Source organism: Ambystoma mexicanum, chromosome 2p, assembly GCF_040938575.1.
Source record: "Ambystoma mexicanum isolate Mex_15411 chromosome 2p, UKY_AmexF1_1, whole genome shotgun sequence".
Taxonomy (NCBI): Eukaryota; Metazoa; Chordata; class Amphibia; order Caudata; family Ambystomatidae; genus Ambystoma; species Ambystoma mexicanum.
This window is the reverse complement of record NC_090923.1, coordinates 539,016,549-539,088,637: the sequence shown is the minus strand read 5'-3', so window position 1 is coordinate 539,088,637 and position 72,089 is coordinate 539,016,549.

Sequence of the window (72,089 nt, the reverse complement as noted above, 5' to 3'; positions counted from 1 at the left end):
TCACTGGGAATTAAATCACCCACACATAATATGTCCAAACACAAATGTCACATGATATACACCCAATCACGGATGGTGAATGCCCGATCTTGGGACCACGTTGGCACCAAATATGTATCGAATCCATTGTTATTAAAAATTATGAACGGTAGCCTAGAAAAAGACCTGTTAGGTCGAAACACGTGTCGGCACCACCTGTTATATCATCAATTGATGAATTCAAGACAATAAAAGATTGGAAAAAATGAGAATCACAAACCTTGTGGAACTACATTTTTCAAGCGCAGCAAAAGACAATGGGGTAAATCCCAGCATAAGAAATTGCACACGCGCCGAATGAGTGGAAACTATAACAATTCTCACTGCCATAAAAATGCCTGTGCCACTGTGTAAAATGTGTCCTGAAACACCGGCATCGCAGAACTGGCATTAAGCAGTCTCGGGTGTGTAGCAACAGGCCACAGGTGGCCATTATCAGCCCAACTGCACACCAATGAGCACTGTGAATGCTCAAAAGGCCCACACACCTTTCAACCAACCATGCTGGCAGCTGCAGTAGCAGCCATGGAGCTGTGGGCCCTGCATGCAGGGATCCAATATGAGCTGGAATTGGAAGGGGAAGACAGGCAGAGGAGGCAGCGGAGAAGGAGGAGGATGATGGCCATGCAGATTAACAATGGCCAGCAGGTAGCCACCCCCAGGCAGCCACCCATACCCCGCATAAGGGCCACACACTGGAACCTCCCTGACACTCAGATCCACACCCTGTATCAGCTGTACAGGACAACCATAACCACTATAGTCGACCTAATCCAAGACGACATCCGGAGCCTAATTGTTATCTGAATGGCCATCCCCCCTTGCTCAAGGTAGTATCGGTGCTGCATTCCTTGGCCACCAGCACCTATCAACACACTGTGGGAGAGCTGCACGGGATATCCCAGCCCATTTTTTCAAAGGTGCTAGTCCTGTTCCTGGATGCCCTCCTGCATCACGTGTCTGACCACACTGCCATTCCCAGAACACCGGCCCAGGTTAATGCCACGAAAGTAAGCTTTCATGTCCTGGCAGGCATGCCGAATGTGATAGGTGCGCCGGACTGCACTCACGTTGAGCTGGTGGTCAAACATGCCAATGAGGAAGTCTACCGCAACCGGAAAATGTACCACTCATTGGACATCCAGGTTGTGTGTGATGCAGACCTAATAACCCACTGCAGTGCACGTTTTCCTGGATCAACGCACGACTCCATGGTGCTGCGTAACTCCATGCTCCCAGGGTACATGGCATGATACAGCGGAGAGCGGACCTGGCTGTTGGGTGAGTGATAGTACCTACTCATAGCATGTGCAGTGTGAAGGGGTGGGGAGTTGTCCACTGTCACCAGTGCATATGCGTTATGCAATAGTATGTACACAGATTGCATGCATGAGCTCAAGGGCATGTTTGGCATGTGGGGCATGGGCAAATGGAAGGACATACCATCACAATTTGTGCACAGTTAGGCAGGCAAATCACATGCACTACGTGGTACCAGTATTCATTGGCCCCATGCCACCTACCACAGCATGTACACACTGTGCACATCCCCCACCGCCTGCGTCACACCCATGTCAAACAAATTTGAGCTACACCAGCAGCGCATTCCACAGCATGAAGCCAGGTGATTTGCCTGTCACAAGCGCACATACCCGTATGCATGTAACATGAATCTGAATGATGAATGAACACAGACTAATGAATGGGAGAGATGACCGATGTACAATATGCAAACGCAAATAAACATGGTACACATCATAGACAATTTAGAAGCCTGTGCCGGTATAAGGGTAATGGCCAAGGTGGGTGTCACATGGTGCGAGGAATGTGTGCGCAACCTCCACCCCGCAATACAATACACCAAAAACTAGGGTCATCTGTGCCATTCGCAACGTCTTGCGGCAAACTCATGTGGCACAGACCCACATCCAAACATGGCTGCATTGTCACTACCATCACAATGACTGTGCCCCTCTTGTGTCCTTCCAGGGCCATGTTAAGCATTTTTGGGGCCCTGGGCATGGACATCTTTGGGGCCCCCTCCACCAAACCAAAGGAATTAAGTGATCAAGAATAACTGGTGGTACCGCCCTCTCTTCCCCCCACCGTGTGCATAGCCCATAGGTAGATATGCCACCTCGCAGCATTCAAAATAAGCATGTTTACTTCATTTAAGTCCCCTTACCCTCTTCATTTTTTGCTCTAATCAGAATGATAAACAAGTATCATTTGAAGGCCAACATTAGCAATCTACGAAGAGGTTACTTCTCTTCTAGTATAGAAACAGGATACTTTTTATCAATATCATCCGGGAAGGTATGCAGCCTGTAGTATTAATGCAGGACTGTATGTAAAAGGTACATGTAACCCAGAATAGGCAGAGAACTCACATTAGCTGTCTCAGAGAATGCAAAATTGTTCAAGCATGGATAGAGTAGACCATTTGTAAGGAAGGGGAAATCTACAAATAGCATAGCATGGATAGTGAATGCAGATTAGAATCTACCAGGAAGGTGTCTCTATCCAGACAGACTGAGATTAGAAGTGGGACATGGTTTTCAAATAGTGTTGTCATTAGAGATCAAGGGAACAAGTGCCTGTGGTATGCAGAATATCAATGCTCACTATTATAGTGGAAGCAACCCTATAGCCAGTGAAACCATGAGTGAGTCTTTTATGAAGATCATACCCTGAGAAGGAAATCACTCAGAAGGGCTGACAATTTTAGAAGGTTTAGGGACTGGCAATTCTGAGAGGTTAGGCAATACAAGATTAAGTGAGATTCCCAGGATCACACATTGCTTAAGGTGTGAATCTGGGATTTGTGCCAACTCTGCAATTTCTGCATTTGAACACTTTCTTTTCCAGCTCTTACCACTGACTTGCAAAGTACACAAATCACATTTCCAGACCTGACAATTTTTAAAACGAAGATATTACATAAGAGTGTTATTATGCAAAATGGGAATGATTTACCAATCGATGTGATGCAACAGATTTAATCTAGGTATGTCTTTTGTACTTTTACATGGCTTGTGAAATTGTCATTCATAAACGTGCAAAAAACCTTTGACTTTTATTCAAAAAGCTAAATGTTTTTTGTTTAAAACGAGTAGACCATAAAATATGCTTACCCAAGGCCTACAACATCTGGTCCGCTCTCAGAATGCCCCATCTGAACAAACCAATTTCTAGACCTTCACCATATGAATGGTATGTTAGTTTTTATAGCAACCCCTAATTGATTCAGGAACATTGCTGATAATAGCACCTCTTATGCTGCAAAACCAAGTACATATGCAGGTAGGTTTACAGACATCGGAAAGCTTCAGCCAGCCTTGCTGGAGTGCTCTTCTAATCTTTCATATGAACACATATTGCTGCAATGAGTGCTTAACACACTGTGCTTACTTCTGAACCATTGTGGCACTCAATATATCAATATGGATTTCAACTTTGGCTATTGCACATGATCAACATAATTCCCACGAGAATGAAAGAATGCCACAGAAGCTGTGCCATACGGAACACACAAACTATGTATTCCACAGTGAACACAGAAAGCATTACATGATTAATTCATCAAGGCAGAATGTACTTGTCAAAACAGACAGGCAATAGGTTTAGCACTTCAGCAGCATGCCATAAAATCTCCTGGCGTGTGCTATTTAAGTCGGGTAAACAATGGCATCTTACTTTAGATCAGGCACCCTTGTGGGGGGCCCCCTCCAAGGTGGGGGCCCTGGGCAAGTGCCCCTTTTGCCCTCCCATAAAGACATCTCGGTGTCCTTCCCATGCAGGTTATTCCAGATATCCCTTGCTGCCATGGCTCATGACCCCTGTCAGGCACCCACAAAATCAGAATGAGCATGCCTACAAACTTGCCCACATCCGGACAAGGTGTACAGTTGAGCAAACATTTGGACTTTTGAAGGCAAGGTTCTGCTGCCTAAGTAGATCTGGGGGTGCCCTGATGTACAGCTCTGTGAAAGTGGGCTAGATCATCCTGGCCTGTGCCATGTTACATAACATGAGCGTCAGGCACTACATTCCTCCAACCCACCTAACATGAATATGCCTCCATTGAAGGGGAACAACTGCAGTGACAATGAGGCTGATATGCCATTGCCCCATCGCAAGAATGACATGGACGGACGTGAGGCCTGCTATCAACTCATCACAAACTACTTTTAGATACATTTATTGTCAGCCGGACCAATAGACACAAGTACACTTTAGCTATATCAAACAATTATCACACAACATACTTATACTAGATAACATATATACATTGTTTCCTAATGCGACACAGTAGTAAAACACAGCCACAACCTATAAAGAGAGGGTTGAGTTAACACATTAAGAGCATTAGGCAAGTCTTCGGAGTCGTTCCCTAACTTTCGAGTCCAACCCTAAGAAGAGGGGAGGCTTGTGCTCAACAGACAGTTGTGCGTAAAAAAGCACGATCGCTCAAGTAGCACAAAAAGCAGGTCTTCTTGGGAGGGCAATAGCAAGTCAGGAAGGTGCTTGAGGCGATGAAGAATTGGTTCCCACTATTCGAGCAGAGTCTGCCCTTGGTGGCAGAACAGTTTTCAAAAGGTCAGAATAGCTAGGGAGCACAGGCTAACCCAGCCAAGATCGAATACCTTTTAAGGGATACTTGTGCATAAAAATGATCGGTTGTGCCAGGGGACCACCGGCAAGTGATGCAAGTACTCACCGACCCTCAGCACAGTCCAGACCAAACTTTGCCTGTGTAGTCACGGTTGCCAGTAGGTTCGAGTCCTGCAGTTTTGTGGCGCTCCGGTTCGCAGCGGCTACGGGGAAGAACGATCGTCTGTGACGGGGCAGTTGTCTTTTATCAGCTTCCGAAGGAGGTATGAAGAAAATTCAGGTGCAGCAGGCTTCAGGGCACAGGAGAGCAGAACAACAAAGGACCTATAGTGACTGTTACTAACAGGTAGTGACGCGGGAATCACAGCTGCAGGCAGCATTACGCACTCTCCTAATTCGGGACACGGAAGAGCTAGGCCTGCGATATTTAGTGGGAGAATACACGGGAGCACAAGCAAGTGATGTCCAAGTCTTGGGTTTGCACTCGAGACGGCAGCATTTCTGTCGGATACCCCGAGGTAGAGTTGGACAGTCCACTGGATGGCCCAGGAACACTTCCGAAGGGGCTCGTTCAATGGGTAAGCAGGGGGCGCCGAGAGCAGTTCCCACTACTCCAAAGGGGCAAAGTGCCTGGGTAGGCCTTCTTGATCGAAGAAGAAAGCAGGGATCCGATGGGACAGCAGAGGGCGAAGGGTGCCAAAACCTTCCAAAGTGTCTCTGGCGGTTTTCACAAGTCTGTTTCTTCTTGCAGGAGTCTTGGCTCCTTCTGTGGTTTGGTGAGAACTCAGGTGATTAACCTGGAATGAATGCAGAGCCCTTCTCTTATCCAAGATTAGCTTCGCACCAAAATCAGACTTCCAATCGAAGATCTGCTCTCATGCAGGCATCCAAGTCATGAAGCAATCGCGGTTCACAGTATTCTCAGTCATTCAGGGACTTCAGCCGTCCTGGCACCAGCAGTGTGGATTGGGACCAGACAGTCCCAACCTGCTTCCTGGGCACACACAGGTGACAGGCAGAAGCATGCGAAAGAGATCGGTTTTCACAGGAGGCAGCTGTAATGCTCACCTTGTTTCCGTGGGGGCGCTGATCCGTCAGGAGGGCTACTTCTGCTGAGGCGTCTGGATTCCCTGATACTATGGTTCCCCTTGAAGAGGAAGGTGTACCTGTAATGAGAGGGTTCCTGATCAGTTCAAGCCACTGTTGTGACCTTGGGCCCACCTCCATTGTGCCCTTGTACGTGATTTTATCGCTCGGAATACTTCTTCTTACCTTCATCATAGTGAAGGCGAGCTTTCCATCCTGCTTAATTCAGCAGGGGCGTTGTTTGTCCAGTTACGTCACTGGAGCTTCGTGCGGTGTAAGGTCCCCAGGCCTACTGTGACTCCTCTCAGATATTAGTTTCTGATCTTGTAAAGTCTTTCTTGTATTGTCTTTCTCACTTCCACGTTCCTCTCACGTGTTGTGTTTTATGAGTCTTTTCTCTGCCAGTCTTTATTGTACTAATGTCTTTCTCCTTTCCTTTGACAGTTGTTGCTGCGGTACTGACATGTATGACTGCTGTTGCGATACCAACACGTGTGACAACTGTTGCTGCGGTACCAACACGTGTGAAGCACTTGGTGGCATTGAGACTTCAATACGTGGTAAGTATAGCTTTTTGTTACGAGCGTTAGCGAGTATTTTCCATGTTCACTAACCTTGTTCTTTTGTCTTTCACGCACCAGGTGCCGAGCCGCATTCCAGACCAGACCGCTGATAAGCGAGGATGCAGACAGGTAAGCGCATGCAAAATGGAGCGGCCGCGATATCGGCGACACCGGTAAGTTGATCCGGATTGTGAAGATGTTGCAGTCGTGCAGTGGTGACCCTGATCAAGGTAAGCTGGTCCAGGTAGATGCAGAGATGACGGTCGTTGAAGCGGGCGTTCCTGATCAAGGTAAGCTGGTCCGGGTTGGTGAAGAGATGATGGTTGTTGCAGCGCAAGGTAAGCTGGTCCGGGTTGCTGAAGAGGTGATGGTTGTTACAGCAGGCGTTCCTGATCAAGGTAAGCGGGTCTGGAGTTGCTGGATCCTGGATGTTGAACGGCGGTGACCGTGTGCTGCTGCTTGGAAGCAGAACAACGGGAAGCATGGATTTCTGAAAGGGTGTGGCTTATATAGACAACCCCGCCCAAGATGCAGCCACACCCTGAACACTGGACCACATGAAGGAGTTTATGCAGCTCCCTACCTGCCATGTTGGATTACCAAGAGTGTAGTGCTGAAACGCCTGAGCATTTCTTATGAGCCTGGCACCAAAGGCGCCAGGACTGGGTCTAGGTGGGCCCTTTTCCATTCCTAAAGGGGCTTTTAGCCTGGCCATATTCCTGATGTCATGCCATGACCTCTAGTGTTGTCTTGGGGCAACACTGAGTTGTGATAGCACTCACCCCCAAGGCCCCTCTCAAGGGTGACCTCCTCTCGGGCCCTGGCTTAGATGGGTTATTATGGTGATGGCGCTTAATTAACCGTAGCGCATGGATATGGTGGCTGGGCTCCAAGGACCTGTCTTGGGGTCTGTATCCTTTCCAATCGATGAGATAAAATACCTTGTTCCTGATGATTTTTGAGTCCAGAATGTCCTTAACCTTCTATTCGGGCTCGACATCCACTATTACAGGAGTGTTGTTTTTTTTTTTTACCCGAATTCCAGGTTATACTGGTTTCAGAAGGGAAACGTGGAATACTGGGTGAATCCGCATGTTAGAGGGTAAGGCTAGCTTCATTGCAACTGGATTTATAATCGTCTTGATGGTATATGGTCCCAGGTAACTGGGATGGAAGGTTCGAGGCCCTTTTAGGAGCAATATGCTTGGATGCTAACCAGACAGCTTCCCCAACGTGATATGCAGCTGCTTCCCTTCGGTGTTGATCCGAAAATGTCTTATGTCTTTCTTTAGCTCGGATCAATTGTGTTGTAGATTCCTTTAAAACTTGAGCAATTGTAGTGTGTAGAGTTGTCACTGCCGGCATATATAGGATTCATTCAGGTGGATCGAAGCTGGAAGTGCGCGGATGAATAAAGTACATAGAATGGGCTTTGTTCAGTGCGAGTATGAATTGAGTTGTTGTATGCATACTCTGCTATCCATAATATGTCCTTCCATGTGTTTTCTGCTTGGTGTAGCATGCATCTCCAATGTTGTTCCAGCGTCTGGTTCTTTCTTTCCGTCTGACCATCAGTCTGTGGGTGATGGCTACTTGGGAGTCGAATGTCAATTTTAGCCAGCTCGCAGGTTCTTTTCCAGTACTTTGAGATGAATTGGCTGCCCCGGCCGAAAATCAAGATTGACGGGAATCCGTGTAACCGGACAATTTGTTCAAGAAAAACCTTGGCGGGGGCGCTGTCGGATGCCAGCGAAAATGGCCGCCTGACAGAGTAGCTGCTCTGTGAGCCACAAATCCTGCTTAAAAATCCTGCGTATCCAGGACCCATCTCCCTACTAATTGCTGCGGAAGAAGAAGCTAAAACTCTACGGGACCGGCCGACCCCGGAATAAAGTAACAGAACCCATTAATCGCAGAGCAAAACCACTTTGTAATTACAACTGACGGCCTGGGCGGAGGAGTTTGAGTGGCTGCCTACCCCTCCCCCACCTACGAGGGGCTGACTACAACACAGAGCGCCTGTTGCTGTTGCACATCGTCCGGAGAAGGACTGCGGGCGTGTGAGCATGATCCGCCTGCAGGCACCAGCCGTACGGTGGCCGGGATCATCCACGAGCAGGGGCGAGTGTGGGCTAGCCCTCCCCGGCAGTCACTGTGTGCGCTGTGGGCGAGCGGCAGGCCAGCCGGGTCGAGGGCGAGCTCCCCCACCCGCCCACTCAAAGCTGCCTGACAGGTACGTGAACTGGGCACAGATCCCCCGGCAACCAGAATTTAGAGTCCTCAAAACTAACTTAGGGCAAGTAAGAAGAGCGGTAGATGGTGCAGGGGAGGCCACATTGAGACTGCAACCGTAATATTGACGAGACCATCCGCGAGCGGGTGCGGGCTGACCCTCCCCAGTGGCCGCGGTGTGCGCTGTGGACGAGCGGCTGGCCAGCCAGATCAAGGGTGGGCCCCCCCGCTCACGCAAATCAGCCTGACAGGCACGTGTGGGGGGCACAGACCGTCCGACAGCTAGAGCCCACAGGTACTGGCACAAGACGTGGAAGAGGAGCGGTGTTCCAAGCGGGGGAGGCCACATTGAGATTGAAACTGGTGCCGAGATAAGTGAACAGCTGCCCAGTCATTCCCCCATACTAATTACTATACACCCCAGTGCGCATAAGGGTAGCTGAGGAGCCAGCACACCCGGAGGAGGGGTGTATAACATCACAGCGCGTGTGGCCAGCAGCCCCTCCCCCCCAATGAAAACGAGCTTGCTGTGATCCCGAACGCGAGTACCCGGAGCAGTTCATAACCACCCGGGGTGCAGAGGACTTAAAAACGCGCAGGTGGGCGCGGGGGCGGGCAGGCACCCCTGGCGGCCACTGTGTGCGCTGCCCTCCCGCTCCCCAACAAGGGGGGGAGAATAAACGGAGGCAGATACGGGGGACGCAGGCGGTGACAGGCCCTCAACAGCAACAACAAGGGCCGGAAGAACTGCATCAAGGCACAGCTCAACTCATGCTCAATATGCCCAGAGCCAATAAGCATAATAAAAAGGGGCCTATGGACGCATACACCAATGTCAATATGGGAAACCAAACTACTGGAACGTCACGGGCAGCCACTCCAGAACCACGGAGCCCAAGAGGGGTCTCACCGGACCCCTATATGTTGGCACTGCAGAGTGGATTCGCTGCAGTAAACTTCCATCAGGACGAGATTGGTACCACCATTTCATCCATCAAAGCGGATCTCCACCAGGTAAACACGCGAGTACTAGAAACTGAGCACCGGATAAGCACCGTTGAGGACACTGTAACCACCCATGGCATGGATATGGAAACCATTAAGAAACACTTGAAGGTAGTCCAGATGAAATGCGAGGACTTGGAATCAAGGTCCCGCCGTAACAACATCAGGGTGGTAGGGTTGGCGGAAAAACAAATTAATGCCCCCATGGAGGTTTACATGGAAGAAGTAATCCGGGCAGTACTCCCCGACGCAAAGCTCTCACAGCAGTTCCTTATCAAGAGGGCCCACAGACTCCTGACGCCCCCCGAAACATGGAGCGCTTCCACGCACAGTCATAGCCTGCATCCTCAACTACCGAGATAGGGATACAATCCTGCATCTATCTCGTGAGAAAGGCACCCTAACAAAAGACTCTGCAAGGATACACATCTATCCCGACTTCTCAAATGGGGTGCAGGCTGCTGGTCGCAACTTGGACCATGTCAAAAGAGCACTGAGAGCACAAGATATCCTCTATGCAATGATGTACCCCGCCAAGTTGTGCCTACAACATGCCGGAAAGAGGCACTTTTTTGAATCCCCCGACGAGGCCATGGGGTATATCGAACGGAACATCCCGCAGGCAACTAATGTCGAGGATCCAATACCCGGACCCAGCAAATGAGACCATACTGGGAGCATGAGAAGACCAAAGAACTCGAAAATTCTGGATACACAAAGATACAGGTGCGGCGGCCCTCAAGGCGGGCTGGTTGGCAGACGCAAAAGGGAAGTATGACCGCACAGAGCCACCCATCAGTTCAAAGCTTGAAAAGTTTTGAGGGTTACACACCGTCCAGTTGGGGAGGTGGTGAGGGAGAGGGTGGGAAGGGAGTTGGGACAGTTGCCCATGGGGAGAAACTAAAGAAGCAATGGTGTGTACACAAACCAGGAACATGCACCTTGCTAAGAAAGCAGGAAACAGACAAAAGTGGAGACAGAACACAATAAACAAAAACACTGATGAGTATGGCACAAGCGACAAGATACTACCACTACGGAGAGAGAGGCAACGACATACCTACGACAACATAACCAAAGACACAGGAGATGCAGGAGGTTAGGCTACTCACCTGGAATTTGCGGGGGTTGGCACACCCGATAAAAGCAAGAAAGATACTAGCGTATGCAACCCGGCATAAGATTGACATATTATTCTTACAAGAGACGCACGTCACCAGGAAGGTTACGGATGCATTCGCACAAAACTGGGGCCACATAAAGGCGGCAACTAACTACTCTTCGATGGTGAGAGGGGTCCTCACAATAGTACACAAGAGGGTGAACTTCCAGATGGCCAAAGTGCAAGCTGATGAAGAGGGCCGCTATGTAATAATCTGGGGACAGCTACATAACAGAGAAGTCGTATTCGTCAATATTTATGACCGAAACACAGACAGTCCCGAGTTCTATCTTCGCATCGTGGAACTAATATCGCCAATTGGTACAGCGAATGTGATATGGGGCGGTGACCTCAATCTAACCCTAGACCCAGATTTGGAACAATTGACGGGAAACCGTAGACCAAATACCAAAGCAGCACTCGCGCTCACACAGGCAATGGTCACCTTGCCCCTGGGAACTACACCCCCTCGAACGGGACTATACATTCTACTCAGGGGTACACGGTACCAGCTCACAAATTGATTATTGGCTGTGCTCCCCCGAGCTGATGCCAAAGGTGGAACAGAGCTCAATCCTACCACGCACAATGTCAGACCACTCCCCGGTCCTCCTGAGAATGACACCCAAAAATGTGGAACATACCACTCACACATGGCGTATGCCCCCATAGTTGCTCAAAGACGAATCACTGATCAAACCACTTAGAATAGAGATCGAGGACATTTTTGGACGCAATGATGGCACAGTACAGACCCAGAGCTCTGTGTGGGAGACGTTCAAGGTGTGGTTGAGGGGCCAGTTGATGGGGACAGCATATGGAACCTTAAGGGAAATAAGGAAAAGCTTGTCCCAGACCGAACGGGAATTGAAGGATCTTGAGACCCAGCAAACAATACCCATAGGGAAGGAGCACCTACAAAGAATTGAAGAACACTTAGATAAATTCAAGACGCTGGCAGAAATAGAAGTTTTCTACATGACCCAACCTATGAGGGCAAGGAAATATGGTGAGGGGAATAAGCAAGCAAAGCAATGGCAACCCTTATTAGTACTGAACAGGGATCAAGACATGTTACCAGTATCCATGACACGGAAGGGAACATAAAGACGGCCCCAAATGAAATAAACAAAGAATTCCTACGCTTTTATTCCAAATTGTATGCAAATGCATACACAGTGACCCTGAGCGACCTCCTAACATACTTGGACTCATTCCCGTTACCCAAATTGGGGGAAGAAGAAAGATCACTCCTAGAACTCCCACTGACAGCTGAGGAAATTGAACAAGCCATCTCGGATCTCCATGCTGGTAAAGCCCCTGGTACAGACGGTATCCCGCTCGATTCCTACAAGGTATTTAAAACTGAGATAGCCCAGGGACTACTGGAAATCTGGGAAGAGGCACTCGAGAGGGGAAAGCTACCAGGCATCATGAGCGAAGCAATCAGAAGTCCTCTTGAAGCCCCAAAAACCTCTGCCAGACCCTGCATCCTACCGCCCATTGTCTTTGATAAACTCGGACGCAAAGATCTATGCTAGGGTGATAGCAAACCGATTGCTCCCGCACATGAATAAATTAATTCACACGGACCAAACTGTGTTCATCCCAATCCGATCGACTGCATTGAACCCCCGAAGATTTTTTGCAATAACATCACAGTTAGACCCGAAAGCTAAGGCAGCCGCAATTACCCTGGACGCTGAAAAAGTGTTTGACTCAGTATCATGGAGCTACATGTTTGCAATGCTAGATAAACTGGGGTTTGGGCCAATGTTTAAGAGCTACATGTTGTATAAGAATCCCGTAGCAGTGGTGAGAACTAACAGCACACTGTTCTCTCCTTTTGAACTGGACAGGGACACCTGACAGGGTTGCTCACTGTCCCCTCTCATATTTGCACTTACAGGGCATGGCCGCTAAGGTCAGACACAAACACATGTGGAGGGGTATTCGTATCAGAAGGAACCCCCAGCTACTATCCTTATCGGCAGACGACACAATGGTATACGTCAGATGTCCGGAAGTACACCTCCCCCCGATAATGCAGGAAATAAACACATTATCTCATACTCCGGCTATAGAATTAACCAGATAAAATCAGAAATAATTCCACCGACACCAACCACAGAGCAATCCCCAGCCACATCGTCCTTTAGATGGTCCCCCACGTCAGCACGGTACTTGGGAATAATAATGTCCACAGACAAACAGACCCTTTACACAAACAACTAGGAACCATACCTGAAACTCCTGGAACATAAACTAGCAGTTTGGAGCAGGCTGCCGATATCAATGTACGGTTGTGTGTCCCTGCTCAAAATGGTAGTAGTACCCAAATTATTATACATGTTGTACGGGATACCCATTTGGCCGGCCAGAGACTTCTTTCAGAAGTTACAAAAGCTGGCGGTCAACTTTGTCTGGGCCGGGAAGTCGGTGAGACTAAAATGGCCCAGGCTATACGAGCGATATGAAACTGGTGGACTGACAGCCCCAGACTTCGTGTTATACTTCCATGCAGCACAGGCACACTTCGCAAAGTACTGGGGGGACACAGCCGATGCCATACACAACCAAGTCCCCTGCTATTAACCTATACTTTCGCTTTCATACTGTGCACATGGCCTCACTATCAGTCGCCTGCACATATGCCTTCAAATGTTGTTCTACCACATCCCTAATATCGCCACGATACGTATAGCATCATTTTGGTACAAACATTGTTGTACGGTTTGCGATTTACTGCATCTCACTATACTGTTCTTCACTAAAAGATATTATTACCCAACCGCTTTTTACATACACGAGTATGTATGCTAGCTTCTGCATGTACTTTGTCACCTTACTGCGAGGCAGCCTATGTTTGACGACCATACCACAAGCTACATGCCCAACTTTGCTACGTTACCTTTAACTAACACGCTTAGACAAAGTTATGCACTATATTGTGCCTCTCTACTGCTATCTAGCTCTGTCTAGCGTTCCGCTGTAGCTACCACCCTTATTTCGCCAGATTGCTACTAGCATTGTGACATACTGTAATATTCTGCCATCTATAATGCCTGCGTCTTTATTCGTAAAGTTAGCGTTGCGTATTCAACATCACACTGCCTACCTGACTTTAATTATACTATGACCATTGTTTCTAAACTACTACTGTATCAACATGCACACTGTACTACCCTTACTCGCCACCAAGCCTCGTCTGCATTCATAGTATGGACTGCCCCGTGCTACCTGTCATGCACTCTGTATCCTATTGACATTTGATTGCATGCACACGCTACCCCAAGGTACAACAGTGGACTACCACCTATTATCGCCTGTTTTAAATTCGATCTGGATATCAACACTTAGCATGCCCCCTACTGTATATCTATTTGCCTGCTACAATATTGAATGCTTCTTGCATTGAACGCCAGCCACCTGTTAGCATACTATAGACAGAGCATGAGTGTGCCTATGACCCTGTATTAGCAACTGTATCTGCACCTAGTATAACGCACCTCCCAAACACAGTATTACTAGTCCTCTCTGCCTACTTAAAATGATAACTGTACCAGATGCCAGCATAAAGTATAACTCAGCCTAGAGTGTTTTTGTCCGCTTGCACTGAAATCAAATCTAGCTGCTAATACACTTTAGGATTAGCATGTCAGAATTATCAATGTAACCTATTCTAAAAACTGCACTCAAGTACTAATACTGAGAACACTTTAGCCATAGGCATTTTAGACTGATTGTACCATTTTAGAATCTAGATGTTTGCACCTCCCAGACTTAGTACTTGAAAACGTTTGCTGCATCCCATACTATGACTGTAATTAGCTATTAGCACATAGCATCTAACTACAACTAGCATCTGCTAGGTATAACACAGAAGTCTCTCCCCTTCACCTATACTGAATTAACACTTAGATGTTAGTATGACCCCAGCATAGCTTGACAATGACTTCTGCCTGGTTGGCTAAACTAGCCCAGACTGCACTACTTACCTGTGCCATCATAACCATTATGGCCACTGCCATCATAACAAACCCTCCTAAGGATAGAAACCTGAGACTTAGGTCTAGATTGTCTCCTATCTATGAACCTTATAGAAACCTCTCTAACAACGCTAATAATCGAACTATTACCCGGTCTTAGAACCCCTCCTCTACACTAACACAAATCACCAATGCCATTGACCAAACTCCCTCCAAAAATCACACTTCCCAAAATACCCTCTCGCAAAAAACCTCGCTATCTGCCAACCCTGACAGTACCTTAATGCTAAAAGGGTCCCTCATTAACTCTAGATCCGCGGTAGCCCATGCTACTGAAATCGCAGACATCTTAAACAATGACAATCTCGATTTACTGGCCATAACTGAGACTTGGCTACATGAGGCCGCAGGACCAACTCTCATGCTAGCAGTACCTGACAACTACCAAATCATTAGAGTGGACCGGCCTAATGCCAGAGGTGGTGGCCTAGCCATCATCTTCAAAACAACCCACCCTATTAGACTTGCCACCTCCGCTCCCCTCACATCCTGTGAAGTACTCACCGCCAAATTGCCCCTCTCCAACAATCGCACTCTAACCATCCATTTGATATATAGACCCCCTGGGCCACTAGGCACCTTTTAAGACGACCTAACCAGTCTTCTAGCCGACACCACTGAAGATCACTCTCAAACACTACTGTTGGGAGATTTCAATCTAGGCTTTAATGATACCAAAAACAAACATGCTGAATCTATTGCAGCTTTACTAAATGACCACGGTGTTACGCAAAAAGTCCTCTCCCCAACCCACATCAAAGGAAGGACCCTTGACTGGGTGTCCGAACTAAACTGCAACATCAACATTACCGATGTTGTCCCACAATCTTGGACAGATCATCACTTAATAAATTTCTCTGCGGCATTAGACCTCCTCAGCCCCAAGTCTAATAACATGGCACCGCCTCTACCTACCAGAAGTAAGAAAAACTGCTAAAAAACATATCCCTCTTCTCCTCCCTGCCATCTCTGGAAAGGAAAGCAACAACCCAGACACATTGGTAAATACCTTCAATAATGCTATGACTAAGGCACTGGACATGATTGCTCCAGTCAAACTGTGCAAAGCTAGGCAAGTAGCGCACCTGAATGCCTGGTTCACTCCCCAACTCAAATCCCTAAAATCACAAAAAAGGAAACTCCAGTCTATTTGGCATCACTCCCCCTCTGAAAATAACTAAAATAATCTAACGGAATTTGCAAAAATGTACAAAAAAGAAATAACCAAAGCTAAAAAGAACACCTTCAATGACAGGATTGAGAAAGCTAAATCTAACACTAAAGGTTTATTGTCCATCCTCCGTGAACTAGAATCCCCAATCCAACTGGTAGACAATGCCCCAAAGGATAAAGCATGGTGTACTAACATACAAAATGCTCTATCGAATAAAATCTCGTCCCTACAATGCAAAATTGCTAAATAAAAAAGGCCTCACTACCATTCACTGACCAACAAACCAGTCAACCCTCGGTGACTAGGACAACTACACCCTTTAGATTCAAGACTATCTGCATAACTGAAACAGAAAAAATAATACTTTCCCTCAAACCTTCTAATTGTAAAGGTGACACGTGCCCAGTACAGGTAATAAAGGATGCAGCTAGAGACCTAGCCCCTTTTATCTCCAAGCTGATAAATTCCTCATTTAAAGCTGATACAGTACCGGCCAATCTTAAAGAATCATGGGTCCTCCCGTTACTTAAAAAACAAACTCTGGACCCGACTATCCCCACCAATTACAGACCCATCACCACCGTGCCATTTCTACTTAAAATTTTAGATCGAGCTGCTTACATACAAATCCAGGACTATCTGGAAGCCAACCACCTACTTGGCTCACAACAATCGGACTTCCGCCCTCTCCATGGCACTGAAACAGCGCTGCTAGAACTTAAGACACAAATTGACGAATTAAAGGATAATGGAAAAATAGCTTTGCTACTCCTACTGGACTTGTCTGCAGCGTTTGACCTGGTGGATCATGCAGTGTTATGCAACCACCTCCAATCTGCCGCCAACTTCACGAAAGATGCTATCGCTTGGGTCCAATCCTTCTTAGCTAACCGGACCATGAGAGTCTTCTCTACTTCAGACCCTGCCGACCCTATCAAAATAACTTGTGGGGTCCCACAAGGTTCCTGCATCTCCCCTACTATGTATAATATCTTCACCAAGCCTTTGTTCGACAAGTTGGACAGACTGGGTGTCACCTACACTAACTATGCTGATGACACACAGATCCTCATACCCCTTTCGGGCAACTTCAGGGCAGACTCAGCCATGGTGAACAAGATATACACCCTCATTCAGACATGGATGGCATCCCATGACCTCTGCCTGAATGACGAAAAAACGGAGTTACTATCCTAGGTTCTGTAGCCAATATCCAAAAACTCAGCCCAAACTACACATCCTTTAACATTGATAACAACCCTATCAAGGAGATGTCTGTAGTTAAAACTTTAGGATTCTACTTGGATTCCTCTCTCACTCTCAAAAAGCAAGTCAACTCCCTCGCCTCATCCACAACTTATACTTGCAAACTCATCAGAGCTTCCAGGCCATACCTCTAGAGCGCTAGCTGCACCACACTAGCCAATGCTCTTATCATGTCAAGATTAGATTATGTAATGCCCTGTACTCAGGAGCCAACAAATATATTGCAGATAAAATTCAAAGACTGCAGAATAACGCCCTGAGGGCAGCATTGAATATCCCTTACAGAGAGCATATTACCGAATTCAGGAAAGAGGTCAACTGGCTGAAAATAACGGACAGAATTATTCTCAAAACAGCATCCCTCACTTCCAAATGCCTGAATAACCTAGCACCTCCATACCTAATGGACACAATTACTAGGAGAACAGTTACCTGTCCCACGAGATCTGCCAACTCATCTATTTTGGAGATTCCCAGGTTCAAACGCTCGACAGCGGGAGGAACAGCTTCCCTGTTAAAGCAGCACAATATTGGAAATAAATTACCAGCTGACCTTAGACTAGAACAACCCTACACTAAATTCATACATAAGATACTCAATTGGCTACACCCTAATGACACCTAACTGAACATTTACACTTCTCCCTCTCCGGCCCCTACATGACCGACACGGTAAGTGATTAAATTGGGTTTATTAATGCGAGCCCGCACGAAGGACACTACAGTCTTCCCTACAGCCCTCCAACCGCCTCTGCTGTCACGCGACGCCAACGATTAGAATAATCACAAGTCTCGCGTGACAGCACAAGGCTAAAACTCTGCACATATCTTCCCCCTTAGGAGAAACAAAAAAAAATGTTAACTACAACAACTAAGAATATAATAAAACATAAACACAAAATAACCAAGAACACAAGTAGTGTAGCAGTGGAAACAATATTGATGAGATAACACATCAAAACAATAGGCACAGAGATACAATTTGTGAACTAAACAATATGAACAGTTAATTAGACTTCCTACGAATGTCTTCACCATAAATCTTAATACAGATAGTCAGTCATCCACAAACGCTTTGACATTGTCCTTTGGGAACTGACAACTCTGTCATGCTCTCCTGCACTTGTATTCATACATCCATCACTTTCCTCTAACAAGCTTCCCTTTCCCTTGTTCTCATTCGGATTAAACGCTCTTGCAATCCTCCCTTTTGACCACACTTCTCCTCCTTCCAAAATCACCACACTGTTTTTTACAGCACATGTCTTCTTCGGACCTAAAAACCTACTCTCTACACACTTATTCACCAACCTGGGATTTTTCACATAGACCATCTCTCCAACCTTCCAGTCTCTAACTTTCACTCTTTCCCTGGCGTCAAACCACTGTTTATTCCTCACCTGACTCCCAGTGATGAGTTTCATAATCTGATCTCTATCTACTTGAACAACTCTGGCCATCCCTAACCATCCTGGACAACCATCCCTGCAGCCCTCCAACCGCCTGCTGTGACGAGACGCCAACAATTAGAATAATCACAAGGCTCGCGTGACAGCACGAGGCTAAAACTCTGCACAACGACCCCTGCTTCTGACAAATCGCACTATACTTTGGTTAACCATGCACGCATGGTTGTCTGCTTTGTCATATTTGTATGCACCATGAATATACGATGACGTAGAAATGTAAGGTTGTATATACATATGTGTATATGTATATGCACATATACTGATACTCATGTTAATGCTTCCTTGACTTACCAAGATCATTGCTATGTACCTTATGTATCTTGTATTTTATTCCTATTGCAATCGCCTGCTCTATGTACTGCTTCCTTTGCACTGTGACTAAACTTTTAAGATTTCTTATTTCTGTTACGCCCGTCTACCCAAGGGTTTGGTGCGCACTACCAAACAAATAAACAAACAAACAAACAAGAAGGACAATATAAAAGAAGTAGACCCTGTGAGTTCTACAGTTCATGCCTGGGTAGCGCTGTTTGCCAGGGTGGGGTGCGAGAACCCGTATTGGCCATACACCCCCATTTGCCATCCCGATTTAGCACCAACATTTGACACGGCCATGCAGCGCAAGTGGAACCCAGACAAAGAAATGAAAATAGGAGACCGATTCCCAGAGGACACTTTTGCAACACTTGACACTGTACATAATAAAGTGGGGGAAGGAACTCGTCACCACTCTACAGTATTATAGACTAAAGCCAGCCTGCAACAAGAAATGGCCGTCTTTCCCTGTAGCCCACCCCCCGATCCACGAATTCCTATTGGCAGTGTTATCTCCGGAGGGGTTCACCGCTTCAGTGTCTAGCCTATATAAAGCGGCCCAAGAACACACCCCATCAGGGAATACAATGAAACGAAAATGGGAACGTGACCTACATATCGACATAGAAGACGCCCAATGGTCAAGATACTGCAGACACACCAAGGAGATATCAATTAACTCAAACCTCAGATTAATTCAGTTCAAAATCCCAAATCACTTACACAACACCCAAGAAGATCTTCAATTTGACCCTACTACCCCAGCTGCCTACCCCAAATGCGGCACCCACAACGCAGATTCTATGCACATGTACTGGGAATGTCCTCCAATAAAGTCCTTTTGGGAAGTGGTAGCCAAAAACATAAGTATAACATTATTTCTGTTTCACCTCACTGCCGGTGTTTCCCACTCGGCACTAAAAATACGTTACTGAACCCTTCTGTACCACGATTCCTACTTGCATTGGATCTAAAGACTCCCGTTATACTGCTTGCGCTAGTCTGTTAACGTCAGCAATGTAGGCAGTATGCATACAGCATTTGTCTAATTAACGACGAGAGACCATGAGCACATATGGCCATTGTCTCTAAAGCTTGGGATTATATCTTTGCTATGGTCGCTTTGTCACAATGCTTTACTCTGCTAATACTGCTGAATTGATATGTGTTTAGTGTTTGGGCCATACTTGCCCACAATTGCCTGCATCTTTGTACCTATTGTATATAATCTGGGTAAAAGCCTGTCTGCTCCACACATTGCCTTCTATCCCGTATGCATTTAAGCCACTGCTGGAATTGCCAAATGTAGGTACCCTTTATCTTGTATGCACCTTTAGTCACTGTTGGGATATGCATCTTTAGTCACTGCTGGGATATACACCCCTAGTCACTGTTGGGATTGTCAAATTAAGGTGCCTTTTATCCTGTATGCATCCTTGGTCACTGCTGGGATATGCCTTTTTAGTCATTGTTGGGACTGTCAAATCTAGGTGCAATTTATCCTGCACGCACCTTTAGTCACTGCTGGGATATGCATTTTTAGTGACTGTTGGGATTGTCAAATCTATATGCCCTTATCCTGTATGCATTTTTAGTCACTGCTGCGATATGCATTTTTAATCACTACTAGGATTGTCAGCCATGTAGGCAGTATGCATACACCATTTGTCTCATTAACGACGAGAGACCATGAGCACATATGGCCATTGTCTCTAAAGCTTGCGATTATATATTTGCTATGGTCGCTTTGTCACAATGCTTTACTCTGCTAATACTGCTGAATTGATATGTGTTTAGTGTTTGGGCCATACTTGCCCACAATTGCCTGCATCTTTGTACCTATTGTATCTAATCTGGGTATAAGCCTGTCCGCTCCACACGTTGCCTTGTAACCCATATGCATTTAAGCCACTGCTGGAATTGCCAAATTTAGGTGCCCTTTATCTTGTATGCATCTTTAGTCACTGTTGGGATATGCATCTTTAGTCACTGCTGGGATATACACCCCTAGTCACTGTTGGGATTGTCAAATTTAGGTGCCTTTTATCCTGTATGCATTTTTAGTCATTGTTGGGACTGTCAAATCTAGGTGCAATTTATCTTGCACGCACCTTTAGTCACTGCTGAGATATGCATTTTTAGTCATTGTTGGGATTGTCAAATCTAGGTGCCCTTATCCTGTATGCATTTTTAGTCACTGCTGCGATATGCATTTTTAATCACTACTAGGATTGTCAAACCCAGGTGCCTTTTTATCCTGTATGCACTTTAGTCACTGCTGAGACTATCAAACTCAGGTGCCCCTCGCTACTTGTCTCCTCCCAATATGTGCACTACCAAGACTTGCTTTATATACACATTCTGCTCCCTACTTTGGACTGCTCTTATTATTACTATAACAATGTCCCACACCAATACCATACCTTGCAACTTGCAAGAGAGAAACACGAGACTCGGAGCAAGACTGCCTTGCCTTTATGACCTCAAAAACAAAAGAACCAGACCCTTTGATTCTAAATCTACTCGAACTCCCCCCAACCCTTTCGCCCTAGCTGCAGAAAGGCGCCCCAAAATACAAACTGACCTCCTCCACAACCAGAAGAGACCTAACCTTCCCAACCTTAAGCTCATCAAAGACAAAATCATAACACCTACCTTATCAGGAGCCCTTATCAACGCGAGATCCCTCATGGCACATAATACAGGAATTGCCGACATACTCGCCATGGAGAACCTAGATTTCCTCGCTATCACCGAGACCTGGCTCCATGATGCCGCAGGTCCTGCACTTATGATTGCCATCCCAGATAATTACAATATATTAAGAGCTGATAGGTCTAACTCCAGAGGAGGTGGCCTGGCCATCATCGCTAAAACTAAGTTAGCGGTAAGACTTACCCCACATCCAGTAATTACATCTTGCGAACTACTTTCCGCTAAAATACCTATCTCTAATAACAGTACACTAACTGTCCTTCTGGTGTACAGACCACCAGGCCCTATAGGTAACTTTGAGGAAGACCTATCTAGCCTCCTCACAAATAATATCAAAGACTCCACCCAGCTCCTTCTACTAGGTGACTTTAACCTGGGATTTAACAACGATGAGGACAAACAAGCCCACTCCATCCAAACAATCCTAATTGATCATGGCCTTACCCAAAAAGTCTTAGCCCCCACACACATAAAAGGACACACACTAGACTGGATAGCCGACCGAAATTGTGCTACCGCCATCTCTAATATCCTACCACAAACCTGGACTGACCACCACCTCATCTGCTTCTCATCCACTATAGAGCCTCCTAAATTAGATAACCTGGAAATAGCACCACCTATGCCAACCAGAAGCAAAAAAGAAATCACGGCTGAAAAACGACTTGCACTCATCCTACCAGCTCTCACAGCTAGCGCTATTAACTCTGACCCCAATATGCTAGTTGAGACATTTAATAACACCATGACCAAAGCCCTGGATATAATTGCCCCCACCAAACTTCGTAAAAGTAAACGAGAATCACATCTGAACTCATGCTTTACCCCCCACCTCAAAGAACTACGAATCCAAAAGCGTAAACTCCAAGCTATCTGGAGGCACACACCCTCAGTTGAGAATAAAACATTACTCGACAACCTTGCTAAAAAATATAAGAAGGAAATAATCCAAACCAAAAAAGACACATTTAACAAGAGAATTAGCAAAGCTAACTCTAACTCCAAAGAACTCTTTGTTCTGACTTGAGAGTTGTGTAGACCGAAGATACCTCTGTCCTCAAGTGACGCACAGGGAAACCAAAAGTCCTCCCTGTGCGACCTTTGGGGCCACAGGTGGGAGATGTCGCTGCCTGGATCCACGGAGCCTCAAGAACCACAAAGCCGCTGTAGGAAAAACGATATTAAGTACCAGGTAATAACAGTAATGCAATGCAGTATATAACAAGTTGAAAGGGTCTTACCTAGTCAATGGGTCAGTATGCAGTAAACCTAGTGGTGGTTCGAGACTCAAGTGCGTGGCAGCCCTGCAGGGACCAGCGCTGCGTGTGCTCACAGGCTAACCCACCTGAGCGAAGGGTTTGGTTGCGTAGCGTAACTGCCAGAGAACAAGAACGTAGCCAAAGTACTTTCAAGTGTCCAAGGGAATTCCAAGTGCAGTGTGAAGGACGGTCCAAGAGTCGGCAACGAGGTAACAGTTCCAAGGTGACAATGCAAAAGGGAAATCCAAAGAAGTCCAGTTGAGTAATCCGAGGTCAAGGTAATTCCAGGAAGCTAAACAAGACGTAACGCCAAACAGGCTCCACAAGACAGCTGAGAAGCGAGGACTGTTTTGCGTATCAAGCTTTTTGTATTGGGCGCTTCCTGGTCACGTGACTCGTACTGCTGTCACGTGACGGATGCCGCGAACCACGTGATCTGGTAGAATCAGCTGGGCGATGCGGAAGCGTTCTGCCGATCCTCCTAGCGTGCGATCTCCATGGCAACTGCAAAAAGGGATATAGGCGAGCCTGCATATTGCACCTGGCACGCAGTAATCGGTCCTGCGGGGCAACCAAAGCATGTGAGTCTCGCATCCTGGAAATGTTGTGTGAGTGGGAGGAAGGTGTAGCGGAAATGCTAGCGGTGTTCTGGGGTGTGTGTGGATGAGTGACAGAGTGCCTAACACTCTTCTCCATCCTCCGGGAAATGGAAAACCCGATTGCTCCCACAGACAATTCCCCAAGGACAAACAATGGTGCGCCAGCATCCAAAATGCCTTGGCTAATAAAATTACAACACTACAATCTAAAATTGCAAAGAAGAAAGCATCCCTGAGCTCCACTGGAACCCACACTACCTATTTGACTGATACACCTAGAAAAGTCATTCAAAACAAGTGCAAACCATTTAGATTCACCAACATATCCATATTGGAAACTGAAAAGGTGATATCATCCCTGAAACCATCAAACCGCCAAGGTGACAGCTGCCCAGCACAAGTTATTAAGGACGCAGCCAGAGACTTAGCACCTTTCATATCCAAATTAATCAATGCATCTTTCAGATCCAGTGCTGTACTGTCATGCCTGCGCCATGGGCGCATACATTTACGATTAATATGGACCTTATTTCCCATTTGCGAGACTTTGGTGCTTTTCTATTTTTCCCAACAAACTACACTTACCACAATGCACTTGGCTATAACCATCTATTCCTGGCCATTCCTATTCCTCATCTTCGGAACTACAATCCCCAGAAGCCCTAGGGATCTCCTCTGCTTCCACCAGCTCAGGAACAGAGAGGGAGGTGGCAGATTGTGTGCAGGTGGGCTGATCCAGGTGCAAGCAATTAGCCTGCCTCTGTGCTGGGCTGGGCGGTATAAAAGCTGCTGCCTGCAGGGGCTCAGTCTCTTGCATTAGGAGTCTTTCCGGAACCTTGTTGCTTCGAGCTACGGATCTTGTATGCGGTTCCTCCTTACTCCGGCTTTGGATCCAGTGCCCTGCCGGGCTCTCTACATTGCAGCTGATCACGCTCTGCTGCTTTCCAGCCTCCGCCCTTGCCCTGCCGGGCTCTCTGCTTTGCAGCCGATCACACTCTGCTGCTTTCCAGCCTCCGCCTGTGCCCTTCCGGGTTTCTGCCTTGCAGCCGATCATGCTCAGCTGCTATCTTCCGCCCTGGTCTTCCAGGCTCCTGCTCTGCAGGCTGCCTCACTCCGGCTGCCTTCATCCCTTGTCCTCTGGGCTCCCTGCTCTGCAGCCTGCCTCACTCCGGATGCCTACAGCCCTTGTCCTCTGGTCTCCCTGCTCTGCAGCCTGCCTCACTCCGGCTGCCTACAGCCCTTGTCCTCTGGGCTCCCTGCTCTGCAGCCTGCCTCACTCCGGCTGCCTACAGCCCTTGTCCTCTGGGCTTCCTACCTTGCAGTTTACAGTCCTCTGCAGCCATCTACAGTCAGCGGCCCTTCTCCTCTGAGCTTACTCCTTGCTGCCCGGTCCTTCTGGCTCCTTGCCGCGCAGCCTGCTTCTCTCCGCTACCAACAGCCCTTGTACTCGGGGCTTCCTACCTTGCAGCCGATCACGCTCCGCTGCTTGCTACCTACCTTTGTCTGCTGGGTTCTCAGCCTAGCAGCCCTTTACAGTCCTCTGCAGCCTTCTACGGTCAGCGGCCCTGCCCCCAGGTCTCACTCCTTGCTGCCCGGCCCTTCTGGGCTCCTTGCCGTGCAGCCTGCTTTACTCTGCTGCCCTAAGCCCTTTCCCTCTGGGCTCTCTGCCTTACAGCCCTGCTCCTGTGGGCTTGCTCATTGCTTTCCTGCTCCTTTGAGCTCCCAACCTTGTTCCTTACTGTCCTCTGCTATCCAATCCTGTTACACGACTTTCCCTTCATTTCCTTCTGCTAGTTTGCTATCAACTTACTTTTCCTGGATTTGTCTGTAAGTATCTTCTCTTGTACTGTTTGTAGACCCTTTTGTACAGAGCTTATCTGTTGGTTTCCATCAGGCAACCTCTGCCCCTTCCCTTGTCTCGTTTCTACGTTACAGACACCCATAGCTGTTGTTCCAAGCCATGAGCAAACAGCGTGGGCCTCTGTTATAGCAAACTGTGCAGAAGGCTAGAGTTTTTCCTAAGGTCCGTGGAATACTCTTTTCCTATATGTGCATTCACTCCTAGAGGGAATCCATTCTGTAGTATTTTATTCCTTGCTACACTTGATTACTCTTCGTTCTCATTACTTTCAGCTGTGTGTGTACTTATCTGTCCACCTTACTTCGGCACAACCACCCGAAACCCTTCCTGGGTGGCCTGTGCCTCTCTTTGCAGGGTGTCATCCCGTGACAGAATGCAAGAGCCAAAAATTCCTTGTTCATTAGGCAGGAAAGGCACACACAGTCCAAGGATGCTTTCCTTTCGGGTTAAGAAACCTTTACAAAAATCTATTGTTTCCCTTAAGACATCAAACAAAAACATTAGTCTAAAAGACAGTCTCGCCTTAGTTAACAAAGATTTACAAGCATTGTACTACACTCACTGGCTAGCTGACCCTTCTTCCATGTGTAACTATTATGACATTTGCAACTATGAGCCGCAGTCTCTATCTGTAGAAGAACTACAACAAGAAAATGAATTCCTGCAGATTTTGTTAGCCCAACCAATGGAAAACACTCATGCATTTTCTGACAATTCTTCTAACACTGCTACAGCCAAGGACATAGCACTCATTGTGGGAGACTCTAACCCAGAGTAAGCTGTTGCTACAGTGATATGTTCAAGATCAGCTTGGCAAGCTCCCCAGACTGCTGGTAACCCTCATTTGATAGGACACGGCATTAAGTATCCTGAGGTTAGTCCACCTGGTCCTGGGTACAAAAGACCAATACTGACTATCGGTTGTCTTAATACTTCCCTAGTATCTACTAACCATAATAACCTTAAGGTCAGTCTTCCTATTGCTACAACCGAATTTTCTGCTACACTAGATTCTGAAGCTTTAGATCAGGCTAATGAAACATACCTGCTTCAAGAACAACTCCTACGCCTTAAAAGACAGACCGAAGATCTCTATGATGACTTTGTTTATTTACATAGTAAAAATGTAATGAAGGGACACAATATTCCAGACCTTCTGACACTATGTCCTACACCTGATATTCTGTCTTTAGAGATCGACATAAGGCCTGGAATTCCCACGCAGAAAAGGATACAGACTTATACCAAGCAGATGGAAGACCTTAATTTAGCTTATGCATCCCTTCTAAAGTCTTACACAGCTCTTTCACCTTCAAACCACAGTAACTCAGGTTGTTGTACAGACAGTAAAGAATTAACTCCTTCGGTGGGCCAAATCACTCACACTGCCATTACACCACAAGACAAGTGTAATCTTCTGATTAGATATCCTTCTGAGTCAAAGGATTGTTCCACTCTTACCTCTGACTACTGTCCTTTACTCACACTTACAGCCTCTTCTGAAGTGATCAAATCAGAAATGCACACTGCTTATAAGGGTTCTTATACCCCAGACCCACTTAGCAATCTGAGCACACCAGACTTTAAAGATCAGCCTTCAGAACACCTATCCTATCCTGACCCCACATCTGTCATACTGCCTGTTACTGTATCTGCTAACCCGATCTCTGATGCTCCTCCTGTTAATACTTCTAAATCTGCTACTGTTTCAGCATCTCACATCACTCTTTCTGCAGCTGAAGCACCCCCTTCCTCTCTGCCTGCAAGGACAGAACCGGTTGCTAAGTCAGATCACCTTTCTTTTAGGACTACAGCTCTGGTTGTTCCTGCTGGTGCCTCTGCAGCACTAGAACTGCCAGACTCTACTCTGTCAGTCTCAGGTGAGTCACTGGCCACTGGTGGTTCTATGGCACCCACACTCCCAGTTGCTACAGCATCGGAACTATCTACAGCCATTCATGATCTCCATGCTGCGGTGGCTTCTGAACTTTCTACAAATCATGGAGAACCCTCCACTGTGACTCCTGAAATTTCTGCGGCTAATCTTGACTTTACCATTGCTGCTTCTGATGCCTTGGAAAACCTTTCCAGAGCAACCAACTCTGCTGCACCTCTGGCTCCACCTTCCAACACCTTACTGTTGCCTTTCAAAGCAAGATTTGCCATGGAGCCTGCAGCAGTCTTTCACAGTTCCTCTGAACACACTGTTGGGTTTTGTGCTCCAAAGACTTTGTCTTTTCTGAATTCTACCTCAAAGGTTCAGAACATTGATACTGTCTCCGTCCTTCAAGACTCCCCCCTAGCAACCTTAAACAGTTTTTGGTGCCTCATGATGTGCCTTTTTGGAATAAGACTCTTTCACGGTGTGACAGACATTCTTCTTGTTGGACAACCTTCAGGGAGCCTGGAGAGGGGCATACTGTCATGCCTGCGCCATGGGCGCATACATTTACGATCAATATGGACCTTATTTCCCATTTGCGAGACTTTGGTGCTTTTCTATTTTTCCCAACAAACTACACTTACCACAATGCACTTGGCTATAACCATCTATTCCTGGCCATTCCTATTCGTCATCTTCGGAACTACAATCCCCAGAAGCCCTTGGGATCTCCTCTGCTTCCATCAGCTCAGGAACAGAGAGGGAGGTGGCAGATTGTGTGCAGGTGGGCTGATCCAGGTGCAAGCAATTAGTGCTGGGCTGGGCAGTATAAAAGCTGCTGCCTGCAGGGCCTTAGTCTCTTGCATTAGGAGTCTTTCCGGCACCTTGTTGCTTCGAGCTACGGATCTTGTATGCGGTTCCTCCTTACTCCGGCTTTGGGTCCAGTGCCCTGCCGGGCTCTCTACATTGCAGCTGATCACACTCTGCTGCTTTCCAGCCTCCGCCCTTGCCCTGTCGGGCTCTCTGCTTTGCAGCCGGTCACACTCTGCTGCTTTCCAGCCTCTGCCTGTGCCCTTCCGGGTTTCTGCCTTGCAGCCGATCACGCTCAGCTGCTATCTTCCGCCCTGGTCTTCCAGGCTCCTGCTCTGCAGCCTGCCTCACTCCGGCTGCCTACAGCCCTTGTCCTCTGGGCTCCCTGCTCTGCAGCCTGCCTCACTCCGGCTGCCTACAGCCCTTGTCCCCTGGGCTTCCTACCTTGCAGCTTACAGTCCTCTGCAGCCTTCTACAGTCAGCGGCCCTGCTCCTCTGAGCTTACTCCTTGCTGCCCGGTCCTTCTGGCTCCTTGCCCGCGCAGCCTGCTTCTCTCCGCTACCAACAGCCCTTGTACTCGGGGCTTCCTACCTTGCAGCCGATCACGCTCAGCTGCTTGCTACCTACCTTTGTCTGCTGGGTTCTCAGCCTAGCAGCCCTCTACAGTCCTCTGCAGCCTTCTACGGTCAGCGGCCCTGCCCCCAGGGCTCACTCCTTGCTGCCCGGCCCTTCTGGGCTCCTTGCCGTGCAGCCTGCTTTACTCTGCTGCCCTAAGCCCTTTCCCTCTGGCCTCTCTACCTTACAGCCCTGCTCCTGTGGGCTTGCTCATCGCTTTCCTGCTCCTCTGAGCTCTCAACCTTGTTCCTTACTGTCCTCTGCTATCCAATCCTGTTACACGACTTTCCCTTCATTTCCTTCTGCTAGTTTGCTATCAACTACCTTTTCCTGGATTTGTCTGTAAGTATCTTCTCTTGTACTGTTTGTAGACCCTTTTGTACAGAGCTTGTCTGTTGGTTTCCATCAGGCAACCTCTGCCCCTTCCCTTGTCTCGTTTCTACGTTACAGACACCCATAGCTGTTGTTCCAAGCCATGAGCAAACAGCGTGGGTCTCTGTTATAGCAAACTGTGCAGAAGGCTGGAGTTTTTCCTAAGGTCCGTGGAATACTCTTTTCTTATATCTGCATACACCCCTAGAGGGAATCCATTCTGTAGTATTTTATTCCTTGCTACACTTGATTACTCTTCGTTCTCATTACTTTCAGCTGTGTGTGTACTTATCTGTCCACCTTACTTCGGCACAACCACCCGAAACCCTTCCTGGGTGTCCTGTGCCTCCCTTTAAGGGTGTCATCCCGTGACATGTACCCACAAACCTCAAAGAATCTTGGGTATTGCCCCTTCTAAAAAAACAGACCCTTGACCTAGCTATCCCTACCAACTACAAGCCCATTACCACGGTCCCATTTCATTTAGAGTCCAACCAACTACTAGGATCACGCCAATCTGGATTCAGACCTCTACATGGCACTGAAACGGCCCTAATTGACCTTAAGACACAAATCGACGAGTTGAAGGATAAAGGCAAAACAGCTATGCTCCTCCTCCTTGACCTATCGGCGGCCTTTGACCTGGTGGACCATGCAGTGTTATGCAACCACCTAGCGCCTGCCGCCTATTTCTCAAGTGAAGCTATAGCCTGGGTACAATCCTTCCTAGCAAACCGGACGATGAGTGTTCTCCCCCTTAGCTTCAGCGGACCCAATACTAATCACCTGTGGCGTCCCACAAGGTTCATGTGTCTCCCCCACAATGTACAACATCTTCACTAAGCCACTCTTTGACAAACTTGACAGACTGGGGGTAACTTATACTAATTATGCGGACGATACGCAGATCCTCATCCCCCTATGGATGGCCTCCCACGGCCTCTACCTGAATGACGACAAAACAGAGATACTGATCCTGGGTTCCGATTCCAACCTCAAAAAACTCAGCCCTAATTATTTCGCCTTCAACAGAGATGGTAATATAATTAAAGTGGCAAATGAGGTAAAAACACTTGGTTTCTACCTCAATTCCACATTATCTCGCAAAAAACAAGTTAACTCCCCCGCGTCATCCACGGCTTACACCTGCATATTAATTAGGGCCTGTAGACCATACCTTTCCAAAACTAGCTGTATCACTCTAGCCAATGCCCTAGTAATGTCTAAATTGGACTACTGTAACGCACTATATGCAGGTGCTAGTAAAACTATCATAAACAAAATGCAAATACTGCAGAATAATGCTCTTAGAGCAGCCCTGGACATACCCCGCAGAGCACACATCTCCAACATTAGGAAAGACCATCATTGGTTAAAAATTAGTGACAGAGTTCTCCTCAAGACACTATCTCTCACCCATAAAGGACTGAACAACACCGCGCCCCCATACATTTCGGCCTAACTGACTAGAAAATCCTCTACTCACCACACTAGAGCTTCCAACCACTTCCTACTCGAAATGCCCAGATTCAAACTAACAAAAGCGGGTGGAGTAAGCTTCCCTCTTAGAGCTGCCCGTGTATGGAATGCACTCCCTACTGCACTGAGAGCTAATCTACCCTACTCTAGATTTAGATGCAAGGTGAAATGTTGGCTCTGGACTAATGACGACTGATCAAACTGATCCCTTGCCCTAGGACCAGATCAAACACTGTAAATAATTACCACGTTACTTCTGAAACCGGACTATAGACTATCCCTTGTGATGAGAGATACCTACATTTTGAATCTTGTGTATATTTGTATTGTAAATACGTTAATTACACATGTAACGCATCTTCTGTATGTAACCTCTGTATGTAACCTAAGCTTAAGTATTCTTGCAACGGCTGCGCCCGGCTACCCTTGGGTTTGGAGCGCATTATCAAATAAACTACTACTACTACTAATAAGTGACATTAAAGGGTTACACATTCCAGCTCTCCCACACAAATACCTCCTGGGCGATATTGGAAAGGCATCTGTAAAAACCCTTAGATTTGTTGCTGTAGCGGGGGCAGTGGCTAAGAGAAACATACTACAACTATGGAAATCTAAGGCAGCCCCCACAGCGGAGCCATGGCTGCGAGATCTACTGTATGTTCAAGACACAGAAGAACGCTATGTGAATAGTATCACTCCTACCAGTAGACCTAAAGACATCTGGGCACCACTACGAGCCTACCTCAGGGACACTCAAGGAGGGAGATCGGAGGACTCCTCATGAACCTTGTTAGAAAACAAAAGAAAAACAATACCAATAAATAACATGAAATATGGTATGCATGACATTTATAGTGCAAAGAGATGCGATCAGTAGGTTTGTGTTACTCTTGTCACTCTGAAAATGTTTGATATGTATTAAGTTGTACTCCTCAGCAAAAATATAGGTTTTTAAAAAAAACTATTTGTTTGTTTGTTTGTTTATTTTGTATAGCGCTCCTGACCCAGGGGTATATGGGCACTTAAACATCAAGTTACAGGCAAAGGTGAGGAACATTTGTACATTTGTGCAGCATTTGTATAGTTACAAGAAAGAAGTTAGTGCAGAGATAGTAACAAGCAGACATAGTAAAGGATACGTTCATACATTAGGCATACATACATAGTTGGTTATTTATTGAGTAACCAAGTGATGACCTTAGATCTGAAAGGTTGGAAGGTGGGGGTGGATTTGATATCCAGTGGAATAGTGTTCCACAGTTGTGAGGCTAGAACTGGGAAGCTGGATCCACCGGCTCTTTTAAGGGAATATTTGGGCACCGTCATTTGTAGTGTATTGGAGGATCTGGTGGTTCTAGTATTCTGTCTTAAGGTGAATTTATTGGTTAAATAGGGCAGGGCTAGGTGGTTGAGAGCTTTGTAAGTGAGGCAGATGGTTTTTAGGTCTATTTTTTGTTGGATGGAGAGCCATTTGCATGAAATTCTTGTAGCCGAGATATGTTCCCTTCTAGGAATATTGAGGGCGGCACGGAGTGCATTGTTTTGTAGAACTTGCAATTTATTGATTACTGTTTTGTTGGCACCTACATAAAGGCTGTTACAGTAATCCAGTTTGGATTGTATGAGTGCTCTGGCTAAAGTGAGGCAGTTGTTGGGGGAGATCAAGGGTCTGCAGGCCCTAATTAGTTTACCAGTGTAAGCAGTGGCTGAGTCGGTCATATTAATTTGTTTGGCGAGGTTGGTATTCGTGTCTAGACCAAGAGTTTTTACACTCTTAGCGATGGGAATGGTGTTACCTTCAATGGTGAAGCTGGTGTAACTAGGGCTGAGATTCAGGATGGTGTTAGGTGAGCCGACAAGGAGCAGTTCGGTCTTGTCATCATTCAGCAGAGGCCATGTGTGGCCATCCATGCATGAATGATGGAAAAGACTTCATTGATCCGGTTAGCGTCCGAGTTGTAATTGCCGGATAAAGTGAGGAGTATCTGGGTATCATCTGCGTAGTTAGTGTAGGTGATACCCAGATGGTCCAGCTTGTCGAATAGGGGCTTTGTATCGTGATAGTACTCTTAGGGGAGGTTTGTAATTTAACTTGAGATGCTCACATGATTTGAGTGGAGGAGAGGAGGCTAGTCTAATATCAAGCGAGGACTTAAAGATGATAGCTACACCACCTACCAAACTACCAAAAATAAAAAGTAAAAAAAAAAAGAAAAATCTTGGCTAGTGTGAGAGCAGTGGCTAACCCTTTCAATGGGAGTTAGGAAGATCCGTGATGAAATCAAGAGACAACGTGTGCCAGGGTGCCGGTGGTACCATTAATGGACGCAACAATCCTGTCGATTTTTGTTTCTGGTATTTGTTCTGGGCACAGATCCCACACGTTGATACGTGCTGGATTACGTTCTTTCGCCAAGTAGGCCACCAGTAGTATCTTTTAACCATAGCCAATGTTTTGGCAGTTCCTGGATGACCTTCTACTAAGGAGTCGTGGTAACTGGTAATGACTTGATTCTGTAGTTCCTGATTGCACCACTGTCTATGTACGCTTCCAAAGCATGCATTTTAGACGGTTGTTTGGGATTAACCAAGGTCACCTGTATGACTAGATGCGAGGCCTGCGGTTCCTTCTTACTGTTCAGGCAGCGGACCTCTACTCTTGCCGGGCCCGGGAGTTTTCTGAGTCAAGTTCTGTGTCTTTATCAGTGGCTCCTACTGTTTTTCTAGGGGGTTTCACCAGACATTCGCGGAGGAAATGACCAAACTTGCCACAGTACAAACACAGCTGCTGCTGCCTCCTTTTTTCCCTCTCTGCCTTCGTGAGTAGGCTCAAGCCCCCGATTTGCATGGGTTCTGGATGGGTTTCTGATGGTCGGGCGGGAGACTCCTTTGGACGTACATACACAGCTCGCCCCTCAAACTTAGCCCGGTCGGTCTTGCGGTCTTGCAACCTGTGATCCAATTGGACGACTAGACCTATGAACTCTGCACACCCTTCCGGCAGATTCACTACTTGGGCCAGGATGTCCTTTAGCTCTCCTTGCAATCCCCGGTAAAAGAGTGTAGTCCTTTTCTCTTCCGGCCAACTGGTTTCGGCCACAAGCCGATTGAATGCTGCTATGTATGTCAGCAGGTCTTGGTTGCACTGTCTGAGGGATAGGAGTTAATTATCCAAGGCCTGTCCTCGGGTGTGAGTTTTTTCTAGTTCTTGTTGAAACCCCAGGAAGTCACGCAACAACGGGTCGTCCCAATTCACTAGAGGTATTGACCAGTCGGCTGCACAGCCCCCATGGTACGACAGAACAAAAGCGACTCTTGACTGGTCATTTGGAAATGCTCCTGGTCTACAGAGGAAGTGTAGACGACACTGGTTCATGAACACAGCAAATCTTGCAGGATCACCCAAAAAGCGTTCTGGTATGCCAATGGGATTGTCCCTGGTGAAACCACTTGCACAGGCGTGGATGTTGATGGTGCTACTGCTGGCATGGTGCCAGGCAGGGGTGCCTGTCCGGCTTGGGTCTGACGTAGTTGCTTGGCTAACTCCTCTGTACGGTTTCGGTTCACGATTGTTTCCCTTCTTAGGGCGTTTGTTTCCTGCCGGGCGGCATGTACTTCTGCCCGCAACTCCCCCAGCAACTGGGCTAACTGGTCAGTATCAGAAGTTTCCATGGAGCCCAGGCGGAGATTCAGATGAGGCTTTGCGTTCTGTAATGCTCACCTTGTTTCCGCGGGGGCGCTGATCCGTCAGGAGGGATACTTCTGCTGAGGCGTCTGGATTCCCTGATACTATGGTTCCCCTTGCAGGTGTATCTGCAATGAGAGGGTTCCTGATCAGTTCAAGCCACTGCTGCGACCTTGGGCCCACCTCCCTTGTGCCCTTGTACGTGATTTTATCGCTCGGAATACTGCTTCTCACCTTCTTTATGATGAAGGCGAGCTCTCCATCCTGCTTAATTCAGAAGGGGCGATGTTTGTCCAGTTACGTCACTGGAGCTTTGTGCGGTGTAAGGTGCCCAGACCTGCTGTAACTCCTCTCAGATATTAGTTTCTGATCTTGCAAAGTCTTTCTTGTATTGTCTTTCTCACTTCCACATTCCTCTCACGTGTTGTGTTTTATGAGTCTTTTCTCTGCCAGTCTTTATTGTACTAATGTTTTTCTCCTTTCCTTTGACAGTTGTTGCTGCGGTACCGACACGTGTGACAACTGTTGCTGCGGTACCAACACGTTCTTTTGTCTTTCAGGCACCAGGTGCAGAGCCACGTTCCAGATCGGGCCACTGATAAGCGAGGATGCGTACAAGTAAGCGCGTGTTAAATGGAGCGGCCGTTGTATCAGGTGACACTGGTAAATTGATCCGGATTGTGAAGATGTTGCGGTCGTGCAGCGGTGGCCCTGATCAAGGTAAGCTGGTCCAGGTAGATAAAGAGATGACTGTCGTTGTAGCGGGCATTCCTGATCAAGGTAAGCTGGTCTGGGTTGGTGAAGAGATGATGGTTGTTGTAACGCAAGATAAGCTGGTCCTGGATGGTGAAGAGATGATGGTCGTTGCAGCGGGCGTTCCTGATCAAGGTGAGCAGGTCCGGAGTTGCTGGATTCTGGATGCTGAGCGATGGTGAGTGCGTGCTGCTGCTTGGAAGTAGAACAATGCAAAGCACGGATTGCTGGAAGGGTGTAGGTTTATATAGACGGCCCCGCCCAAGGATGTAGCCACACCCTGAACATTGGACTGCATGAAGGAGTTTATGCAGCTCCTTAGCTGCCATCTTGGATAACCAAGAGATTAGTGCTGAAACACCTGAGCATTTCTTATGAGCCTGGCGCCAAAGGCGCCAGGACTGGGTCCAGGTGGGCCCTTTTCCATTCCTAAAGGGGCTTATACCCTGGGCCATATTCCTGATGTCGTGCCATGACCCCTAGTGTTGTCTTGGGGCAGCACTGAGTCGTGACAGCTGCATGCCCAAATAAGGAAAACCGGGGTTACCGGATCTGGATGCAGGCAAGGGACAAAGTGACCATGGGACAGAACAATTTTCTGACCTGTCCACAGTCTTGAACCAAACCATGCGATGTGATTCAGTAAAAAGAAGTAAAACACTTATAAAAAGTAACTGCTGCCACCAGTTCATCCCAGGCACACTCGTACATCACCCAAAAATCCGTCAAGGGTGTCTAGGGCCATAAAACAAAAAGGACCCCAGCAAATGATACATAGTTTCCCAGTACTGACAGTCTGAAGGACGTGTCAGTTTCCCCATGACAAATGAGCAAAAGCCCAGGTGAGTACAGCTGAACTGGCCTCCACTGATAAAAGTTCAGGATAGGATAGCCACACAAAAGCAAAAAGTTTGGGGGTCCATAAATGGAGGGAAAATTACATATAAATGAAATCTTTCCTAACGCCACTCCCCAACTATCCCTCCCCACACCCGTTGCCCAACTATCCTGCGCCTTGGGCTGCTCTGGAGCGAACTAGCAGGTGTTGAGCTGGTGGACGGCGTGTGTGATGACTCACTGGCCCGTCAATATAGGGCTGAATGCAGGGCCATTGCGAGAGATTTGGCCATGGCCGACATTATACTGTTTCCTTTGCAGACCCTCCTGGCCATGTGTACAATGGCCGATGTTGCACATCTCAGGGCACATTCACTGCAACGCTCAGTGGCCTGCACACATTCCCATATGAACTGGGCCTCATTGCGGAGCAGGGCCGCCTCCACCTGCATCAGACGGGACTCCTGCAGGTGCTGCTGCATCAGGGCCCACAATCCTTCCTGCCTTTCTTCAATGCGGCACAGACGGCCGCTCATGTCCCAGACACTGGGAAAGGGCGGGCGTGGGGGGCTGTGCAGGTTGATTGGGCTGGATTCCAGCCACTCATATGCAGTGTGGTCCAAAGTGTCCCCCCTGTTCTCACCAGCATCATCAGCAGCTTCTTCGTTGCTGGTGTCAGGCGCATATGATGGCGGTTGTTGGGGTTGGGGAAATGGCCGTCCTCCTGCCGTCTCCCTTGTAGGCAATTGCGCCATGGCAGGAGCTGCAGGAGCTGCTGGGGTGGTGGGGGCAGCTTTTGTGACCACTGCAGGAGCTTCCAGGGTGGTGGGGGCAGCTGGTGTGACCACTGCAGGAGCTGCCAGGGTGGTGGGGGCAGCTGTTGTGACCACTGCAGAAGCTGCTGGGGTGGTGGGGGCAGCAGTGACAGCCACAGTGAGTGCTGCAGTGTCCTGGGTGGTGGTGGTGTGTGGAGTCGACCGCCTTCCACGTCTGGTGCCCCTTGAGGTGCCTGGTTGGCCTCCATTGCTGTCAGATGATGTGCCTGAACGTGGAAGAAAGCAATGATGTTAAGGACCAGTGTGGTTTCCAATTGCCCTGATACATGCAATATGTTGATTGTGTGGCGTGCTGTTGAGGGGACATGCCATGGTACATGGCATGGTGCACTAATGAATGTGGTGTGTACCTCAGTTGCAAGGTTTAGGATATTGGCACATGCAACATAGCTCTACTGGGATTACTGGCGTGGGGACCATGCATTTGCTGGGGATGGTGGCATGCGGGTCTATCCAGGAGTGGGGTGTTGGGATGTGAAGGGGAGAGTCTCGACGGCGGGGGTTTCATAAGGTGCAAGGCACAAGTTGACGGATGACCCCGTTGCAGGTCCACCACGTGAATGGGGACTTGTGGTATGTCTGGCAGGGACATGGAAGGTACATGTGCTTGCCATTCAATGGGAGGGTGACCATGTCTGGGTGCAGGCGAGGGCTGGCATTGTTGTGGTGGCAGTTGTGGCACGGCAGGCACACATGCAGTATGTGGTGACAGGGTGCCTTGTGTCTGTGTCTGGGGGGCATGCATGTTAATTTGGCTGTACAGGGTGTCTGTGGAGCGTTCATCATACATTTCAGGCACAGATCATTGTCAGGGTGCCTGGGTGTATGCGCACAACAGTGCCATCTGTGTTTATCCTGGTGTGTGAGTGTGCCTGCAGGGTGTGGGTGTGACACAGCGTGCAGGTGACACAGTGAGGTGGCCTTTCATGTGTTTGGGAATGTGTGTGGCATGGGGTACATGGCATTCGGTTGTCACCATTTGGACATGTTGGAGAGGGGAGGCAGGGCTACTGCTGGGTGTGATTTTGGCAATGGGCACAGCAATTGCCATTTCAGTGCTGTCGCACTACGGTGGAGAAGGCAGGGTGACCAGGGGTGGTGGTTACCGTTGGGGTGACATGTCCATTGTGTTGGCCCATGTGTCCCAGCAAATATGTGGGGTGGTGGTGTGCATTGCCATGGGACGCTGTACAGGGCAGCTGCGCGAGATTTGCATGTGCTGATGGTTGTACACCAGGACAGTGCTTCCATGCAACCATGGGCATTGTTTCATGTGGTCCTCCACACGTGGCTGGACTGGGGTTTCACAGTGACTTGTGAACCCGGGGGGCTCTTTTACTCAAGGTAACATGTCATACTTCGGGTGGGACAGAGAATAACTTCTCAGACTAAATGACAAGACCGACTCAGGAAGTTGGCAAATAACTCAGTTTCAATGTCAATTATCTAAAACAGGCAGTACAACAGACATCAAGGGACGTCGCACAGCATGATCTCAACATAACTTGTCAAAAATCACAATTTTATACTAAAGGTTTGTCATAAGTGATGTCATACTACGTGGCAAACTGAAAAAACCTAATGGAGGTTGTGATATGCTCAACGGGAGCATCTAAGTATACTTTCTATATGGGATGGGATAGTGATTTTATCTCTATAGTCAGGTGGGCACTCTTGCCCTCCCTTTGTGCAAGTCATTCCTGATGGCTATTAGAAACACAACACTTCATTGGCTCTCAAACTAAAAGGCTCTTCGTTATATGGCCTTCTACAATTGATTGGCACGCTTGTTACCTTCTGGAATATTCGATGCTCTAGCAGCACGTAAGCTGGGACCCGAGGTGTTGGTGGGTTGGCCTGACCATGTCTACCCACTCAATTAAGCCCATATCTCTCATCACTCATGCCGTCTGCCAGTCGTTGTCTTTGAACTTGGCCTTGTAGTAGGTTCTCGTCTCTGGGAATAAAATGGAGTATGGGCACTCGCTATCTTCGCTCTAGTGCACCATGCTCTTTGTCTATTTCCATCCTCAGCTCATGTGATCAGAGACAGTGAATTGGCTCATATTCTAGCATTTAATAGTCTTTAATGAAAAAACTTGGCAGTCATGGTGTTCTCTCTTTGCAACTTAACAAGGGATGCCTCGGCTTCTCACGTCTACTGTTGTTTTCAGCTGATAACCAGCTCTTGGCTGCTTCCAATCCTTGACACCAAGCCAGGCAACCTCTTCGCTCTTGCTCCGAGTTTGAGTCTATTCTTTGCTGCGACACAGCCTTCAATTAATTTTCTTCCATAGAGACTTGCTTACTAAATTATGTCATTAGATATCCAGTCTGCTTGTGTTACAGCGTCTGTGCAATTATAAAACGACTTGTGTTTTCTGCACTGCACTTCACACATGCAATATTTATTTCGCATATAAAAGCTTACTCAATTCTTTATTTTGACATCAGATTCTTCATCATCTATGCATTTTCTTCTCTGTTCATCCTTTTCAGTGCGCCACACTCACATTCCTTGATGTTACCAGCCTCTTTCTCCCTTATTCTCATATTCCTTTGGGAACTGCTTCCATCAGATCATCATCTCTTCGAGGTACATGATATAAGGTCTTCTTAATGGATACCTTGTTTCAAAGACCTTCCTTGGAATTGTCACAGTTACTGGTATCAAACTAGGCATGACCTCTGGTTTCTAGCACACAGGAAGCAGGGGGGTGGACTTCTTGTAGAGGCATTTGGCTCCTCCTCTACAATCCTCCCTCTGGTTGATTCATCAACCACACCTTCACCAGTCTCCACATCTAGGCATCATCTCTTGAAGAAGTGTTTCTTTGGGATCCAGATCTTTACTACTCCTTTCAGGGATCCTGCAGTTCATCGGTACTCTAGGTCATATATCTGCATTGGCCATTCAGATTACAATAGACCCATCGTCCCAGATACTTTTTGCGGTTTCTCGGATGCAGGTGCTTTGTTCCCTCTGGTGCTACAATACTGGCTTTTATGTAGTCTCTGATTTCTTCATCGGCAGTTCCTTGGGTTTGAGTCCTGTTTCAACATCGATCATGATCTTCATTCCTACTGCCTTCTTCGTTGCCGTCTTGCATTTTGCGATTATTATCTTTATCATACTGATCCAAACATGATCATCACCAAGATTGCTCCAAAGAACTTGAAAATACTCGTCATCCAATGTGGAATCCATGAGAAGATGGACACTAACCAGTTGTCATCTGCAATATCTTCCACTTCATCGTCCATTTCATTGTGCAGGTTTGTCAGCAGCGTTATGGACTCCGTCAAGGTCCCATTATCTTCATCATGTGAATGTATGCACGGGCAAAATGATGAGGCAAACTCCTTCTTCCATTGCAGCGATCATATCAAGGACATATCTGTTCTGGAGAGTCATCAGTCCTATGGCCCTCAATTCTTCTCTGATAGCGTTGAACCCCTTTATGGCAGTATTAATCATCTGCAGAAGCTCCAATCTGGTAATTTGCAACCATTTCGCATTCGCCATCGTCTGGATCCCTGGCATGAAGATAGCCGTAAAGATTGAAGCAGTTTTGCTGAACACTCTTTGTTCATATGGGATAGCATCAAAGGCTTCTATCTATTTGGCTGATAAGTAGTTCTCTCTTCTTGTTCGATTGAGAATCTCGAGTGATCTTCCCCTTCTTAGATGGGCATCTGCCTTTGAAAATGTGCCAATATTCAAGTCACTTTGAGGAATCACTAATGCTGGAACATGAATAATCACTAAGGAACAGGCTCTTCCCCAATCCTTAGGCAGCTTCATGTAGGCTCTGGGTCCACAGGCCCAGTATCGATCCATTAAGACAGCCGTTCCTGCTCCCATTTTGGAAACATCAACTGTAGTTTTGCAACCTATATTAGTTCCTACATATTTCTTTCCTTCTCTCCAGGAAGCATAGTGTCGCAATTGTCAATGGGATCACAATCAGTGGACCTGATTCATCTTCTACCCATGTCAGTAGCTTGGTGTGTTCGGCCCATGATTTTAAACATTCATCATTTGCACTTCTCGCACGTAGTCTGACTTCAACAAGTGAGCTGCACAGGACATCAGCCCTTCTTCCCATGCCTTCTTAGTCTTCACTCATCTTCACTAGTCCGTAGACTAGCATCTGAGATCGTTCCCAACATCCAGGTGCCCAAGGCATCTCTATTTTATCAGGACAGTCCAAATGTCTCATCACTTTTACAAACACTTCATCTTATCCTGCCCTTAGATTCCATACAGGCTCCTTTTCCATCTGTGTAGTCTTTTTATATAATCATCTTGAAATGGAAATTACCATTTCTATCTCCATCGCAAAGTGGCCCAATTTCCTTGAATTTGTCCTCGATGTTACGCTCACCTGGCTCCCACAGGGGCGTCGGTCGGACATCTGCGGTCTCCACCCACATGATGCGTAGTGCAGCGATGACTGACTTGATCTGCCCTCCTAATCTTGTCTGCTTAACCCATAGAAATATTCTCCTGCAAATGGAGAGATGGATTTAGCCACTTGTGGGTTCAAGTGATGGCACCCCCACAGTCCTCCCCAACTAATCACCTCTGAAATGCCCTCACAGCAATCTCACCTTATATTCTTGAAAGATGAGCTTTCCATCCTGCGTGGATTTGCAGGGGCGCGTCGATTCCAGTTACTTCACTGGTTTGAAGGCTCGGGAGTGTTCGGGAGAGTATTGACTCTGAGGTTCCTGGTGAGGACCAGTAAGTATTAAGTTCATAGAGTTCAATATGTCCGATGTTCACTCTTATTCCCCCCCTTCCTTTCTTGTCTTGCAGCTGGCTCGTGAAAAGATGCTCTTGTGGCAGCTGGTGGCGCTCAAGTAAGAGTCTGTATTACCCGGCGCTGTCCGTTAAATGTTGCACGAGGAAAACATGTTGTTTTGTCTCTCTTTACAGATGCGGCACGTGAAAATATGGAGTCACAAATGGATGCCTCGGTGGTAAATCAGGTAAGTCTATGGTGGTAAGAATTATATTTGTTGGTTCCCTCGGCTCACCTTGTGGTTTTCTTTTGTCTCCTAGGTGCCGAAGTTCGGTGAAGAAATGATGGAGGCAGCGCCGACCCGAAGGATGCTGTGAAGACTGGTGAGTATGGCGCGGCGCTGTAACTGGAGGTGCAGCGCGTGCAGAAATGATGGTCTTTACAGGTCCGGAGACAAGATGGATCCAGAATCAGGTGTGGAATAGAAATAAGTTTGTTTTCTAACCTTGTCCCTTTCTTTCCTCTTTGTTTTAGGAGCTCCGGATTCGAGGCGGGCGTGGCAGAAGACTGGATGCAGGCTGCAGGCACAGTGAGTGTTACGCTGCTGGATGCAGAATAACGCCAAGCGTGTGTTGCTGGTTGGGTGTGGTTTAAATAGCCTCAAAAGTAGTCCCAGGTAAGAAGTTCCTAGAACCACACCCGAGTAAAAAATAGTCCCTGTAGAAAAATAGTCCCTTTCAGGCTTCATGTTGGATTGGAGTCATTTGCAGCATGGTCTGCCTGAGGTAAGTAATGACTATGAGCCTGGCGCCTTAGGCGCCAGGACTGATTCCTACTATGAGCCTGGCGCCTAAGGCGCCAGGACTAAACCCAGATAGCCCCTACCCGGGGCTGTTGAGGTTTTACTAAATCCCTAGATGCCTGCTCCCGGGGCTGATGGACTTGGTCCGGATGCCTGGGGGTAGCCATCATGACAGCACTCCCCCCCCCAAGGCCCCTCCTAAAGTTGTTCTTCCCCTGGGCCCTGGTTTGTCTGGGAAGTTCCGATGGAATCTTTTCACCAACCGAGGTGCATGGACGTGGTCACTAGGTTCCCATGACCTTTCTTGTGGTCCGTAGCCCTTCCAATCGATTGAATAAAAAAGTTTTGATTTAACCATCTTGGAGTCCAGGATATTTTTTACCTCGAATTCAGGTTCTACATCTATCAAGATGGGGTCGGGTGGTTTGGTTAATCTTGTTCCTGGTTGAACTGGTTTTAAAAGTGAAACATGAAAGAAAGGATGAATGCGCATATTAGAGGGTAATTCCAATTTGACGGCTACTGGGTTGATAATGGCCTTAATAGTGTAAGGTCCCAAATATCTAGAGTTAAAAGTCCGAGTTCCCTTCAGAGGTATGTGTTTTGTAGCCAGCCAAACTTGATCCCCAATCTCGTATTGTGGAGTTTCACTTCTATATTGATCATCATTTTTCTTATATTTCTCTTTTGCTTGTTTCAAATGTTCTGTTGCCTCTTTAAAGGCTTGTGTAATAGTAGAATGCAAATGACTAACTGCAGGCATTTCTAAATGCTGAGGGGAATCTAGTTCTGAGGTTCGTGGGTGATTTCCATATATGGTATAAAAGGGGCTTTGTCCGGTTCCTGAATGTACAGAGTTATTGTATGCATACTCGGAAATCCATAAAATATCTTTCCAATTACTTTCGGTCTGGTGTAGCATGCAACGTAGGTACTGTTCAAGGGTCTGGTTGGTCCTCTCTGTCTGACCATCAGTCTGGGGATGGTGACTGGTTGATAACCTCACGTCGATTTGCGCCAGTTGAAAACATTTCTTCCAAAAATGTGAAATGAATTGACTACCTCGGTCAGAGACCAATACGGAAGGAAATCTGTGTATTCGAACAATGTTTTCGAGGACCTCCTTGGCCAGAATTGAAGCAGAAGGTAATCCCTTTAGAGGAATAAAGTGGGCCATCTTGGAAAAAAGATCCACAATAACTAGAATGGTGTTAAATCCATTACATGGAGGTAGATCTGTAATAAAGTAACGATAAAGTGTGCCATGGTGTAGGTGGAATATCCAAAGGTTGTAAGAGGCCAGCTGGTTTTTCATTCTGACTTTTGTTTTGGACGCAAATGCCACAAGACATTACAAATGACTTTACGTCTTTTCGCCAGGTGGGCCACCAGAATTGTCTCTTAATTTTAGCTTCAGTTTTTGCGATACCTGGGTGTCCTTCCATCAGGGTGTCATGATAATTGGAGATGACTAGTTCTTGTAGTTCCTTGTGTGGTAGAAATAGTCGCCCTTGATAATAAGGTAGGTCATTGATGACTGAGTCTTTCTTCACCCAGTCCTGCAGGGCTGTTGGATCGAAGAGTTGTTTGATCTTTACTTGAATATCCTCTAGTGTCTGTAGAGTTGTTATGCCAAGAATTCTTTGTTCTGAAATTATAGGCACCGGTTCCGGGTTCGAATATGCTTCTCCCATCCCTATTCGGGATAAGGCATCTGCCTTGCCATTTTTACAACCTGGTCGATAAGTGATCACGAAATCGAACTCGGCAAAGAACAATGCCCATCGAAGTTGACGCGACGATTGGGCCTTGGCTGTTTTTAAATACTGCAAGTTCCTGTGATCAGTGATTACCGTAATGGTATGCCTGGCACCGAGAAGATAATGCCGCCAAGCCTTGAAGGCGGATTTGATGGCTAATAATTCTTTATCGGTAACCGCAAAGTTTAACTCGGGTGCCGAGAACTTTCTGGACCAAAATGCTACTGGGTGAAGTTGACCGGTTTCAGGATCCTTCTGGGACAGGACAGCTCCCATGGCTAAACTGGATGCATCAGTTTCAACTATGTATGGAAGTTCGGGGCGTGGATGCTTTAAGACAGGTGCAGACGTGAATTTCGCTTTCAGCGCTTGGAAGGCCTTTTCAGCTTCTTCGGTCCACAAGAAGCGTTTGTTTTTTCGCAAAAGTGCTGTGATAGGGTGTACAACATGTGAGAAATCCGGAATGAATCTGCGGTAGAAATTAGCAAATCCGAGCATGCTTTGTACCCCTTTAACTGAAGTGGGTGATGGCCACTTGAGGATTGCATCCACCTTTCGAGAGTCCATTCGGACTCCTTTTGGAGTCAGGATAAATCCAAGGAATTCAACTTCCGTAGCATGAAAAACACATTTTTCCAATTTTGCATATAACTTGTGCTGGCGTAGTTTCTCAAGGACTGCACGAACGTGCTTCACATGGTCTGATTCTGAAGAGGAGTACACTAGAATAAAGTATGTATACCACAACACAGACGTCAATGAGTTCACGAAGGACATCGTTCATAAAATACTGGAAGGCTGCTGGTGCATTGCACAACCCGAAGGGCATCACCTGGTATTCGAATAACCCGTACTTAGTGCGAAAAGAAGTCTTCCATTTGTCGCCTTTCTTTACACGTACCAGATGATATGCCCCTCAGAGATCTAATTTAGTGTAGATGCAAGAGTCCTTTACTTGGTCTAGTAATTCGGGGATCAGAGGCAATGGGTATCGGTTCTTAACCGTGATCTGATTTAATGCGCGGTAGTCTATGCACGTTCTGAGGTCACCTTCCTTTTTAGGCACGAAGTACAAAGCTGAAGATGCAGGGGACTTGGATGGACGAATGAAGCCATTAGCAAGGTATTAGTCCAAGTATTGTCGTAGGTGAAGAGTTTCGGGTTCTGTAAGGGCATAGATCCTACTACATGGAGGTTGTGCACCGGGTATGAGATCGATTTGACAATCGTATGATCTGTGAGGTGGTAGGGTGTTTGCCTGTTCTTTTTGGAAAACATCCTGGAATTCTTGATATTCCTGAGGTAACTGCACGACTGGAGTAGCGACTGTGGACAGGCCTTGGTTCAAGTTTTATTTTGGGTAACAAGTATGTGCACAATCCGGGAAGGTTATTCTCTTCTCTCGCCAATCAATACAAGGATTATGTGTTTCCAACCAAGGTATCCCCAGTATTATTTGGAACTGCAGGGCTTTGATTAAATCAAACACAATAGTCTCTCGATGCCCATCCTGACCCAATAGTGTCATCTCTGCAGTGGAATGAGTTACAGGCCCAGAGGCAATTTCAGTTCTATCGACTGGTGATGACATCCAAAGTGGTCTTTTTGCAGAGAGATAGATTCATCCTAGAAGCCAACTCGTGGTCCACATAGTTTCCTATGGCCCTGCTATCAATGTATGCCCTCACTGCGTGTATACGTGATGGCTGCCTTGGATCTATAAGGACCATTGGTATGATGAAGTGCGAGGTCTGAGTATCCTTCTTCAAGCTCGGCAAGCGGACCTCTAAGCTTGTCGGACGTGGTCATTTCCTGAATCAGGCTCCGTTTGATTTTTATCAGCAACTCCGACTACTTTTTTAGATGTTTTTACAGGGCAATCCCGTAGAAAATGTCCTGAGGCCCCACAGTACAGACACAATTGCATCTGCCGTCTTCTTTCTCTTTCCTTTTGAGTTAAGGGTCCCTTGACCCCCCCCCAATCTGCATCGGTTCTGATACATCTGTTCCTTTGAGGGTAACATTGGGTTTAACCAATACCTGATTCTCAAACTTAGCTCGATCAGCCTTTCTATTCTGAAGTCGGTGGTCTAACTGGACCACTAAGTCTATATATTCTGCACAATCCTGAGGTGGGTTCACAACTTGGGCCAAAACGTCTTTGAGTTCACCCCGAAGTCCACGATGAAATAATGTAATTCGTTTTACCTCTGGCTATCCGGTTTCCACCACTAACCTATTGAAAGTGGCGATATAGGTTAGTAGATCCTGGTTACCTTGTCGTAATGATAAAAGTTCGTTCTCCAGGGCCTGTCCCTGTGAATGTCTGGCACATAGTCTTTCCATGCTCAATTGAAAACCTTGAAAATCCCAAAGAAGAGGGTCATCCTGGTTAACTAATGGAATTAACCAATCCGCTGTGCTGCCACTAAGATATGATAGTACAAAGGCTATTTTGGTTTGGTCGTTCGGAAAAGCTCCAGGTCTGCATAAAAAGTGCAAGCGGCATTGGTTCATAAACACGGCGAACTTTTTTGGGTGCCCAGCAAAACGTTCAGGTGGAGCTAAAGGAATGCTCCCTGGTAGAACCACTTGCACAGGATTGCTCGATGAAACAGGAGTTGGATTCCCCCCGAGTCCAGGTAATGGTGTTTGCCCAGCTTGGTTTTGCAGTAATTGTCTAGCAAGATCATCAGTGCGCTCCTTTGACACAATCAGTTCTCTCCTGAGGGCATTAGTCTCTTGGCGCACGGAGTGCACTTCTGCCCTAAATTCCCCTAATAATAGGGCTAGTTGGTTGGTTTCTGAGGTTTCCATAACGCCCGGGTGGGGATTTGTAGATAGGCTTCGCATTCTGTTACGCTCACCTGGCTCCCACAGGGGCGTCGGTCGGACCCGGACAGCTGCGGTCTCCACCCACGTGATGCGTAGTGCAGCAATGACTGACTGGATCTGCCCTCCTAATCTTGTCTGCTTAACCCGTAGAAATATTCTCCTGCAAGTGAAGAGATGGATTTAGCCACTTGTGGGTTCAAGTGATGGCACCCCCACAGTCCTCCCCAACTAATCACCGCCGAAATGCCCTCACAGCAATCTCACCTTATATTCTTGAAAGATGAGCTCTCCATCCTGCGTGGATTTGCAGGGGAACTTCGATTACAGTTACTTCACTGGTTTGAAGGCTCGGGAGAGTTCCGGAGAGTATTGACTCTGAGGTTCCTGGTGAGGACCAGTAAGTATTAAGTTCATAGAGTTCAATATGTCCGATGTTCACTCTTGTTCCCCCCTTCCTTTCTTGTCTTGCAGCTGGCTCGTGAAAAGATGCTCTTGTGGCAGCTGGTGGTGCTCAGGTAAGAGTCTGCATTACCCGGCGCTGTCCGGTAAATGTTGCACGAGGAAAACGTGGTTTTTTGTCTCTCTTTACAGATGCGGCACGTGAATATATGGAGATTCACAAAAGGATGCCTCCGGTGGTAAATCAGGTAAGTCTATGGTGGTAAGAATTATATTTGTTGGTTCCCTCAGCTCACCTTGTGGTTTTCTTTTGTCTCCTAGGTGCCGAAGTTCGGCGAAGAAATGATGGAGGCAGCGCCGACCCGAAGGATGCTGTGAAGACTGGTGGGTATGGCGCGGCTCTGCAGCTGGAGGTGCAGCACGTGCAGAAAATATGTTCTTTACAGGTCTGGAGACAAGATGGATCCACAATCAGGTGTGGAATAGAAATAAGTCAGTTTTCTAACCTTGTCCCTTTCTTTCCTCTTTGTTTTAGGAGCTCCGTATTCGAGACGGGCGTGGCAGAAGACTGGATGCAGGCTGCAGGCATGGTGAGTGTTACGCTGCTGGATACAGAATAACGCGAAGCCGAGTAAAGAATAGTCCCTGTAGAAAAATAGTCCCTTTCAGGCTTCATGTTGGATTGGAGTCATTTGCAGCATGATCTGCTTTAGGTAAGTAATGACTATGAGTCTGGCGCCTTAGGCGCCAGGACTGATTCCTACTATGAGCCTGGCGCCTTAGGCGCCAGGACTGATTCCTACTATGAGCCTGGCGCCTAAGGCGCCAGGGCTGAACCCAGATAGCCCCTAGCGAGGGCTGCTGAGGTTTTACTAAATGTCTAGGTGCCTGCTCCCGGGGCTGATGGACTTGGTCCGGATGCCTGGGGGTAGGCATCATGACACTCGAGTCATACAAGCAGCAAAGTGAACAAGGCATATGGCAACATACTCTGGAATTTCTCTGGCAATTAAAGTTCCGGCAGCACTCATGGCAGAAGGTATGAGAGCACACATATAACAACCCTCCTTGGATGTTCTCTCTCCTACTTGTTTCATGTACTGATACCACATGTTATGGCCCAAATGTGTTGTGCTGTCCAGATAATTATCCCCTCATTATCGACCTCTGCACTCCTTCTGCCTCTTTATAACAACATGGTTGCTGCCCATGGAAATAATTCTAGAGCAGCCTTGCTTTGGGGGCATAACACAAAAGGTCTTGCCTCTTTATTAATTGGTATATCAACAATATTTCCTGCAGTATTAAGAATCAAACAAATTTATGTCTTTTTTAATCAATAAAATAATAAATCAGAAGAAACAGGGTGGCACAAAGTATGATTGTAAACATATATATAAAAAAAAAACATATGAAACCCCACCACTTTTGCCACTCTGGAACCTCTTGGCCTTGCCAATGTTCGAAAACTGTATCATGCTCAGCATTCCTCGTTATGCCTGTATATTATCATTAAGGGAGGAAAAAACCTTTTTAATCAGGCATTTCAGGAATATCAGGTAGCTGCAAAATCTGCTCAATTATCACCACGAGCAGTCTCCTTATCGCAGGGACATTTTTAGGATCGGATCATGCAAAAAAGTAGGTATGTTGACACTATGCCCAACAAGAGCAGGATGAGCTTGAAACATGTATATGAAAACAGCAAGTAAAATTCGATGGCCATCGACATTTTACAGAACCATAAGGTCACCAAAATAACTGCGTTGTGTAAAAAGAATCGGCGTATTGCTCACGCTTCCAGTCATGGATTAGGTCTTGTCGTTTAATCATCCTTCATAATGTGCCACAAATCGTCTAAAGTTCATTTTTCAAAGAACTCTGCGATCAAGATCAAGAACTGAGTTTCCTTCTCCACAACAAAAGGGCCTACAAATCTGGGCACACACGACTTCCTGGTGAAATTTTCGGATCAAGATTAAATCTCCAATAAATAGCTTTGGTACTGATAAAAGTTCTTTAGTTCTGGATGCTGAAAAGTCTTCATCTGTGTGCGGAGACCGACACCCCTTTTGCTTGAGTTGATCTGAAATGACAGAGACACTAGCAGTCATACATGTTAAGTACTCATTTAATTAATTTCCTAACAGTTCTGCAGTATGCTGGGCATCACTTCTGCTCCTCGATGGAGGAGTCAAAGGCATTCTCATTCATCTCACTGTTACTAGTTCGTGGGGCGTGAGGTGATGGTCCAAACCAGACTGATTCCTCAGGGCATATAGTGCTAAGGGCAGGCAATATAGCCATCCCTTTTTCAGTGCCAATTTCAACTTAGCAACTCTCTCCTTCAAGAGGCCATTGAGTCTCTCACATATTCCATTCGCTTGCGGGTGATAAGCAGAAGAAAACTTGTGTTTTATATTTAAAAGAAACGCTATTTGTTCAAATACTTCATTAACACATTGTGGCCCATTATCGGATCTCAGCACTTCATACACTCCCCATCTTGGAAAGACTTCACGTACTAAAACCTTCTCTGTGCAAGTGGCATCAGGGTGTGTACAAGGACCTGCTTCGATTCCACCAAGAGAGGGACACCTCCACTATCCAATACCTGTATCCACTACATACTTGCAACATATCAACATAGTCAATATGTAAATGCTGAAAAGGACCATTCGGTCGAGGAATCGCTCCTCTGATTGTTCGCAGTGTATGCCCCGCGGTAATCCTTTGACATACGATGCAATTTACTACATAAAATGCAATGTGTTCTAACAGGTTTGGTACAAACCAGTCTTCTGCAATAGCTGCAGCAAGACTCTCACTATTACATGCGCGGGGTAGTGCAGTTGTTCAACCGCTACCTTCAATAAAGCTACTGGCATCACAGGCTTTCCGGTACTGTCCTGTCACCACAATGCTTCTTTCGGGGATAAAGAACACCCCTTTCGTTTACACAATTTTTGCTCTTCTTGTGGTGCACTGCCTTGAGTTTCCATTAACTGAGTTTTTGATAAATGGTTAAACCCTTCCTGTACCATCAAGTTTAACCACCTTTTCCTTAACATCTGGAGTGTCAAAACTTAAAATGTCTTGTGAATACGCAACCCTTTTGGCTTTTGCGCCTGTGGCTTCATTTCCACAAGAAATAAAATCTGTTTGCTTAGAATGTGCTGCACATTTAACTATCGCTATGGCTACTGGGATTTGAAGTGCTTTAATAAGCCTGTCCAATAAGATTGCACGCTACACTGGAGTGCGGTACACTTGGAGGTAGCCCCTCCTTTTTCAACGTCCTAGTCCTGCGTGTACAGTCGGCGACAGATAGGCTGAGTCTCTGTATATCACCACTTCCTGTCCTTCGTGTTTTTCGAGCACTGCAATGAGCGCCATCAGTTAGGCCGCTTGAGCTGAAAAGTGAGACGGTAGTCTTGCACTCAATACTACTTCAAATTCACCATTTGCTCTGTGCCTTACTATGGCGGCCCTGGAATATCTTTATTTTCGAAGGAACATCAATAAAGAGAATCTCCCCTCCTGGCAGCACGTTTTCTTTAACGCGCGGGATATCATCGTAGTAATCCTCATAGTCAGGGAATCATGCACATGCTCGCCCTCTGCCACTGGTTCAGCTAAGAATGTTTACAAAATATAGGGGGTATGTGAGCCCTCTTTTTTGATAAGGGGGGCCTGTGTCATGAGGGAATTATGTGTTTCTAGTCAGCTAAGAATGTGGCAGGGTTCACCATTTTACATTTGACAATTTTAATTGATGGATTAGATATAATAACTTCATACGCGGAGGCCCTTTGAGATGTTAACATGCCTTTAGGTTTCTGCAAAATGGCAATGCTCCACAAAAAGTGTCATTGAACATCCCATTACAATGCTTGCAGACTTCTCAATTGCAAACGCGGCGGCTGCCAATGACTGTTCACACAGGAAATGCCCTTTCATTACTGGGTCTAATATCCCACTGTAATATGTAAAAGGTTTGTATCCCAATGTAGTTCTCTGTGCCAGCACTGCTGTCATAACTGTCCCATCAGTGTGTGAAAACAAAAAAAATTGTCAGCATAGCTGGGAATCCCTAAAGCTGGAGCTGTGCAAATTGCCTCTTTTAGCTCTTCAAATCCTTCCTCTCCTTTCTCAGACCATTCTATTTTTTCTTTATTCGTCTGTGCTTTCTTCAAAGCTCTCAAAGGGGGTCTTGTGTAAGAGCTATAGTCAAATACCCATGCTCTCACATAGTTGCATAGTCCTGAGAATCGCTGCAACTGCTTTACCATGTGCAGTTTTGCAGTTTTCATAATTGCTTCAGCTCTGTCTGGTGTCACTTTCTTTTCCTCATGTAAGATCAACTGGCCTATGTACAACACCTCTTCTTGGCAATACTGTAATTTCTTCTTGTCTACTTTGTATCCCTTGTCTGCAAGGATAGTCATTAACTGAACTGAATCTTGCCTACACTCATCTTCTGTTATACTGCAAATCAGAATGGCATCTACGTACTGTATCACAGTACTTTTCAAATCAATATTGCCAAGGTCCATCTGCAGGACCCTATTAAAGATCAATGGAGACTCACAGTACCCTTGAGGCAAATGAGTATGTTTCAGCTTAATTTGGCAAAACGAAAATTAAGTCAGGTCTTGTGAGTTCTTGTGCAACGGGATTGAGAAAAATGCATTTTTCAAGTCAATCATTGTTAAATATCATGCTTCCACCGGGATACTACATAGTATTGTTGCCGGATTCATAACTAAAGGACACTCAGCCTCTACAGTTTGGTTAATTGGTCTCATGTCTTGTATGAATCTCCACAACCCTCCTTTGATTTCTTAATCGGATACACTGCGGTATTGCACGATGGTACTAGGATACCCTGATCCATTAATGCTGAGATAGTCTTAAAAATCCCATCATCTGCCTCTCGAGACATTGGTTATTGTCTTACATGAGGTAAAATTGCTCCTGGTTTCAGCTTTATCTTAACCTCTCCCACTCCCTCTAATAGGCCTACATCATAAGGGCCTGTAGTCCATAAAATACTTGGCACTTTCTCCAAGTCCTCATAAAAAAATGCTGGACGCTGCCACATTATGGTCATGCGCTGTGGGATCTCCCTTTCCTCTATCCTGATCCAATACATGATGCTCATTTCAAATATTACTTCATCATCTGTTGGATCATCTCTAAACATGTCATCATCAGTGACGTCAGTTAACCTACACTCTTCCCCAATGGCAATTATTGTTCTCCATGGCCTACCCTCATCATCTGTACCATCGACCATTGCCATGTCCCCTTGTACTATGGCTGCATCTAATTCTATGGGGATTGTCTGCTCCCTGTCTTCACTTTCACTTATAGGTATTTGTGGTCTGAACAAAAACTTATTAGGTATTCTCGTAGTCTTTCGCACTAAGCCAGGTAGCCATTTTAACTGAATGCTCACTCCATAAAGAAAAACCTCTGGTTCTATCGTCACACCTCACAGAGCCATTTGCCCTGTAAATGCCAATAAAAACTCTCCCACATTCATACAATGTATCCCAGGTTTGGAACACACTATACCTTCATCAGTGAAGGAAATTGTCATATTTAGTTTTGTCATTAAATCTCTTCCCAGAATATTAACTGGTGTCTGCTGCGAATACAACAGTGGAACAGACATATCACATTCTCCTATAGAGACTGGTATTTCATCAGTAAAAGGACCTCGACTTGTAGCTCCAGAGAATCCTTGAGCATTCATGGCATTTCCCGACATTGGATATTTTCCCTCTCGTATACATGAACGAGTAGCCCCAGTATCTACTAAAAATGAAAAAGATTTGCCTCCTATTGTCACATCGACCCTTGGCTCCTCTTGGGGGTCTGGTGTCACAAATAGTACTTTACGCATCAAGTCACCCTGTGAGCTGCCCTATTGCGGATATCTACATACCCCTGTTCCTTTAAAAGGATTTCCTTCCACCACAATGACACCCCCTATTCTAGGTGTCAATAACAGTCCTGTGTTTGCATTCTGCTGTATCTGCCCTTGTGGTATATTCAATGATGCTTGCTGTGATTGTTGCGGTTGCTGCATCTGTTGCACTTGCAGTACATGTGCTTGGTACACTGTCTGATCTTGGGCAAATCCTTCCCTAGCCTGGGAGCTATATGCTGGAGGATAAGCTGTCCCCCCTCTTGAGTATTGCCCATTTTGTACATACCCTTGGCTCCCACATGTGCGCGCAATGTACCCTGTCATTCCACACGTCCACCATATAGAAGTTTTTCATCTAATTAGTCCTCCTCCTTGATTAAATGCTCCTTGTGCATTCTGGTTCTCATTCTGTCCATTCTGGAACCCACCTTGAGTATTTTGAAATCCACCCCTTCCTCGGTAGCCCATGCATCTACCTCGTGGTATAAACCCACTTCCTCCTTGATTCATTGTACACTGGTTATTCACCTGCGATATGTCTCCTGATTGCTGTGCTCCTAACCCTTCTCCACTTGTCAATACCGCTCCTTCTATGGCATATTTTGACTATTTTTTCTGAACTAACTTAGCTTCCTCAATTGTTCTGGCATCGTCCTTTTTATTCTTCTCCTGCAGCAGCTGACAATGATGCACTATAGTCAACTGTATTTCAGGCCACCGTTTGTTTCCCTTCCCACTAGTTTCTTAAGCTGCCTCTGTACCGCCTCAGGCAATACCTGACAAAATGTGGTAAAATACCACCCCTGTTTTACTCCATGGCTTGCACGTTTCATGTGACCAGCGTTCTTGAATGTAAGCAAGTGGATGTTCATCTTTCATCTTACGTGTCATAATCGCACCCATATCTGACACGTCAGGATACTGTACTCTCAGGGCTCTCCAAACATCTGCCCTACAGTTATTAAATGGCGCTCTATTGTACGCCGTATTCTGTGCCGTGACACTCGAATAGCCTGCTCTCATCCAAATGTCACCTGCTCTCTCCCCAAGAATAGCTGCTAGGAGACCCTTAATGTCCCCTTGTTGCCAGAGTATTTTCTCCGGTCATCTTCTCTAGCTCATAAATCCATTTCCCCTCACCTGCCAATAAGCTGGGGAGTTTACACCTTAAATTATCCTTGTCCATTTGTGGCCACGGAATATACTGTTGTCTCACCCCTCCCTTCTCCAATAGGGGAAACTGTGTAAACCCTATGCCACAATCCGCTCCAATTGTCTACCTATCCATAGTAGGGACAATGGTTCCTGATCACATTCTTCCTGGCAGGGACCTTAACCGACTTGCATATGGTGGTGATTCCCCCCTCTCGCTATAAGATCGTTCTTTAGGGATCTGGCATTCTATCCTTAGGTTGTTCTAAATCAGACCATCTTACTTCCTTGTCTGCCTGTAAACTTCCTTCGGGGGCAAACATACTCATTCCCTCCCCACTGAAGGATTGCCTCTCTTCATCTGACATATCTTGTCTAACGTTAACCTGCTGAGAGACAGAGATCTATGCTCAGAGCCAAGTGAGATTCCTTCTTCACCTTGTGATTGGGAGGTTATAGATTGATCTTCTTTTCCTCAGCTTCCTGATTCACCTCTTGCTCTCATATCCCGATAGGCTTTATCGATTCTATCTCCGATGCTCCCTATCTCGAAGTTTTCATTTAATGTAACTTTATATGGCCCTGACGTTGCTCCCTGTACCGGGAGGAACTCTTCTATATCGCTCCATCGTATTACTGGACTCAGCTCCATTAATTCATTATGAATAGTTTCAATCTTGCGTTCCCGCTGTCTCCTCTTTCGTTCTATTTCTTCATCTAACTCTCTTCACTTTCATGCTTCCCACCCAATTCTCTCCTTCTTTTCTCATATCTTTTCTTCTTTCCCCGCTCTTCTTTCTTCTTCTTTTTGTCTTTGTATCCTCTTATCTCTTAATTTCTGCGCTTCCTCTTCTTCTCTCTTCCTATCCTGTCTGTCCCGTTCTTCCATTGCCCTCTGCCTATTATCATACTTCCTCTATTCCTCTGCCCTTTCTTCTTTCTTTTGTTGCTCCTCCTGATACAGCTGTTCTCGCTGCTGTCGACGCTTCCTTTTTTGTTCATCTTCTTTCAATCTCTTTTATCGCACCGTCTTTTCTGTCTTGTTCGTCTCGATCTTCCCTTTGCCTAACTTCCTCAATGCTCTTTCCATCTAGCTTGAGTAATATCTGTCCTCCCATCCATTTGTTCTGCACGAGCGTTACCTCATCAGCTTTATTCTTTTCTCCTTTCCATCTCTTAATTTCCATTTCCATATCTGTCGATATATTTGGTCGCTAACCTTTCTCTTCCCTGTTTTGTAAGGCCTTAAAGGTCTCCTCTTTTCTCCCAGTCTCCTCTGGACTGTCATCACTGCTATAAGCAGCCGGCTTGTATATTGGATTACTATACCCCGTCGCTGCTTTTAGTTCCTTTAATGGATACAATCCTGCATTTTCTGCATCAATGCTTTTTACTTCAAACGAGGCAAGGGGAGCAGAAGGCTCACCACCTTCCTCCTTACACTGATTAAGCATCCAGTCCTCAGGGGTGAATCCTCTCTCTATTCCTGATACATTTACCAGAGCTCTAAAATAGCTAACATCTTTTCTAATTTCTTCCCAGTGTACGCAGCATGCAAGTATGTGGTCATGTATTGCAATACTGCTTTTGCCAAAGATCCCCCTTGCAGCCATGGCATGAACATTTTATCTGCCATGCCTTTCACCCATTCCGCACTATACTGTTTGAGTTTGGGCATGTGGTTTGGCAATGTTTTGCACAGGTGCATCAAAGGAGTAACATCTTCCATTGTGACAAGTCTCAATTGACTTTACAAAAAAAAACACTTTTTTAGTCAAACAACAAATATGAGCACGCTCCAACAAAACGCTGTTCAAAACCCTTCATTTTCCGATAATCTACTTTTAGATCGCTACCTACAATTGCTCTATATAGATACTATATTTTGCCAACCTTTCTTAATTTTCTTTACAACATTGTCGCTTCTTCAACACCTTATTTTAAAATCAAACACATAACAAACAGACAGACTAGTCGACTCTTCACATATATCCTCAGTATATCCTCAGCGCCCTTTGCTTATCTCCGCCACTAAATATACCTTGATCACAAGGTGTACGCCATTTTCTAACAGGGACCTGTCCACTGTGCAGCCTATTTTATTCTGAATGGAATGTATAATGGCTTCTACTGGTCCCCTTGGACCAGGTTTTTTTCAGGCTTTTATCTCTTCAACGCTCTTCGTTTACACTTTAAACCCAACCCGTTACTTTTAAAATTACCACAATCCCATCCCCTCAATTTGCCATTCCCCTTAGTTTACTCACCATTCGCTCTTTCAGCTCAAGACCTTCGGTATCGAGTCCCCTCTCCAATCGACCACTTTCGCCTTCCGTCCGCTCAGTGCCTGTGAAAACCAGGAGGGATTTCGTGAAAGAAGAGACCCGTCCCACCTGTATTAATTTTCTTGCAAGATTTCTATATCAGCCGCTCTCCACAGGAAACCTTGCGATCTTCCGGCTAGATGGCGAAGGGCACTCGATCGTCCTAAACGCTGGGGTTTGAGCTCGACCGGTCTTTGCCGTCAACCATCCGACATGCTACTACATGAACCCGGGGGGCTCTTTTACTCAAGGTAACATGTCGTACGTACTATGGATGGGGCAAAGAATAACTTCTCAGACTAAATGACAAGACCGAAATTGGCAAATAATTCATGATCTGAGCATAACTTGTAAAAAATCACAATTTTATACTAAAAGTTTGTCATAAGTGACGTCATACTACGTGGAAAACTGAAAAAAACTAAGAGAGGTTGTGATACGGGGTGGCGTGGCTAGAGAGCCATGTTGTAGGACGCATCTCTGTGTGGCTCCTGCTGGTCCGGAAAGATCCTTAGGTGTAACGATGACTATATAGTGCGTTAACATACTTGCATGGCTGTCTGTGCACATGAAAGAGCTGTGCAGACGGAGGGGTATACGAGTGAAGTGACGAGGAAGCACGGCGACAAACGGACAGAGGAAAATTTGCAGCCGACTAGACGCGGCAGAAACAAGATGCCGGATGCTGGAACAAAGGACTGAGCGGACATGGACTGGTGCTGCATGGCAAGACAACAGTAAGCCGCTGAGACAGATGTTCCATGTTGCGTGATGCCAACGATACTGTAGCTACCTCGGACCGAGCCTGTTTGGGACCACACTCATAGGCGGAACCCATCTGCATGCGCACTGCACTTGCATATTCAGCTCCCCATGTCAGCCTAAGTAGGGGATTGCCACAAGAGGTGCTAACCGCATGAGCATTGCAGGCGCTGCGGAGCTGAAACGGAGCATAGCAGGAATATCAATACCCAGAGGCAGGTCAGAGCGCTGGGTAAATCCTGCATCTGCGCTGACTGACGTGGGCTGAGAGAGGGGTTGTTCGCCCCGGCTCACGAAGTAAATAAACCTGGAGGGACTCAGAACATTGGGATATCGGCATATAAAGCGGAGGCGGAATGCAAGCTGTGGATGAAATCTGAGTTTGTTGAAACACACAGAAGTTTGTTAATGGAATTAGTGGAATGGCTCCCCATGCGGTCCGGCCCTGCCGGTGCAGCGATACGCAGCAACACAAGCTCTTTCCAACGTGGTCAGGTCACTGTAAATAACGTGTCCACCAGAGCACATAAGGTTTCCAGTGCGGAAGGGGGCTGGATACAGACCTGCAGGGCTGCACAGTGAGGGTGAGTGCTAGGACCCCTACAGAGACTGAAGGGCAGACCGGTAGATAAGAGTGAGAAGGAGGAAGACTCCGAAGGGCAGGAGTGGCGCGAGGGTGCGCTGGAGCTACAGGCACTGCGGCTGAAAGAGCCCGGTGCGAAATGACACAGCGGAGTAAGAGTGGAAGATCTGAAGCAATGCCGGGCTGCAAAGCCCTGAAGATACATTTGTTAAGGAACTCACAGCCGCCGACACTTCAGTATGCACAAAGGATGGTGTAACATTGTGTAAACAAGCAGGCTGGGGGAGCCGTATGGGCGATGCATACAAGGAAAAGACAGCACACAGCCTCACTGAAGCACAGAGGGATCAGGGAAGACACTGAGCAAACAGGACCAAGGCCAGTATGAGCAGAGCATGGGCTGTGCTTCCCGCTGGGAGTAACGGATCAGTTAAGCAGAAACTAAGCAGACGAACGCACCTACTGGAAGCATCAATAGAATATAATACAAAGGCAACATACGAGAGACACATGAGATGAGCTGGAGGACCTGCCCGCAGCCAGCGTGACACTTGGAGCCTAGTTCGGCCGGCCCACAGTATGTGCGAGTGCTGGCAGGATCGGAGTGAAGTTACATTGTTACGTGGGAGGACACAATCCACTCCTGTAACTATTAATTAGCTCCCAGACACCCCTTGCGTGGCCTGCCCGGGCACAGGCGCCTCTAGCAGTTTAATCCCGCAGGGGCTGATGAGAGGTGAGGCTTGCCCACAAGTTTTTTTGCACAACGCCATGTCCAGCAAACCACTAAGAACGAAGAGCAAGCAACCCATGCTGGAAGAATACGCCAGAACACCGCCGAGCCCGGAAGGAGCCAAAAGTAAAGACAAAATCCCCGCTGGGAGCGCAGTCACCATGGGCACTAACCAGGAGATCCTTGCGGCGATCGTGGATCTGAAAGTAGCCTGGGAGACCAAACTGGGTCTGGCTATGACTGAATTGAAAGCAGCACTGGAGTTGAAAGTCGGGGCAGTGCAAGAGGAAGTGAACCTTCTCCGACAAGATGTCAGGTCGCTCGCAGAATGCACAGAGAACCTGGAAAAAGAGGTAGGCCCGAACACAGCGGACTGCGAAAAACATAAAGCAGACCTTCACGCCCTAGTGCAATGCGTGGGCAACCTAGAATGCAGGGCGGAGGAGGCGGAAGGAGGGGCCCAAAGGAATAACATCCGTATTGTTGGCTTGCCGCAGGGGGCCGAGGGACCCAACCCTACAGAGTTTATTGAATTCATGCTGCTGCAGTAGATAACCGGAGGAGTGTTGTCCCAGGGGTTTGCGGTGGAGAGGGCTCTAATGAGGAGGACGCCGCCAGGCACCCCACCTAGGCTGGTGATTGCCAAGATCCTGAACTATCGATATCGAGAAAGAATCCTTGAATACTTCCATAAGGGCGGAACAATACAAAGAGGAACAGCAAATATAACCGCATACCCTGATTATACCCTGTTGGTACAACGTAGCCGCATGAACGTTGGGGCTGTGAAGAGAAGATTGCGTGAAGCAGGTCTCAAGTATATGCTGCTCTACCCGGCGAAGCTGAAGGTGTTCCATAAAAACAGAACCTTGTTTTTTGAAACCCCGGAAGAAGCTAGGGGTGGCTCCATACGCAGAGCTGCCCCCAGGAGTCGGGCATCCGGATGGGAGAAGGAGAAGGAAGAGATAAGTAATCTATCCAGGGGGCACCAAAGGGTGTCGCAGCCTAAGAACTATGGGACTTGAATATTGTAATAGATGTAGCTTATGGGCTGGCATGATGCCCCCGGGCTGATGTGCGCTTTAAATAAATCCGAATAAATAAATAAATAAATGATTAGGTTGGAAAAGGATTTGATCCGTGAGCACTGAGACTATTTACCCAGCTTGGGAGCCTCGCAGAGCTAGTCCTCATACCCCCATTTAGAGTAGTTTAGTTAGGTTACCGGTAGTCTGGTGACACCCTGCCGGGCCTCTGTCCTCGGCATACCGAGGCAGAACCAGAAGCGGGGTCGCCTGAGATCCAGGGATGGAGCTGGGCATTTGTCAGGGTTGGGGGTGGTGGGGGAGGGAAGGGGCGGTGTGTGGGGGTTTGTTGTTGGGGAAAGGGAGGAGGGGGAGTTTGTTGGGGGCGGGCGGGTAACGAGCCAATATGTAAATCTTATCAGGCGGGAGGGATGGCGGAGAGGGAGGGCAGGATATCGTATCTATGGCGTTGGGGTGCCTTAGAGATGTTACCTGGACCGTTAGGGGCCTCAATAGTCACTTGAAGCGTAATAAAGTTATGATGTACCTGAAAAGGATGAGGATTGACATAGCATTATTGCAGGAGACCCACCTCACGAGGGAGAAATTGGAGGTGGTCAAGAGAAAGTGGAGGGGGAGTATTGCGGGTGCCACATACTCGGCCTACGCAAGAGGAGTTATCACTTGGGTAGCACCTCACGTACCATTCCAATTGCTTCAGTCCACGGGAGACCCAGAAGGCAGATTGATAGTTGTGAGGCGGATGCTGGAAAACCGGGAAGTGAGTATTGTAAACGTATACGCCCCCAACCAAGATACAGCGGCCCACTTTCGTACCCTGTATGGTAAGATTAGCCCCCTATTAGGTGGCGGGATCCTATGGGGGGGAGACTTCAATTGTGTACTGAATCCTAGGGTGGACAGATCAGACAGTAAGCTAGACAAACCCACCCCGGCTGCAAAGGTGCTAAAGGCCCTCCTGAGGATTTTGACCTAGTAGATGTCTGGAGACAGCTGCACCCGGCAGATGGGCAATACTCGCACTATGCGGCACCACACGACCTGCACACAAGGCTGTACTACGTGTTTGCCGCTGCCGATCTGGTAGTTGGGATGAGAAGCGCGGAATATAAGGCCAGGGTGCTCTCAGACCACTCCCCTCTGGTCCTGGAGTGGCAATACCATCCCCTTAGAGCGCGGATTCCGACGTGGAAGCTCAGAGCCGAGGCTCTGCAGGATTCCGGATTCCGGCTGGATTTAAGGGAGGAGATCACAGAGTACTTCAAGATTAATGCTGGCAGTGTTCGATCTATGGGAACTGTGTGGGAGGCATTCAAAGTGGTAGTGCGGGGGGTAGCTATGTCAAAATCCAGAGGGCTCTAGGGGGGCATGGAACGAGAGCTGCGGGGAACGGAGGAGGAGCTGGAAGACATTATGCATAGGGGAGGCACCTCTAGGGAGGATGGGGTCAGGATGAGACAACATCAACAAGCTAGTTGCGAACACTAGGACAGGTTATGTAAATTAAGCTATAAGAAATATGTGGAGAGACCGCATGCGGGGGGAGACAAATCTGGAAGGTTGCTGGCCTGGCTATATAAGAGCGAGGCACCACAGCCGGCGATCAGGGAAATTAGAGGGGAGAGAGGCCGGACCCTGGATACCCAGGAGGGAGTGAAAGAAGAGTTCCTGGGATACTACAAACGGCTATATGATGACCCTGGTGGAGCTTGTGACTAAGAAATCCGGGACACGCTAGAAGACATGGGCTTGCCCACCTTAGATGATTTAGAACGTGCAGACCTGGATACCCCAATCACAGTAGAAGAGCTTGAGTTAGTGATTCAGCACCTGCCCACTTGTAAGGCTCCGGGGTCAGACGGGCTCCCAAGCAAATTCTACAAAACCTACAAACAAGAGCTGCTTCCCCCGTTGCTGGCTATGTTTAATGAGGCGTATGAGCAAGGCAGGTTGCCAGAGTCCCTACGAGAGGCAGTGATCATACCGCTTTTAAAGCCGGAGAAGCCGAGCACAGATTGTGGGTCATACAGACCCCTATCGATGCTCAACCAAGACAGCAAAATCCTTACTGCAGTGCTGGCAAACAGGCTTTAAGCGAGTCATTGGCAAACTGATACATCCTGACCAAACAGGCTACGTCCCTGGTAGGAATATAACTGACAACCACAGGAGACTGCATCATATTATCGATCAGACAGAGGAGGACGCGGTCAAGGCTTTCGACTCAGTAAGATGACCCTGGCTGTTGGCGACTCTAGAAGCCTATGGAATGGGGCCGGGGTATCGTAGGTGGGTTAAAATGGTATACAGCTCCCCAATTGCAAGGGTTAAAACGGGTGCCACGATCTCAGACAAATGGCAACTTAGCAGGTGCACCAGACAGGGCTGCCCCTGGTCGCCCATGTTGTATATACTAGCGCTGGAGCCATTGGCTGTCTGTCTTAGACAACAATATGAGGAAATTGGGTTCCGCACTGCAAGCGGTCCGCATCTTATTTCATTATATGCTGACGATATACTCTTGTATCTGCGCTTCCCAGAAGAGAATATAAAATACATCCTGGAGGGGGCATGTCCTGGGCTCATGGAGTGAAGGCAGGTCCTGCGTGAGTGATCCTCCACAAACTGCTGATGCGCGCAATTCTAACTTACACAATCACCATCAAAAGGCAGCTGGAGCACTTCTCCACAGCGCGGTGGTAGATCTGGAGAAAATCGGTGCGGGTCTCGCATCAAACGGAGCCGCGGAAAGCAGACCTCCTGGCCCGCAAGATGGCGTCCTGAACGGAGACCCAAGGAGCGAAGGGGGAGGGGCGAACCAACACCGAAGGCCCCAGACGAGGCGAAGGGAGAGCGGCAACCCGCCGCGCTTTGAGAGGCTCTATCCGGGCCGAGTGTTACCCGGACCCAGCGGTGCCGAACCGCAACCTGAGGTGGCGAGAAGCAGAACGAGGACACAAGAAGCAGGAGACTGCCCGAGGCGAAGGAGGTCGCCCCGAGGAACCCTGTCCAGAGAGAGCTGCTATGCGGAGACTGTGACTGCCGCTGGAATTACGAGGTGAGCTCCACTGTGGCCACGGGGGCGGAGGCACACATCCCAAGTGGAAAAAGCAAACACCGCAGGACGGCAGAGAGCTGTGGGAGGTGGAAGAAGGAGCTACAGAGTGCAGCAGTGGCCTGGCTGGGAACGCGGGTGGACCCGGGCGGGGTGGACGCTTGCCAGCGGAATCAGCTACCACGGCACCAACAACCCCGCCAGCCAGAGGTCTCACGGCACAAGAAGCTTTGGAGAACTAGAAGGGGACCAGCTAAAGGCACAATTTAGGGGCACTAATGACCCGTGACTACAAGGGCACGGACTGCTGAGCACGCTGAGGCATTTCCAGGGGGGGCGGACCCTGAGCACAGATGCGGGCCCCTGACCGGGGCAGAGCAGGAACAGGCGGAAGGCCCCCACACACAAGCAGGCAACAGGGAGACCAGTGACTCCCCTCCTCTACGCAACACTGACCCGAGACACGGGTGCTGGAGCCTGGCACACTAAAGCAACATCGGATCCTGCCAAGCCCACAGGGTATAACTGGACGCATACCAGGACACATAAACAGGGCTAGAACGCGCCGAAGGAGCCGCTACTGAAGCACTCCCATAGCAGACAGGGCTCTGGAGATTGCTGCTGAGACAACGGCATTGCCGGAGCACAGCTGCACTGTGCACAAACGCCAGAGCCCGTTAAGAAAAGGTGGATGCACCACTGAAAATCACCACAGCATAGGTGTATCTGCTGGACTACTGCAAGCCCCTCTCAAGACACCACCAACACGGCAACGTGCAAGGCCACAAAAGAGATGTCTCCACCCAAAAACAAAACCAAGACATCCATAATGGACTCATTCGCGACAACGAGGCCCAAACAGCCGCAAAATGGAGCCGCCGCAGGGGACGAAGCATCTTCCCCCAATGAGGCACCCCAAGACACACAAGTCCTCCAGGCCATAGCGGCGCTCAGGTCATTCATTGAAGCGAAAATAGAGGAGGTCAAGTCAGACTCGCACCTGATGCGCCAAGATGCCCGAAAGCTGACAGAAAGGGTGACCACGGCGGAGACAACCCTGCAAAGCACTGTCGAAAATATTTCGGAGCTACAGGCGAAGGTCCAGAAGCTTGAAATGAGAATAGCCCAACTGGAAGCGCGCTCGGAAGATGCGGAAGGTCGTGCCCGCCGCAGCAACATATGTATATTAGGTGTACCAGAGGACATGGAGGGGCCGAACCCAACCGAGTTTGTGGAGACCCTACTCCTACAAGAAATAGGGGCCAGGAAGTTCACTCAGGGATTCCCTGCAGAAACGGCCCCCGCCAGAATCATACCGATGCCCAATAATTGCGAAAATCTTAAACTTCCGTGATAGGAAAACAATCCAGAGGGTTCTACGTTATTTTGCAGCAGGATTTTTCATCGCGGGACTTTTCGTCGCCGTTTTTTTATCGAAAAATCATTTTTATTTTTTATTATTCCCTTTCACTGACAAATATTTATTTAATTTTTAACCCCTCCCCCCAAAAAAAACAATTTTTTTTTCGATAAAAAAACGGCGATGAAAAGTCCTGCAACGAAAAATCCCACGGCAAAAGAACTGTATACCCTCTAGAGAAGGAGGGGAGATCACACGGAACAACTCTAAGATAGTAATGTACCCCGACTACACTCCTGCGGTGCAACAGGCCAGAAATTCATTTGTGCCAATAAAAGCGAAGCTGCGGAAACTCCATCTCAAGTACATGTTGCTCTACCCTTCCCTCTTGAAAGTCATCTACAATGGAAAAGCGACATTTCTGGAGAACCCTGCTGCAGCAAACATGTGGCTGGAGCACAATAACCTGGTTGAAGAAACGGACCCCACGACGCAAACGGAAGCCGCAAGACGCAAACGAAAAAAAGGTCTAAACCAGGACTCTTTGTCACAAGACGGCACAAAGATGGACGATTGATCTTAGACATTCAAGCAACAACAAGGCCGCAAAAAAAAAGTAGACGTCATTGAATACGGAAGCAACTAGCCGCAGTGAGTCTACAAGATGTCCCGGACGGGGCTCCAGGAAACACATACGAGGCCCGACACGACCCACCCCCACGAAACCGGTGCTGGCAGGAGGCTGGCACGCCACCCGCGCCCGAAGAGCTGGAGAGGTCCAGACGACGCGGGATCCTCGGAGCGTTGCAAGTTGCAAGCAACTGCTAGAGGCAGTTTATTGTTGATTGGTTCAGTTCTGTTATTCGTTGGAATGAAAGTTAACACAGTTGGAAAGTCTCCAGATATGTGCACAGAAACCTCGGGAGGCCCGGGAGGAGGGCTGGGCCGGAACAGCCGGCACAAAGAATCGAAGCGATGCCCGTTTGCTTGGGAGCTGCGATGAAGACCCAAGATGGGGGACCAAGGAGACCTCGGGAGCTCTTCTCTGGAACGACATGGCGACAGGAATTAACGTCTTAACCTGGAATGTGCGAGGTCTGGGCTCACACCTTTGCAGAAATAGAATCAGGTCGTACCTCCGAAGGAAAAGGGTCGGCATAGCCTTACTACAAGAGACTCACTGCACGAAAGAGACTGAGGCGAAGCTGATAGATCATTGGGGAGGACAGCGGTTCGGAGCTGCCTATTCCAGATACGCGAGGGGAGTATTCACCTGGATTGACCCCCAACTTCCCTTCAGACTGATCGAGCTGGAGAAGGACCCCGAAGGCCGGTTTGTGATACTGAGGGGCCACATTGAACACGCAGAGGTATGCATTGTGAGCTTGTACTTCCCCAACACTAACATCCCTGCCCATCTGAACTTGATGTACACTAAGACTACACAACACAGAAACTGTGTCTTCATTTGGGGGGGAGACTTTAACTGTGTACACGATCTGAATCTAGACAGATCTACACCCCCACGGGAGGCCCAACGGCAGCCTCATCGGCATTCTGCGCCATGCTAGACCGACTGGAATTGGCGCGAACTACACCAGGAGTAGAGGGGATACTCTTATTTTTCGTCCCCACATGGCCTTCACACTAGACTTGATTATATTCTCATTGCAAAGGAACATGCATTCCAGATACAGAAAGCCCGATACCTGGGGAGAACCGTCTCTGATCACGCACTGCTTCTGGCCGAGTGGAACAATACGGGACCCAGACCCCCTATACCCATGTGGAGAATGCTGACAGAGTCCTTAGGGGATCAGGCTTTTAGGGAGGAACTCCGGGATGCTATTGAGTCCTACATAGAGCTGAACATGGGAAGTGTGGGCAGGGTGGGCACTGTGTGGGATGCGCTCAAGATGGTAATGCGGGGAGAGATTATAGCAAAAGCAGGCGGGATTAGAAGACATCTGAGATCAGAACTGGAAAACCAGGAAAGGGAAATCGAGAGGCTTGAAGCTGCCCCCCTAGGTGGAGCTGGAAGGGAGGACGTCCTTAGACAGCTAAGATAGGAGTGCAGTGTTGCCTGGGGCAGACTAGCTAAATTCGATTACACCACCAGAACTACCAGGGCACACGCGGAAGCAGATAAGCCTGGCTGCATGTTAGCCTGGCTTTGCAGGAAGGAGCATCCCAGACACCTAACCACAACACTAGTGGATGAGGACGGCACCTTACACCAGACACAATCAGGCATCAATGAAGCCTTCAAACGCTTTTATGCCAAACTATACTCCCATGAAACCCAGATCCTCAGTGAGGAGATCATAGACACACTGGAAGAAATAGGGCTACCCAAGCTGACACTAGCACAAGCTGAAGCACTAGACGCAGACATAGACATAGAAGACATAACGGAAGCAATTAAATCTCTAGCCACAGGTAAAACGCCACTGGCAGCGACGGGCTACCCTCCGAATTTTATAAGACCTACGAATCGACCCTGGCACCCATGCTGCACAAGGTCTTGCAAGAAGCATTTGAACATGGAGTCCTACCCGAAAGCATGAGAGAGACACTAGTGGTCCCAATACTAGCCAAATCTAAACACACAATGAAACTCATGGACATGGCGTGTGTACTAACCAAAAGAACCATAGCGATGGCCTGGAAACGCCCTGCAGGCCCACAGTACAACACATGACTCAAAGAGCTCGAACGATGGGTGGGTGTGGAAACCAAAGCCTGGGAGGACAGCGTGGCCAGATCCACAGACTGCATGAGCCGGGCCCTGGATGCATGGAAGGAACTAACATGGACCATGTTCCACCACTCAGATGATAAGCTCCCATGAATGCCTCGCAGATCCGCAACGACAACTTGCCAATTGTGAAGCCACCCGAGTAGTTACGCCTAGGAAAGTTATCTGAAACCCGTTCCTATCCCCCCTGTTCCCCAGCATCCCCTCCCGAGTTGAGCTAGCTCATTCCGGACTGCACCACCAACATATGGAGACAGTTATTGTTGTTTATATTACTTTGTACTTTTCTCTCTTTCTTCTCTTCAATCTCTTCCTATTATTTCCTAAGAATAAATGCCAGTATGCTCATGTTTTTATAACGAAATGCCAATAAAAAAATTTACAAATAAAAAATAAAATACATCCTGGAGGTGATGGAACGATATGCTACCCTCTCCGGCATAGCGTAAACCCCAAGAAATCCAGCATGTTCCCCCTGGGGAGATATAGACTTGTCCTACCTGGGGGTTTGCTGGTATTGCCAATACCCTGGCAAACCAGGTCGTTCCGATATCACGGAATTGACATATACCCCACGACAGGAGAAAAACATAAACAAAACACGGTAAAGGCAGTTGAAGGCATCAAAAATAGCATGGGATTCTGGTCCAGATTTCCCCTGGCCATGATGGGGAGAGCGGCTCTAATCAAGATGGTAGTCCTGCCCAGACTGTTACACTTCTTCGTAAATATTCTGCATGTGATCCCTAGGCGCTTCTTTGCTAGTCTCCACAGCTTGTGCAGCGGCTTTATATGGCATAACTTCAGAAACAGGGTGGCTCTTTGGAAATTACAGCGATAGGGGGGGAATAAACCTGCTGAATTTTGAGTTATATTATTTAGCGGACAACTGCAATATGTGGCCAGGTGGCTGTCTGAGGAAGAAACTGCCGAAACCAGGCTGTTGTGCATGGAACCGGCCCCATACTTCCTTAGAGAGGTGATGTGGTTGTCCAATCCAAAGGTACGAGAGATGGCGAGGCTGTTGGGGCTTGCCTGGGAGGTGTGGCACAGAGCATGGCAGATGGTGGGATACCCGGCTCCGTTTTCTATGCAGGTGCTGTTGGCGGCGATATGCAGAGAGGAGCCCAATTGATACAAGGGGTCCGTAGATACTGGGAACCGATGGGCCTGGCCACTCTGAGAGACATATGGCAGGAGGGGGAGGCACTAGAATTCCAGAAACTGATGGAGGACACCGGGGTTCATAAGGGTCAACATATAACCTACTCCAGAACTGTTAGACGAGTGCGAGAAAAGTGGCCGGCGGTGGTGCTCACAGAACAACCGGATGCCACCATGGAGATGATATATGACATCTCGGAGGGTGGGCATGAGATATCCCGCATATATGAGCTACTGGGGTCCAAGGTGGGGAAGGAATTGTCCCTATTGAGACAGCTCTGGGAGGAAGAGGTGGGAGAGCCTATGTCGGATGGGGTATGGGATAGAGCCCAGAGATACCATAATAAAGTGTCCCGGAACTCGAGGCTCCAACAGATCCAATTATATGTCACACATAGGGCATATTTGACCCCCAGTAAGATTGCTAGGTTTGGGGGCCAGACGATTCAGAGATGCCCCAGGTGCGGGGAGGAGGACGCCGGGATGTTACACATGTTCTCGGCTTGTCCAGAGGTGGGTAGGTTTTGGTCTGAACTGAAGATACGCCTGGCCGAAAAAGGCATGACATTGGAGGTGGAGTCGGCCTGGGCATGCATGCTAGGAGGTTTCCCTGGGCCACGTCATCTGATGCACATTAGCAAGATGAAGGACCTGGCATACATCCTGGCCAAAAGAAGGATTGCAATGTGCTGGAAGGCAGCCCACAGGCCCAGGATGGAGTTGTGGTGGGCTGACCTCTTGAAGTGGGCAGAGGTGGAAACGACTGCTTTGTTCGAAGTGGTCAGCAGGGGAGGTGAGGAGGAGGTAGGACCCTTAATCGAATGGAGGCAATTGGTGGCCACCATGGTGGGCCCCCCCCAGCCCGATCACAGTGATGATGATACAGACAAGATGAGGACAATAGACCCGCCTGAGGACGTACAGGCTGATGATACGGACATTATGGCCCAAGTTAAGGGGGCTGGAGGGAGCGGGACTGATGAACGCAGTTTGTAATGTTACCTTGTTAGACTTGAACATGGAAGTCCTAATTATTGTAATGTTTGGTGTGTTGTTATAAAATAATAAAAAATGTTTTAAAAAAAGAGAAGTTGTGATACGCTCAAGGGGAGCATCTAAGTATACTTTTTATATGTGATGGGATAGTGATTGGATCTCTATATTCAGGTGGGCACTCTTGCCCTCAATTCCTGCAAGTCATTCTTGATAGCTATTAAAAACACAACACTTCATTGGCTCTCAAACTATAAGGCTCCTCATTATACAGCCTTCTACAATTGGTTGGCACACTTATACCCTTCTGGAATATTCAATGCTCTAGCAGCACGTAAACTGGGACCCCAGGTGTTGGTGAGTTGCCTGACCATGTCTACCCCTCCCCAATTAAGCCCATATCTCTCATCACTCATGCCGTCTGCCAGTCATTGTCTTTGAACTCGGCCTTGTAGTAGCTTCTCGTCTCTGGGAATAAAAGGGAGTATAGGCACTCACTATCTTCGCTCCAGTGCACCATGCTCTTTGTCTATTTCCATCCTCTGCTCACGTGATCAGAGACCGTGAATTGGTTCATATTCTAGCATTTAATAGTCTTTAATGAAACAATGTGGCAGTCATGGTGTTCTCTCTTCGCAACTAAACAAGGGATGCCTCGGGTCCTCACGTATACTGTTCTTTGCAGCTGATAACCAGTTCTTGGCTGCTTCCAATCCTTGACACCAAGCCAGGCAACCTCTTCGGTTTTACTTCGAGTTTGAACCTATTCTTTGCTGCGACACACACAGCCTTCAATTCATTTTCTTCCATAGAGACTCACTTACTAAATGATGTCATTAAATATCCAGAATTCTATACATGTTGGCGGCACCACCTGCAATCTATATACTATGTATAGCCAGCCTCAAGAATTCTTAGTCTGCTTGCATTACAGCGTCTATACATTTATAAAACGACTTGTGTTTTCTGCAGTGCTCTTCACACATGCAATCTTTATTCTGCACATAAAAGCTTACTCGATTCTTTATTTTGACATCAGATTCTTCATCTATGCATTTTCTTCTCTGTTCATCCCTTTCAGTGCGTCACACTCACTTTCTGTGACGTCACCAGCCTCTTTCTCCCTTGTTCTCATATTCCTTCGGCAACTGCTTCCATCAGATCATCATCTCTTCGGGGGTACATGATATAGGGTAATCTTAATGGATACCTTGTTTCAAACACCTTCTTTGGAATTGTCACAGTTACTGGTATCAAACTTGGCATGACCTCTGGTTTCCAGCACACAGGAAGCAGGGGGACGGGACTTCCTGTAGAGGCATTTGGCTCCTCCTTCACACTGACATAACAGGACACAGGGGCTGGTGTTGTCCCCAGACCAATGTGGTTGCAGGCACTGGAAATGTGGTGCGTGTTGGGCACACACTCCATAGTGGAAAGGGGGGTGCTGCCTGGCAGTCAGGTGTGTTGTTGATATTGAGGTTTTATGTACTCACCACCCTCAATAGGTGTTGCAGCTCGGGCCTCCGCAGCACCCACTACATCAATTCCCTCCATGTGCAGCACACTGCTGCACTTCTCCTACCAGGGCAGAAGACCGATTGGGGAGGAGGGTCCACCACCTATTGCCATGCACTGTCTGCGGTGTGCAGACAGGAGGTTCCTGACCCTCAGGAGGAGGTTGTCCCACCGCTTGTGGCAGTCTTTCACTGTACGTGAGGTCCTCCCCACCGGAGACACCTTTTGTGCCACTTTCTGCCATATCTCCTCCTTCTACTGCTGGGTTCGGCAGGCTGGTCCATAGAAAACAGGACCCCAGCATGCTCTAATATGGTATTGGTGAGCATGTGCACCTACGCCTCCGTGAAGCGTGGCTTACGCTGACGGGTCTCCGGGATGCGAGATGGCATGCTGAGGGATTTATTTCTGGAGTCAGTAGGGGTGGATGGTTGTTGGTACCCTCGGATTGCAGTGGATTGTGATTTTGATGATGGCCGCCAGACAGTTTCCTGTTCCGGCGATCACGTAATTTCCGGTCACAGTGTTTCCAATCACGGTATTAGCGGGTGCCGCGGTTTCCGGTGCTGTTGCGTCCGGCATGGTCATGCCGGAAACGGGTACACATACGTATGACGGTGAAGCCGGCGTATGGCCTTTTCCCCAGTGTAACCATTTCCGGCATGCCGGAATGTGCGTGACCGACAAACCGTAATCGGCCATTGATTCTGACGCCACGGGCTGCCGGAAAAGGTGGGAAAGGCGTCACGGTAACACCAGGGATTTACTGCCACACTCATAATGAGGTCCATTGTCACTTGTATTGTGTACTCTATTATCCTATATGGAAACAACCAGACCGGTGCCCCTGAATGGCAGGCAGGGAAGGGGCTGTATAGTAATGTATCTAGTATTGGAGAACAAGTTTAATGAATAATGCAACACAGGGAGCACAATACCGAGCCACACCCTACAGCAGTGTACATTTGTCATACTGGCCATCAGAAATCCTAGGACTGTCATATATGCAGCATGGGCTGCTATATTTTAAATGCGTCGTATTACTGCCCCATTGAATGAATACCAGCCTTGCTGAGAAGAGGTAGGTTACTACAGGGCTTAATAGTGTGCATTACACCCTCTGAGAAGTGTAAAAGGGTAGTTCACTTGTTGCTCTGTTTTCTGAGAAGGTGAAGACGAAATTATTTAAAACGTAAACAATATATCTTCATACGCAGTACAAGCCAAGCGTTCACCACACAAGAATTGAAACCTTTGGCTTTGCCAATGCATGCATGTGTCTTCTTTATTTGTTAACACATTTTTGACATAGCAGGTTAATACATATTGCTATCACTTTCCAGTCGGGAAAATGTGTGCATCTGAAATAAAGCAGCAGCAATTTGTAAAACAAGGGAGTTTTATAGACGTAATTACTTTTAGAAAGCTCCTATAGACACATGGCAAAGGTCATAAAAACACACACACACTGGACTGGTT